The following is a 60,948-nucleotide window of genomic DNA, read 5'->3' as shown; positions in this document are numbered from 1 at the left end:
GTCGGTCTCTTAGCTCTAAGGCAATAATGCTGTTTTTGTATTTAAGTTGTGTTTGTATTTAGTTTTTGGATGGCAGAGACTCTAACACTATGGGAAATATATTATCAATGCAACATTCAAAAAACACTAAGAAAACCTCAAATGACAGAACACTCTTTTCAAGACGTTCTTGCACCATGATATATCACACAACTGTTACAGGCCAAATTAGAATCCAGGCAGATTTTAAATCCGCCTAGGCAGAATTAGAATTTTGATTTCGCCTAGGCTGGATTGAAATTTGAAGGGTTTTGAATATGGTATGCTCTGTTAATGTAATTATTTGTTTTCTCTAAAATTATGTACCTTGAAATTTGGTTTTAGATACAAGGTAAATAATTACTTTAGAAGTAAAGTCAACTTTTGTCCTCAACACTTGGCAAAATAAGCAGGGAAAAAATTATGTTGTCAAAGTAGTTTCTGTTTTTGTTTTTGTTTTTTCATATACTGTATACCAAAATCCTGTTAGAGGGTTAGGGTTAGGGTTATTCTTGCTAATATACAGACTATTGATATATCAAGACTGAAATCCGTACAACCATGGTAGGATTTTGATTTCGCCTAGGCGAAATTAAAATTCTAATTCTGCCTAGGCGGATTCTAAATCTGCCTGGATTCTAATTTGGCCTGTGACATACATATATATCTGGGCAGCAGATTTTTAAATACTCCTAGCAACACGCAAAACAGGACCAAAACAGAACCAAAATATTGTGGATGGGGGACTCAGACACTTGTTTTCCTTCCTGAGTTCCAATGAGGATGGTCTGCATTGTTGCATTCTGTGAAATGAAGACATTGCTAATTGTTCAGTCACCTATATGCAGGTTTGTTGATGATGCTGTTCATGTGTGAGCTACTGTAGCAGAGAAAGAGTGGACAGAGCTGAAAAGGTAACTGAAATTTTCCAACTCACTTAATCTACCCTGGAGTCCAGTAAATTTCTTAAAGCAGGTCTTTCTCAAAAACTGGGGAACTGTGCAAAAAGTAGATGAGCAAGAGGCCACCAAGACACCTATGACTCCTCAGAAGGAGTCATCAGCCAGTATTCACCACCAGGTTTCAGAGTGGGGATGATTTAGGTGTTGTGAGGGAACAATTCTTTTCACATCCAGTTGCAAATTCTCAGTTGGATGGAGATCTGGGTTTTGCAAGTCCACAGCATTCACCTTCTTGTCTTAAAAATAAAAACACTGTAGTTTTGGCTGATTGCTTTGGCTCATTGTTTTGATGGAAAACTAATCTTCTCCAATTCTCACTTCTCTTCAGACTGCATCAGGTTCTTCTCCAAGATTTCTCTGTACGTTGCTGCATTCATTTTACCCTCTACCTTTAACAAGGGCGTCAGTTTGTTTTTAAAAGTGGGGGGGACGGAGACCACAGCACTTTGAGAAAATGTCGAAGAACGGCGGCAAAATGCCACAAGCTGGGCTCGAATTCACCACACCAAAGGCAGAGGCTCAAACTGTGGAGCTATCGCTACATGCGGTTAGAGGGGTGTGTGGGCCGCTATAATACTAATTCTCCCGGGCCGAAATTTTGCCCCTGCACGCCTCTGGTCGGAGCTTCCACTTGGCACAGGCGCAAATTTAGCATCTGGGCGGTTTTTTTTGTTGTTTTTTTAACCTCACGAAGGTGTGCTGCGTGTCTGTGCAACTCTCGGCCGAGTGCGGATGGTGCGTTCAGGAGCGTCGGAATTTTCTATACTACTGAAAATAACTGGGTTTACAACGGCTTACATGTGAAAAATTTGAATGTGTTGAAGACAAAATGACCCCTGACAAAAAGTGGGGGGGACACGTCCCCACCGTCCCCCCCTAAACTGACGCCTATGACCTTTACCAGCCTTCCAGGACCTGCTGCTGAACAGCATCCCCACATGATGATACTGTCACCACCATGCTTCACATCATGATGCCACCACCACCATGCTTCACATCATGATGCCACCACCACCATGCTTCACATCATGATGCCACCACCACGCTTCACCCCATGATGAGACCACTAGTATGTGTTGCTCTCTTCAGTTTTGTCTTTATCTTGAGGTGTAAAAACGTGGATCTGATCTTGGTTTGTTCAGTTTAATGTGGTTGTATCAGTACATTTACCATCAGTTTTCTGTTTGTTCTCTAATTAGACTTGCAACACCAATTTGGCTCAAGAAACAAGAGCACAGTGGACAGAATGAGATGAGATGGACGCAAAGACAAACACAAAGGTTAAAAAAATATTTTGAATACCACAGTAAGACAAAGAGCCCATTTGTTCCCAGGATACGTAGTAATATTTCCGTCCGTCTGGTGCCACTTCACCGGCCTTTTGTAAACCTAAGTCCTCCATTCACCACCTAAACACCGTCATATACAGCACAACATATTGACTTTAATTTCACATATGAACAAAGCAAAGTTTCAGGATATGAACACAAATGAATCCAAGAAGACAGAATTTCTTTGATTTGCAAGAAGTTCATCGACAGACAGACAGAAAGAAAGCAAGAAAGCAAGAAAGTTTTTACAGGCAATTAACAAGAGCTCCTACATAAAAGTGGCGTTAAACCCCTCAAACCTCCTACATTTTTTCACAAATGTGGTTTTACATGTTTGAGAAAACGTGTCCTGATGTATAAAAATCATTCCTGTTACATTAACAAAAGATTATACATAAATTTAGTTTGTTTTTATATTCATGCAAAAAAAATGACTAGAAACTTTCCTGCCAAGCTCATAACAGAATACATTTTTAAAAACCAACATAATTTCAGCTGTTGTGACTAATCGGACACATTCTTCTGTTAAAAGACATGATTTTATTGAGGGATCCTTTCAATAATAATGGGATTTTCTGTAAAAATAAAAAAGGCATCCAAAAACTACAGTTTTCATCACTTAACCACCAGGGAAAAGTTAAAAAACAACAGTGCAATATTTATTTTTCATATGCAATACTTAAACTTCATTTTATCATGTGGAATATTCTAATTTCATGTGCAGTATTTCATTGTCATGTGAGACATTACTTTACCCTCTCAGTATCATTAACCAATATTACTTCGTCTGCAGCCTTACTTTAGCAACCTGTTTCATTGTCAGTAACACATCTTACTTTCTGCATATTAAAGGTTAAATAATCTGGTTTTCTGAGCAAAATCTAGCAAAAGAGTTTCCTTCAGGAGTAGTAAAGTTTTGTCTCATCTTCTTAGACCAAAAACATGAGGAACTGCTCCCCTAGTGGGCAGATGTGTGTAATTACATGTCTTTTTTTTGATTAAATGCTGTTACATTAGAAAATATATGACATATTTGTTGCTGTTTTGATGCAGTGTGATAGAGATGGTTACAGGAGTTGCATCTGATTTGAGTGTGATAAAACAAACGGCACAGTCCATGTATTTCTAGTGTATCAACGTTGCTGGTTACCATGCATCACCTTCAAGCCACATTTCCTTGTCAGTCACTAGTCACAGTCACTAGTGAGTACTCTACAAATACAACAGAAGATACCAAAAAACAAAGAATAAGCCGGTGTTTCCTGGAGGCTCCTTGACAGGCCGAGCAGTCTACTTGATGCCGGCCACCATGTGGATCCACCAGTTGGCCTGCACCGTCCAGCCCAGCTGCTCACACTCAGAGATCTGCTGCAGGAAATGCTCCCTGGCCTCGGTCTCAGTCTGCTCCTCCTGCAGCGCCTCCCGCAGGTAGCGCATATCCTCTGCGGCGCTCAGCTCCGGGATGCCGGTGAGCAGCATCAGCGAGAACAGGGTGACCAGCAGCCGGGAGTGGGAGCGCAGGGACAGGTAGGCCTGGGTGCAGGTGTCCTGAAAAATGTATGAAAATGAGGATGAAAAATAATACTGAGACAAATCCTACTAATATCTTTGCTTGCACATAGCGGATTGAGCATCAACAGTGTGTAGAACCCTGTTGGAATGCAAGGAATTATTTTTTGCCCGAAAGAATCTAATTTCTGAAGGCCTAAACATGCTCAAAAACTCATGAGAATTTGCACAAACACCAGAAAAGATTAAAAAAAAAAGTTACATTTTATGGAACATGTTTGTAAAAATGGCTCCATAGCGCCCCCTGCAACATTACAACAGGCAGCATATTTCACCTGCATCTACTAAATTTGGTAGCCACATCTAGATGAACAAAAAACCCTCTTGGAGCCATTTTCTAAACCCAACAGGAATTCAGTCATTTTGCTTTAACTGTGAGATTTTTTTGTTATTTGTCATTTTCAGGGGTTAATTCCTCATCGGGGATAAGTCCACGAGACCTTATTTTTGTCCAGTAAATACAACAGACCTTATAATGATGAAAAGTTGTCAGAATTTTCCACAAAAGTGAAAGGGCATTGCTATGGTGGCACCCTGAACTTTGATGTTTCGCCATGAAACAGGAAGTGCTGTGTAACTCTCCTGTACATGCTCCAATCTGCCTCAAACTTTACATGATTGATCAGAGACCTATCCTGATCACATCCAGGTGCTATATTCACAGTCACAGCACCACCTGTTGCAACAGGAAATTATATATTTTACACTTCGATGGACTATTGTTAGCAGGTTGCTCATATTCATCTCAAATGTGGTGACATAAACCTTAAGATGCTGAAAATGATTCATGGAGAAAACTTTTTTTGTCAAACGTTGTGTCTGTGGCAGAGTGGCAAATTTTGATGTTTCACCATGATTACAGAAGTGTTCATACCTCAGCTGTACATGATGCAATCTGGCCCAAACTTTATATGCTATTCAAAAATGTAGTCATAGTTATAGCACTAATTATGGGTAACAGGAAGTTGTAGCCATTATATTTGCACGTGCCATTACTCGAAACTTTGTGATACAATCCTTGATATTGGTAAACTAAGGCTACGTTTATACGAGGACCATCTTAACAGAAAACGCAAAAGTGGTGTCTTGTCATTTCATGTTTAGACGACCGGTTTTGAAGGAAATCTGCGTATATACGCTGACTCTGTAGTGTGTGGAATTCAATTGGATATGCATGCCAGGCAGCTGGGTGGCGCTGTGATAAAACTCCGCCATGTCGACACGCATGCGTACTATCTCCCTTTTCGGCTCTCCGCCGCGGTAAATGTTCATGAATGGAATCTGTACAGATTCTGCACGTTTGTTGGTACGACTCCTGTAGTGTACATAGAGCTGCCAGAGTTGCTTGAAGTTACGAAGGATGGAAATAATCACACATCTTTGTTTACTTCCTTGTACCGGCCGGCAAACCAAAGCACGTATGTGACGTAATCGCGTACGCGACGTGGTCAGATCTCGGCAAAGTTTTGCGTTTTGCTGTTTAGACGGAAACGTAACGGCAGAGCGTTTTCAACTTTTCCACTCTGGAGGCCAGTTTCAAATTTTTGTGTTTTTAAGCCCCCAATATGCCGTCCTCGTATAAACGATAGGGCGTTTTGTTGAAATATTTTGACGTTTTTACCTGCAAGCGTCCTCGTGTAAACGGCCCTTAAGTCTCAACTCCTTGCAATTTCTGCCACACCTCAACATCCCAACATTCATGGTTACGTAAGGACCCAATCAACGCTGCTTGCAGCTTTAATAATTCAATTGTTCTTCTTAATAAGTCTTCACATGTAGATACATTCTGAACTTCTTTTACCCTCCATATTTCAAGCTTCTACATACAAACATGAACAAAAGTTTACTTGTAAAAAACAGGTATATCATGACACTCTTGAGTTTAAAATGACTCCTATTAGTCAGAATTTTCTTTGATGAAATAACTGGAAGACTTTGTGTCAAATAGAAACAAAATAAAAAAAACAAAAAAACAACAATCATATCTTTTGGTTCTTTCACAGATTTTTTTTAGATCTTCTAGAATAATGACAAAATCTGCTCGCTGAAAAATTTACATACAGCAACCTTAATTATCACTTTTGGTGATGTAGAAAGTTGCATTAATCAATTTTTTTTTGTTTCATGGCCTTTTAACTTCCTGCGAGTGATTACGACTGACTATAGCTGCTGACTCCATTGAACCAGTTTAAATAGGACTGTTGGCTCAAGAGAAACCAGCCAAAGATTCTGTCTCAGACACAGAGAGAGTCTTCTTCCTGATGGGGGCAGGGCAGAAGCAGCTCAGCTCTATCGAAAGCTATGAACACTGAAACAGTCGGTTTAAAACAGGAGTAGAACCAGGAGTTATACAGTCATGGAGAAATGAACCATCTTTGTGGTATTTTGATTTGAAAGAGACATTTTCTGGCGACCTTTCACTCATATCTGAACACATTTTCCTGATATTACTATAAAAAATATAATACAAATAGTACCACACAAATATAAACAGTCACACCAACACTCATTCTTACCCTGAATCGCTGGAAGTAGAGGCTGTTGCGACCTTTGACCCTCCCCATGACAAACAGGAAGTCAGGTGTGAGGACGAACGGCACGCGCTCCCTCCGCACGCCAAGGAAGTGCTTCCTGTTTCCCAGGATGTGACCAAAGTCAATGTGGAACAAGTTTCCTGCAAGTTCAAGGAAACACAAAACCACCAAAGTTTTACTCCGATTATCACGCAGAAATCAGAAATTAATACATGAAGGACTGTTTATAGAAACGTGGATAGTTTTTCTCAGAGTATCAGCATCAAGTATCAGCGTCAAATATTAGCATCAAGTATCAGCATCAAGTACTAACGTCAAGTAGTATTAGCATCAAGTATTAGCATCAACTATCAGTAGCAAGTACTGACATCAAGCATCAAATATTAGCATCAAGTATCAGTATCAACTGTCAAATATTAGCATCAAGTATTAGCATGAAGCATCAAGTATTCACATCAAGAATCAAGGACTAGCATCGAGTATACAGTATTAGTATCTAGTCTTAGCATCAACTATCAAGTATTAGCATCATGCGTTAGCATTAAATGCATGGTACAAGTCTTAGAATCAACTATCAATTATTAGTATTACTATTGCCATCAGTCATGTATTAGCATCAAGCATTGGCATCAAACTATGCTCACTCACCAACAGTGAAACCCTTCATTTCATATTGTGAGCCTGTGATTCATCAATTTAAATAATTAGTGACTATTTCTCAAGCAAAATACCTAAACTTTAGTGGTTGTCGAATTTTGGATGAATATTTGATGTGTTTTTCATCTTGTTTCTTAATGTCTTCTTCATGTGGGGTAAGTATAATAAAATATAATGTTTTGAATGCTGTATTTTGAACTGAATCCTAATTAAATATAAGCTAAGAGTTGTCATGAACATTGTTCTGTTCATCTGATCATAAAACACAGTAACAAGTTGTAATAAAAACGACAAGAGGTCTTTAAAGACAAACATGTCCACATCAAAAATATTGCCACAAAAACTTTAGTTATTATTATTATTGTTCACTTTATTCATTTATTTATTTTATTTATTTATTTTGTTCCTTCCATGAAAGTGGACAACATAAATTGTGAATAAATGCACTCTACATTTTCAGATCAACACCTCCACGGTTGGAAAGGAGCAGCAAGAAGAAAACAATTCTTATATTTGCCTGCCCCCTACTTGAACAAATTGAATTTAAAAATAAAAAAGATGGTCTGACATCACATACAGATCCTTTTCAATAACCTACTCCAACAACACTTTGATTATAACAACAAAACAAAACAAAACAAAAAAAACCCATACAAATTCAAAACAAGCTCAAAACAATTCATCATCATCATCATTAACATGCAATTTAAATTTCAAGTACATATTGACAAATTTTCCTTTGTTTGTACATTTTTTAAAAATCTATAAATATCTGTACAACCTTTTAAATCTTGTAATTGAGAATTCCATATTTTTACACCAACAACCAAAATACACATATGTTTCATAGTAGTCTGAGCAACTTGGTGCTTAAAATCAAATCTTCTTCTATGATTTTCATCCTCTGTAGTAAACACAAACAACTTTTGCAGGTTTTCTGGTAAAACTCTATTTTTGGCTTTGAACATAATTACTAACGTCTGGAGTTCTATTATCTCTGTAAGTTTCAATAACCCTGATTTAATAAATAAAATGGTATGTTCTCCAAATTTAACTTTGTGAATGATTCGGATTGCTCTTTGCTGCAATAAGAACAAAGGCATTATATTGCTCATATATGTATTACCCCACACTTCTGCACAATAACTCAAATAAGGCAATATAAGTGAGCAGTATAACATTCTCATTGTTTTGCAGTCTAAAACATACTTGACTTTGTTCAATATAAAAATATTCTTTGACAACTTCTTTTTAACATATGATACATGTGATTTCCATGTCAAATTTTCATCCAATGTGATTCCCAAAAACTTAAACTCTGATACCTTCTCAATATTCACTCCATTAATGGATAATGAGACTTCATCTTTACTTCGTTTAGCAAAAACCATAAACTTCGTTTTTATCAGATTTAACGATAACTTATTTACATCAAACCAAATTTTAAGTTTTACCATTTCACTTTCAATATTTTTAGATAGTGTTTTTAAATTATCTCCTGAACAAAAGAAATTTGTGTCATCTGCAAACCAAACTAACCGTAACAGTTCAGAAACATCACAAATATCATTGATATATAAAATAAAAAGTTTTGGCCCCAAAACCGAACCTTGTGGGACCCCACATTCAATCTTCAAACATTCAGATGTATTACCAGCAAAATGCACATATTGTTGTCTGTTATGTAAATAACTAGTTAACCAATTCAGAACAACTCCCCTCACACCGTATGTATTCAATTTAGCAAATAAAATTGAGTGATCTATTGTGTCAAATGCCTTCTTTAGGTCAATGAATACTCCTATTGTATATTTCCTTCTGTCAATTGCTGTTGTGATTTCTTCTATTATTTCCATCATTGCCAAGGCAGTAGACCGATTTGTCTGAAAACCATATTGACTCTCACTTAACATATTATTTTTTTCAATAAAATTATCTAGTTTTTGAGCAAACAACTTTTCTAACACTTTTGAAAATTGAGAAAGTAAAGATACCGGCCTGTAATTGTTAAATCTGTATTTATCTCCTGCCTTGAAAAGTGGAATGACCTTTGCTGTTTTCATCTTATCTGGAAAAACACCCGTTTTAAATGAAAGATTATAAACATAACATAGTGGTTTAATAATACAGTCAATAGTCATTTTTACTATTTTCATGTCTATTCCATCATTATCAGTTGACATCTTATTTTTTGTATTAGCTACCACCGAAATAATTTGATTTTCACTAATCTCACCAAGAAACATTGATTGCATCACCTTATTTTCCATTTTCCAGCCACTTTCTATTTGACCCTGATTTTTTATATCATTTGCCAAATTAGGCCCAACATTTACAAAAAAAGAATTACATTCATTTGCCACTTCATTCAAGTTTTTAATCACCTTATTGTCCTTAATAAAATGATTGGGTAGGTCTAATGTTCCAGATTTATAACCCATTACACTATTTAGAATGTTCCATGTACCCTTAATATTATTTTTATTTTCTTGTAGAATTACATTATAATGTTCCTTTTTTGCCTTCCTCAATATATTGGTTAAATTATTTTTGTACACCTTATTTTTTTTTTTCAGCAGTCTCTGTTCTAGATTTCATGAAGTCTCTATAAAGTTTGTTTTTCTTTTTACATGCATTTTGTAAGCTCATTGATATCCAGGGTTTTTTGTTATTATAAGTTTTACGCTTACATAGAACTAATGGACAGTGTTTGTCATAAAGAGCTAAATAACAATGTAAAAATGAATTATATGCAGTATTTACTTCATCTGTGTAAACCCCATTCCACTCCTGTTTTAAGAGATCATTTCTAAAAGAATTTATTCGGTCATCAGTCCTCACCCTTTTATATCTTCGGCAATTCTCTGTATTCTTTCGTTGTGGTTCATAATTAAATGTTGCAAATACAGGTAAATGATCACTTATATCATTTATCACAAGGCCACTATTAATGCTGTTATCCAGAACATTTGTAAAAATATTATCAATTAATGTTGCACTAAATGATGTAACTCTACTAGGCTTTGTGATCAGTAGGTCTCTACTGTATAATGTGTCCTGAAAGTCTGAAGTTTGTTTATGTGTAGATACCTTTAAAAGGTCGATGTTAAAATCACCACAGAGTATAAGTGATTTATTTTCATTTAAATCTTTCATTAAATCATCTAAACTATCCTTAAATGTTTCTACATTTGATCCTGGTTTCCTGTAAACACATGCAACAACCGTGTTTCTCCTTTCTAATTCAATTTCCACTGCAATACACTCCATTAAATCATCAATTACAGTTGTTAAGCATTCCACTGTTTTACATTTTAAATTATTATCAATATAAAGAGCCACACCCCCTCCACTCCTATTAGTTCTATTGGTGACGTATAAATCATAACCATTAATGTGCAAATCAATATCCTTCTCTTCATTAATCCATGTCTCAGATAGAGCTATTAAATTAAAGTTATTTTTAAATGTATCCAAAACTTTCAATGACAGTCCTGATTGTAATTACAAATATGAATTTATTCTCATGTTTTAAATCCTTTAAATGTCAGTTTGTTTACATTATGTCATTGTTTTGTACTGGGAAAAATATTTCCTATAAAATAAGTGTTAAAGGGAATTTTAGTATTATTCTGAAATGTGTCAGTGATTAGCACCGACACTGATTCAGATGCATTACTGTTGTTACTTTTGCCATGTAACATTTAAGAAATAAAGTTAAACTCAGGACCTTAAAGACAAAAATGTCTTTGTCAAAAAACACCATAAAAATTTGATATAATAGCATTATTTTCTCCTTTCAGTGGCTCATTTTGTTTCACCCACATCAGTCCTGATCATAATTATCAAATAGTCATTAATTTTCATGATTTAAACCTTTGAAAAGCCAATTTGTTTACATAATGTCATAGTTTGTTCTATTTTAAAAAAAAAAAAAAAAAAAAGAAACAACAGAAAACACATTTTTTCTATAAAATAAGAGCTAGTGGGAAATTATTTTACCTTGGTCAGAGATCATAATGTTGTCGTTGTGTCGATCTCCGATTCCCAGAACATACGTGGCCACACAGTAACCAGCACAGGACTTCACAAATTTCTCCACAGTGTTGTAGTGCTGCAGGCAAAAGACATCAAAGAACTCCAATAACTCTGATTTGGTACTTCAGAAATACCTCTGAAATACTCTGTTACAAGCAAAAACCTTTCTTTCCAAATTTTATCTGAGTAGCATCAAGTATTAAGTATTGGCATCAAATACTAGCATCAGGTATCAAATATTAGCATCAAGTATTGGCATCAACTATTAGCATCAAGAATCATGTATTAGCATCAAGTATGAGCATCAAGTATCAAGTATCATCATCAAGTTTCAAGAATTACAATCAAGTGTTAATGTCAAGTGCAAACCATTAGCATCAAGTATCAGCATTAAGTATCAAGCATTCTCATCAAATATTAGCATCAAGTATTGGCATCAACTATTAACATCAAGTATCAAGTGTTAGCATCAAGTAGTAGCACCAAGCATCAAGGATTCTCATCAAATATTAGCATCAAGTATCAAGTATCAGCATCAAATATTAGCAGCAAGTATTAGGAATTAGTATCAAGCATCAAGTATTAGTATCAACTATTAGCATCAAGTCGCAAGTGTTAGCATCAAGTAGTAGCATCAAGTATCAAAAACGATCAAGTACTAGGGTCAAAATTTACCCAGTTTTTAAAAGTTAAGTATTTATTATACAACATGAGCTGATGATTAGCCAACAGAAATAATTAATCAGCAACTTTTTTCTTTTTCAACCAAAATTGGAATGGAATTTCTTGTTAGTAAAAAAATAATGCTGCAAAGTAAGTTGCTAGCATAAATGTAGTGGAGGTAACAGTTTGTCAAAATGTGGTATTCAATAAAATATTCATCAAAATATACCGAGTGTTAACAGTAAACGTATTTAATATGCATTATAAGCCCATAATTAGTCAATACAAAGAATAAATCAACTATTTTTGAAGCAAAATTCATTATTTTTATCAGAATTTTTTGCTATTCCTTCATTTTGGGTAAATAAAACACATAATCACTATTTTATGGCATTTTACAGACAAAGCAACTAAAATAAAAGAGATCATTTGCATTTATTTGTACCCCACATGTGTCTGAGTAGAAGCATAGAGAGCATTAAATAAAGGAATAAATATCATATAGTCTGCACAGATTGATATGAATCAGCATGTAAGGCTTTTCATTTGGGTCCAGAATTGATTAAACTCTCGCTCTGACTCATGTTTTTATGTTTTAATGTCACTCACAATTTCCTGGAGTGGACACTTGGACTTGAGCCACTCGAACAGGGCGTCGTTCCTGAAGGCTGCAGTCGTTCCTCCGAGGCTCTTCTGGACGGCAGCGATGGTCGCAGCGTTCCTCACGATCTCAATCATGCCTGGAATAGAACAAAAGTTCTCCTTTCACTTTGTAAAAAGAACATTAGATACAGCAATCACATCCAAAGATGGCATCACTCCTTCATGGGGCTTCATTCATTCAATTCCCACTGAGTTCCTCTTTGCTCTTTCTGTTATTTTTCTAAATAATTTGCAAATCAATTACTGGACAAAAGAGCTACTGAAGTAGCCTAGTCGCGCTAGACAACCCACGGCAACGAATTTAATTCTCTGCCAGGGTGGGTCTAGTTACCCTCCATAAGGCTTGAGGCTGGATTCTCCTAAAACTGGCCGGACCAATCACCATGAAGTGTAGAGTCAGAAGGCGGGCGTAACGAAGTGACGACAGAGGCGTGACGATTCTGACAGAAACAACCGGCGCACAATAAACAGTTATGTTTCGACTCGGCTTTGGCCACAGCCCTTAAAGATTTGAAGCTAAAATTCAACTTGAAAGATAAACAAAGAACGACACTGAAGTGTTTCATTGAGAAGAAAGACGTATTTGGACTTATGCCGACGGGATATGGCAAATCCTTAATATACCAGTTGGCTCCGCGGCTCCGCTGGTTGGGAAGCTAATGGGACTTAGCCACAATCCGCCGGTGCTCTCGGAAGTACGTCAGCCTATTTGTTGCGTTGATTGGTTGTATACCTACCCAATTGCTGCAGAGGGATTTGATAGACAACCTTTTAGCCCGCCTCCCTCCCTGTCGAGCTTCCCTAGACCCTTGTGCCGTCAGAAACATGGGTGTAGCATGGCTAGGCTACTACTGAAGGGTTCTGAGTCGGAAAGTTTGAATTAAAAAAAAAAAAATACATGATGTAATTTTTCTCTTGTCCCACCCTCTGAAGGACAAATTGAATCTCAAATAAAACAGTTAAAATCAAATTTAAATCTTCTTTTTAGGTACTATTTTTTTCATTGATGTCTCTTGTAATTGTTGGAAAAAATGTAAACATAATATTTTAAATAATTACAATGCATGGAACGTGTGTCCCACAACAACCCCGTTAGCATAACCTTTTTAGATGGTAGAAGAAGAAAACAGTGAATCACATGAAATGCTGGAATTAACATCATCGAACAGTTTTCCTAAAGAATGGTAAAGCAAAGCTATGTCCTCTCTTCTATTTTTCATATTTTCATCACATTGTCAGCCTTGATTGAATGTCTCACTCTACCTCATCTTATCAGAATAAGACTAATTCTTTTTACTGTTTTCCATCAGTCAGCTTGTCCTCTTGGTCAGCAGTAACAGCTAGCTAAGTATCTCGCTTCTACTGCTGAGAAAAAGCTAACATTAGCATGGATTAGCAACCCTGTTACTGTGATTAGAGTAGGGTTAGCAAACAACACATAAAACATGGAATAAAAATTGTTCCATTGATGTGTAAGCTGAGCCAATCAAACCTTTAAAAGTTTTTTTTTTTACCTATTATTGATGAATATGGAGCAGAAAATTGTACAAGAGAAAGTTTATTTTTCAAAAATTTTGAAGACCAAATGTCCTCTAATTCTAGAATGACCTTATGGACAAATGGTGTTCTTTCTTTCCACTTTCAGATAATGACCCCAACGGTGCTCACCAGAACATTGAGAAGCTTAGAAATCCGTTTGTAACCAGTGCCATCGGTAAGTTTTGAATAAATAAAGTTGCGAAGGTCTTGAGAGAACTCTCTCCTTTCACCCATCATGAGAAGTTTCTTCTGTGACACCTTGATAATGAAACACCTTTCTGTAAGCCATCAGTTGGAACTAAACCTGCTGGGATTAATTTGCTCTGACAAAGGGCAGGATTTACACTGATGTCTTGGATTCCCAGCCTAGCCACGCTAGACCCATGTTCTGAATTCTGAAGGCACAAGGCTCTAGGGCCGCTCGACAGGGAGGGAGGCGGGCTAAAAGGTTGTCTTTCAAATCACTCTGCAGCAATTGGGTAGGTATACAACCAATCAGCGCAACGAATAGGCTGACGTACTTCCGAGAGCACCGGCGGATTGTGGCTAAGTCCCATTAGCTTCCCAACCAGCGGAGCCAACTGGTATATTAAGGATTTGCCATATCCCGTCGGCATAAGTCCAAATACGTCTTTCTTCTCAATGAAACACTTCAGTGCCGTCCTTTGTTTATCTTTCAAGTTGAATTTTAGCTTCAAATCTTTAAGGGCTGTGGCCAAAGCCGAGTCGAAAGATAACCGTTTATTGTGCGCCGGTTGCTTCTGTCAGAATCGTCGCGCCTCTGTAGTCACTTAGTTACGCCCGCCTTCTGACTCAACACTTCATGGTGATTGGTCCGGCCAGTTTTAGGAGAATCCAGCCTCAAGCCTTATGGAGGGTAACTAGACCCACCCTGGCAGAGAATCAAATTCATTGTCGTGGGTTGTCTAGCGCGGCTAGGCTAGGATTCCCATGCTTTTTTCCATCTTCCTTTCTTCATGTGTTCAATACTTTTTCACCGTGCTACCTCACCTAATTACAATTTTTATAAACATTTATGGTTTGATTTCTTTTCATTTGTGGGTTGCAAAGGTTGATACCAATATCTGGTGAAAATTTCATGTCAGTAGCACCTTTAGAAATTTATTTACTGACAAAAACGGTGATACAAAAGGTACATAATGTTGATACCGATGTTGTGTCCTGTGGAGATGCAGCCGTACGGAATAAGGTTCAGATCCAGAGATTTCTCCTGCCAGATGGAGTCCATCACCACCAGAGTCTGAACAGGAAGAAGGACCAGATCAGGTGTCACTTCATTCAGAAGGAAAATACGTTCATCAGCATGAAACACCAGCATTCTGACAACAACATTTAAGGTAAAATGAAAAGACAAACCTGAATGACCAGCATGTCCTGTCGCAGGTCGTCCCCCTCTTTGAAGATGATTCCCACCGGTGTTGTTGGAGTCGGCGACGGCATCGGAGAGAACTCCAGCCATAGAGGTTTCTTCTTAGATGCCATAATTTTGCATTTATCCAGCTGGAAGAGAGAGAAAATAGCTGATTTGTTTGTGTGAGAGACTTTCCCAAACGCCCTGAAATCAGCAGTAGGGTTCTACATGTTTGAAGTTATGTATAATTTTGGAGAAACATTGGTCGTTGGTCGACTCCTAAAGGTTCTCCACTGTTCCATGTTTCTCCATTTTTGGATAATGTGTCTCACTGTGGTTCTGTGGAGTCCCAGAGCCTCAGCAATGGCTTTGTAATGCTCCAGACTGATAAACGTTGATGACTTTGTTTCTCATCTGTTCTTGAATTGCTGCCTTTTGAGACCCTTTAGCTATTTCAGACAGGTTCTGTTTAGTGATGTTTAGGTTTAACAAGCCTGACAGTAATCATATGTGAGTGTGGATGGTGAACCTGAACCCAACTGATGGATGAATTTGGTCATTTGGTAGATTTGTAGCTTCGGGGGCAATTACTTTTCCACATGGGGCAAGATGTGTGTGGACAGCATTTTTCCCTTAATAAATGGAATCATCATCTAAAAACTGTATTTTGTGTTTTCTTGTGTTATCTTTGTCCAATGTTAAAATTAGTTTGATGATCTGAAACCTTTTTGTGTGATAAATATGCAGAATAAGAAGATAACTGTGGGGGGGCCATTACTTTTTCACAGCATCGTACTGTATGTTCAGTTATATGTGGTCAAAACGGGGAGCCAGGGTGAACCACACACAAAAGACTCCACATGGAAAGTTCATTTAAATTTTAAAAAGTAGTAGAACTAACATTTGTTTCATTCACATTCAGTTTGCTAACAGAAACCTAACAAGAGGACGCCTCACCAGGATCCTTCCGGCTTTGATACGAGGATTGAAGGGCAGCAGGAATTCATCTGGCAGGTTGCTGTTTCTGAGCAGCTCCTGAAGCCTGAGAGGAGCTGAAAATAGGACAACGACACAGTTAAGTGATGCTGCCTGTGGTGCATCATATCTGGACATAATTATATAGATTGCCTGTGGAGAAAGTACATTTATTCATTTCACTTTGCTAATTGATAAAAAGTGGGACTTTGTATGCTGAAAGACATCTGACATATGATATAAGCAGTCCTGATTGAACATCTTGAGATGCACTTTCCGTACCATTATTCTTCTTCAAATTACGTGTACAGAGAAGTAGACATACAGAGAGAGACAAAGGGACTTCATAGATGTGGATCTAAACCACAATAACAGAGTCCAAGGGGGGAATCCATAGAAGAGGGGGAAGCAGAAGGGTCCATAAGCTGACGCAGTCCAGAAAGGAGTGGGTTTGTGGGGGTCTGTGGGTCTGTCCAACAATGATCCAGCAAAGAGTGAGGGAAGCAGAGGGCTTATTTGACAGAGGAGGGGAGCAGGTGAGTGGAGTTAGGTGAATAAGCTGCAGCTAATGCCCATGCAGTAATCAGTTGGCAGCCAGAGGGCGAGCGACCGGAAGAGAGAGACAGGGGAGAAGGACGACAGACAGAGGGAGCCAGAGGTACACAAACCAAACACACACAGGCTGAATCCCAAACCGCCCCCTACACACTATCCCTACATACTACCCCTCCATTTGCGCGTTCCCGTGGAGGGTCCTCCATATTAAGGGCCGTCCCAAACCGCGTAGTGCGGAGGGAGAGTGGACTGTTCAGCCCTTAAATAGCGAGTCTGCATCGATGCTCACTCTGGACAACTTTTTCAGGAAGTGCAACGTCGAAATGGAGGAGGAAACAACATATTGATGTGAGTTCCACATGTGTCCTTTATTTCTCCCACGCCTTTTTCACACTGACAGAACATCACAAAAAGAGTGGTGTAAAAAGATAAATCAAAAGAAACAAATCTTCTTCTCTGCTGACGTTTGATTTAATTGTGCACCCCCTGACACCTTAAAATTTGAACACAACTGACAGAATTCATTTATTCATTCATTCATTTGTTGGATTTGAAATGCCAGATAATAGGATTGGAAAACATGTGAGTGAAAAAAAGTGGGATGCTTTCCTCTTCTGGAAGCAGCAGCGATCCTTGTTATTTGCAACCTGTGCCACAGTGCTACAGCCATGCACAGTAGGCGTCTTTGTGTTACCATGGCGATGACGTCTTCCGTTTTCCGGTGAGGCGACAGGGCGTCCCATTCCTGATGATCGTATTTATACCCTCCCCTTTCAATTAAAGTGCCCTCCACAGCTGCGAGTGTGACTTCTTTTGGAGTGACACTCGGTAGTGGAGGAGGAGTGTGTAGGGGGCGGTTTGGGATTCAACCACACACACACGGAGAGGCAACAATGGGGAAAGGAAGGAAAAGGGGAGAAAAAAAGGGTGGGAGATGGAGTGGGATCGTAACAATTTATGCTGTGAAAAAACTGGCAAATCAGAGATGGTCAAGCAAAAAATGCTAAAAATGGTTTCAGAAAAATGACCCAAAGGAGAATTTTTCTTAATTTGAGCAAAAACACAGCAAGGTTAGGCTAAGCAGTGGAGATTTTAAGCTTTCCTTGGCAGAGTTATGTGATGATCCTGTCTGTCTGTCTGTCTGTCTGTCTGTCTGTCTGTCTGTCTGTCTGTCTGTCTGTCAGCAACATTACTGAAAAACAGACAAACAGATCTGGATGAAATTTTCAGGGAAGGTCAGAAATGACAAGGATCAAGTGATTAGATTTTGGCAGTGATGCAGCCTATAGTCTGGATCCATGGATATGTTAAACATTTCTGTATCATTGCGAGATAGCAGCATGGCGTCACTGTAACCATGACAATAAGTGAACACTACATCAGCTGCCTGCTGATGATCACATGGTTGTGATCCTACTGCTGTGGATTTATTCATCAAAAGTGATACAAGGAACAACTGATTAATTGTGGGGGTGTTTCTGAGTCCCATCAATTGCGCCGTCTGCTACATATTTAGGTCATGTGATTCAGTATCCATACATAACGTACACATGCATAAAACACGCCTTTGCTCAGCGCAAAGTCATTTTGTTTGTGGGTACATCTATATTAAATGGACACATTTTATGGTGAAAATTTTTTCAAGATTTTCGCTGACAGAAGTGATACAACAACTGCGCTCTCGGAGTGCTTTTCTTAAATAGCTCCTGAGACATTGTTGTCCAAACAGCCTCAAATTTTAATGTGTGAAAAAATCTAGTGAAAATGGTTCAATGTGTGATTTTTAAATAAATGTTTGCATTCACAGTTTTTTTATGTGTGTCCCACCTGTGGACGGCAGGTCGGTCTTGTCTGGATAGAAGCTCTTGATGAGCAGAGCCACCTCCTGCAGGGCCTCCACGGTCCGGACCTGCTGGATGAAACTGTCCAGCATCGCCTGACCGCAGCCCAGCAGGTAGGCCTCCAGGATCACTGCCATCCGCTGGCGGAAGTACGGACATCCGGCCACCTCGCTGCGGACGTACCAGAAGAAGAAGTGGCCAATCCTCTTGCTCTGCAGTGAGATGAAAATGTGGGTGAATTTTGAGAGTTTTCGTGCAGATTCAGCATCAGCAGGCTACAAGTCTGGACCTGCAAAAACCTATAAAAGAGCCTTTTATGAGCAGATCAACATTCTTTATTAATGATATTTATTAAAATAAACAGCATTTATTACAAAATTTTATGTGTCTCCACAGTGTTACAGTTTAATATGAGTGTTAACGCTGAACAATGCATGCTGCTCGACTCACCCGCAGAGCTCTTTGGATGAGGTACCGAGCGAGGAAACTGTCGTGGTAGGGTTCCACTTTAAGGGTCTGTAAGAATAAACAAAGTGAAAAAAACTCCATAATCATAGTTGCAGGCAGCGCTGAACGGGTCCTCGCATCCTACAGTAGCTGGTCAGCAAGTCCAAGCATGTCCACCAGGTGGCGCTGTGACTGAGAGTGTGTTTCTGCCTATGGCTTTTTTCATGATGACCTGTCAAAACTGTCCACCAGGTGGCACTATACTTGAATGTATATCGGCCTATGTATGTCATCAGGGCAGGAATCTGATCAAACATATAAAGCTTAAGACAGACTGGAGCATGTACAAGCTAGTTAGACAGCACTTCCTGTTACATGGCAAAACATCGAAATTCTTGGGGCAGCCATTGAACTTTTAATCACTCGTGCCTGGTGTATGGCTCAAGCCCCTATTGCTGCCAATCTGTATCTGAGTACTAAAAGTTTTATGATTGCTGAAATTGTTTTATGATTGTTGAAATGTCGGAAGAGAAAAAAACATGGACTAACCCTAACCCTAACTCGTTTTTTGACCAAATTCAAATAACTGGTTTGTATTATTCTATCACAGCAAGGTTGTACCAGTGAAGACCAGAACTACATAACAATGACAATGCAAAATTTCAGGACTTTAACTGCATTATTTGTCAAGTTATGCCACGTCAAACACTGATCCACAGCATACTGCCGCCGCATCATGCTTCATAAAAATCAACATGACTCCACCTCTTTGAAGAATTCAAAAACTAATTTTACCTATTATCCTATATTTTATACATGGTTAACTCAATCAGTATTCACTTTTTCAGAAATCCATTGAATTAAAGATGGTCAGGTGATGGGGCATTTGGTGAATTGAGGCTGGATGACCCATTTATTGGCCTGCTAAATGTTGAAATCTATCATAATTGAGCAAATTTTGCTGTTGTTCACCCACCTGCACCAGCTGCAGCAGATACTTCAGCACATCATCGTTTGACAGGCTCTCCAGTCTCTGCACCGCCAGTCTTCTGACCGTCTCGTCTGCAAAATCCATGCTCAGCAGCTCCAGAGCCAAAGTTACATCCAGTTCCTTGGGATCCCAGTTCCCCAGCAGCCAATGGACATCCTCGACCACTTTGCGGTTTATCCAGTCAATGTTTCGCAGGTACTGGGGCAGGTTGGAGGCATAGTGGATGCTCTCCTTCCGGAACCTTCTCAGACAATCTTTGTCCATGGCTGGAGATGGGGATTTGGGAGTTAAAGTGTCGGTCAGTGTCAGAGAGGAAGAATCCGTACTGGTTAAAGTGGACACCTGCGAGGAGGCAGCAGATTTGGTTGAGGGGTGGCCAGAGGAGGGACTACCTAATTCTTTAGAAGGGCTGAAGGTGTTTGGAAGAACCACAGGGAAGCTGTAGCGGTCCAGAAAGAAGCTGATAGCCATCGAGTCAGTGATGTCTGGGTTGGTAGCAGAGGACAGTTTGTCTGCTTGGTAGGTGATAGCTTCATCGTCCACGTCGGGGTAGGACCACATGTGCAGAGTGTAGGAGCCCTGGCTGAGGAGAGACCTGCAGAGATGAATTAGAATGAAGTGATACACAATTTAAATTGATGTGTTGATCCAACAGTATTGCAGGAAATTACTAAAAGAGCAACTCTTATGTTGGCTTGCAAATTGATAAGGGGAGAGCATGTAGAGACTGGATTGTATGCATGCAGCATTCAGCAGAGCACCATCTACTCTAATTTTATGTAAGGCTCTGTCAACATTCATAACCTGGATGTGATGCTAAATAAAGGAGAGAACCCAATCTATCTAACTAAAGTGATTATGCATAGATCACAATGACAGTTTTTGCATTGTTAAGTTTGAGAACACATGCAAAGTTGTAAAGTTTTATGCAAAAAATTTGGACAAATGACAGATGATATTCTTTGAGGTGACACTGAACCTGTTTTTAAATGGTGTCACAGAAAACTGGCTCCCTTCTGCTTCTAAACCATCATTACAATGGGAAAATGTCCCTCTCAAAACAACTTTACTTTGAAATAAGTGAAAAAATCTGCCAATAGAACAAGTGAAAAATGGCTTGGTAAGATTTCTTGAAATAAGATGTGATATTTAGAATCCTGAGATTTTTAAAATAGCTGAGAAAACTTATTTTCAGCTCTATTTTACCAGGATTGTCATGCTTAGGTGTCTTGAAGTAAGCCAGATATGCAAAAGAAGCAGTTTTTCACTAAAACATAGATTTTTTCTTTCATGTAACCTCCTAATTTGAGATGTATTAACCCTCCTGTTGTCTTCATTTACGGGCACCAAAATATTGTTTCCTTGTCTGAAAAAATCCCAAAAATCAGCAAAAAAATTCCTCAAATCTCTGAAAATTTGCAAAATCTTCAGGAAGAAAATTGCAGGAATTCCTTTAAAGTTCCCCTTAAAAGTTTTATTTAAAAAAAAAATCCCCCAAATTTGAAAAGAAGATTTTTTAAATATTTTCAAAAAATGAGAAAAATCTTCCAAAAAAATCCTAAAAATATTGAAAATGCTTACATAAATATCAGTAAACTCTCCAATATTTTCTTAAGAACATTCACATAAAAATCAACCAAAATGCAGTTTCGCTGGATTTTGGTTGATTTTTTTTTGTGAATGTTCTGAAGAAACATTTTAACATTTCTTTCCCCCCCCCCCCCAAATAGATTCCATAGATTCCCCAAAAATGTTGAAAATGTGGACATCAGAAGTCTCACTGTGAAAATATATATTCCCCCACCCCCCACCCACATTTACAAACTTTAAAACCGGTCAATATGACCTGCAGGACGACACGAGGGTTAAACTTATTTTGAGTTTTCTTGTAAAATTCAACTCAAAACAACATAATTTCAAGATTGTTTGACTTAACAAGATATTTAAGATGCACTGTCTTAAAACAAGTTCCTCCATCTTGCTGAAATGTCACTTGTTAAGTGAATTTATCTTAAATCAAGTGGGATGAGACATTTTGACTAAAAATAAGGCACATAACTTGGCAAGATTTTGCAGTATATTACCAATAAGAAACTATCCATAAGAATTGCCACTTGATGATACACACGTGGACAAAATTGTTGGTACCCCTCAGTTAAAGAAGGAAAAACCCACAATTCTCACTGAAATCACTTGAAACTCACAAAAGTAACAATAAATAAAAATTTATTGAAAATTAAATAATCAAAATCAGCCATCACTTTTGAATTGTTGATTAACATAATTATTTAAAAAAACAAACTAATGAAATAGGGCTGGACAAAAATGATGGTACCCATAACTTAATATTTTGTTGCACAACCTTTTGAGGCAATCACTGCAATTAAACGATTTCTGTATTTGTCAATGAGCGTTCTGCAGCTGTCAACAGGTATTTTGGCCCACTCCTCATGAGCAAACAGCTCCAGTTGTCTCAGGTTTGATGGGTGTCTTCTCCAAATGGCATGTTTCAGCTCCTTCCACATATGTTCAATGGGATTCAGATCTGGGCTCATAGAAGACCACTTTAGAATAGTCCAACGCTTTTCTCTCGGCCATTCTTGGGTGTTTTTGGCTGTGTGTTTTGGATCGTTGTCCTGTTGGAAGACCCATGACCTGCGACTGAGACCAAGTTTTCTGACACTAGGCAGCACATTTCTCTCCAGAATGCCTTGATAGTCTTCAGATTTCATCGTACCTTGCACACTTTCAAGACACCCTGTGCCAGATGCAGCAAAGCAGCCCCAAAACATTACTGAGCCTCCTCCATGTTTCACCGTAGGGACAGTGTTCTTTTCTTCGTATGCTTGGTTTTTGAGTCTATGAACATAGAGTTGATGTGCCTTACCAAAAAGCTCCAGTTTGGTCTCATCTGTCCAAAGGACATTCTCCCAGAAGCTTTGTGGCTTGTCAACATGCATTTTTGCAAATTCCAGTCTCGCTTTTTTATGAGTTTTTTTCAGCAGTGGTGTCCTCCTTGGTCGTCTCCCATGAAGTCCACTTTGGCTCAAACAACGACGAATGGTGCGATCTGACACTGATGTACCTTGGCCTTGGAGTTCACCTTTAATTTCTTTGGAGGTTGCTCTGGGCTCTTTGGATACAATTCGAACGATCCGTCCCTTCAATTTGTCATCAATTTTCCTCTTGCGGCCACGTCCAGGGAGGTTGGCTACTGTCCCGTGGGTCTTGAACTTCTGAATAATATGAGCCACTGTTGTCACAGGAACTTCAAGCTGTTTAGAGATGGTCTTATAGCCTTTACCTTTAAGATGTTTGTCTATAATTTTTTTTCGGATGTCCTGGGACAATTCTCTCCTTCGCTTTCTGTTGTCCATGTTCAGTGTGGTACACACCTTTTCACCAAACAGCAGGGTGACTACTTGTCTCCCTTTAAATAGGCAGACTGACTGATTATGAGTTTGGAAACACCTGTGATGTCAATTAAATGACACACCTGAGTTAATCATGTCACTCTGGTCAAATAGTTTTCAATCTTTTATAGAGGTACCATCATTTTTGTCCAGGCCTGTTTCATTAGTTTGTTTTTTTAAATAATTATGTTAATCAACAATTCAAAAGTAATGGCTGTTTTTGATGATTTAATTTTCAATAAATTTTTATTTATTGTTACTTTTGTGAGTTTCAAGTGATTTCAGTGAGAATTGTGGGTTTTTCCTTCTTTAACTGAGGGGTACCAACAATTTTGTCCACGTGTGTATTTCAATTCAACTCAATTCAATTTTATTTATATCGCACCAATTACAGGTCAAATTGTCTCAAGATGCTTTACAGAACAGAGATTTTCCAGAGATGGTAAATCTTGGGGTAACATTTAACAAGAATGGGTTCCTCAAGCCAACTGATTGAGGATCTAAAATGAAGCTAATTGACACCTACAAAGAAGAATTTGTAACTGATATTTAAACAACTCACCTGTGATCTATGAGGAGAAGATTGACAAAGTAGAGCACCTTCCCTTTCCCTTTCTGCAGGTCTGGTGCCTTGTTGGGGGTTGAGGTCTTCGGGTCTCTAATGACTGAAGCCTTTGGATCTCTGATACTTGAAGTTCTCGGGTCTTTGGTTACTGGGGAACTGTCGCCACCACTTGCATTGATAGTGAGACCCAGCTTGGCTCCACGAGGCAGATCCCTGAGGAGAACGTCAAAGTCCAGCCACTCATTCCACAGAACTTCATCTGCAAAGGGTTTGGTAAGCGACGACACTGAAGACAGAACCTTGTTTCCGTAAAGTATGGATGCTTCAACATAAACAGACTGAGGGCATTTGCTTGGAAGTTTTGGGATATCAAAGCCGAGCAGTTTGACTCTGAGGTTTCTGTTGCAGTCCCACAAGGATATCATGAAAATGTCGTCCAAATCCTTCCCCTCCAGCCGGAGATCATTGTGGGAACTGAACTGACCGCTGAAACCATCAACCAGTGGCCAGTCCACAAACTTGACGGTCTCTTCGGGGAGCTGTGACACAGGAACCACTGATAGGTGGAGGTCCTGGTTGGTTGTCAAGCACTGTCGGACCCAGAGGAAATCACTGAGGCTGTAGCCTCCAGATAGAAACTCCTCTCTGCCTGTAACTTTCAACACCACACTTTCAGAGGCATTGTACTCAAGCCGCTGGTCTGACATGACCCTTCGGAAAAATTTAAGAAGGACATCTGGCGTTGTGCTCAAATCCACCTGTACGCTGAAGCTGATCTTGCTCATGTAATGGAGGTTGACGGAAAGATTTCTTTTCAGCCAGTCCTGTAAGGCGGCCGGTAAGGGGACAGAAGTTATCCAGGGTTCTGTGGCGTACAACTTGTCATTCCGATTCCTCAGCTCTTGTCTTCTGGGAGATGCCAGTTTCCTGCGGGTAAATGTGAGTTCGCCGAGCCTGTCAGATGCTTCGTTCTCCAAATCATGTCCAATCAGATGAGTCAGACACTGCTGCTGTTTCTTCTTCACCTCAGAATCAACAGCCACCAGAGCTTTTACCACTATGTGTGCCAACAGACACTGGGAGTCATCACATGACCAAGGAATGTCTAACGTCCTGATAACCTGACAGTCATCGTAGGCTTCGTACCAGTCACCCCCCCGGGCATATAGCAAAGTGTACTTCTCTGGATCCAGTATGGCAAATGGGTCCGGATGGCAACTTTGCAACTGTGCCTGAAGGGAGAGAGTCAATATTTGAAAGATGTTAATGGCTGAAGCTTGATAGTCTGTGTAGATTCACAGTCATCCAGGTCATGGTAATCATAGGAGCAGAATGTTTCTGCTTTGTTATCAGTGAACATTGTGAGAATGTTTCACAGAGGAACATTCTATAATTTGCTCCCTCAATGACTTCCCCAGAACATATGTCACCAAACAGGAACATCTTATAAAGAATATTCTGTCATCTGAGGTCTCAGTAGGTTCTCAAAACAACTTCCCCTAAATGTCCTCAGAACTTGTAGAAAAAATGTTCCACCTTTGTGAATATTTCACATTCCAAGAATGTCTTACAAAGAACATTCTGCCATAAGAGGTCTCGAAATCATATTGAAACTTTTCCTGAATGCTGATTTGAGAACGTTCCTCCTTTCTTATCATTGGGGAAGTATTTTATAGAACTACAGTGCCTTGTGAAAGTATTCGGCCCCCTTGAACTTTTCAACCTTTTGCCACATTTCAGGCTTCAAACATAAAGAAATAAAATTTTAATTTTTTGTCAAGAATAAACAACAATTGGGACACAATCGTGAAGTGGAATGAAATTTTTTGGATATTTTATACTTTTTTAACAAATAAAAAACTGAAAAGTGGGGCGTGCAATATTATTCGGCCCCTTTACTTTCAGTGCAGCAAACTCACTCCAGAAGTTCAGTGAGGATCTCTAAATGATCCAATGTTGTCCTAAATGACTGATGATGATAAATAGAATCCACCTGTGTGGAATCAAGTCTCCGTATAAATGCACCTGCTCTGTGATAGTCTCAGGGTTCTGTTTGAAGTGCAGAGAGCATCATGAAGACCAAGGAACACACCAGGCAGGTCCCAGATACTATTGTGGAGAAGTTTAAAGCCGGATTTGGATACAAAAAGATTTCCCAAGCTTTAAACATCTCAAGGAGCACTGTGCAAGCAATCATATTGAAATGGAAGGAGTATCAGACCACTGCAAATCTACCAAGACCCGGCCGTCCCTCTAAACTTTCACCTCCAACAAGGAGAAGACTGATCAGAGATGCAGCCAAGAGGCCCATGATCACTCTGGATGAACTGCAGAGATCTACAGCTGAGGTGGGAGAGTCTGTCCATAGGACAACAATCAGTGGTACACTGCACAAATCTGGCCTTTATGGAAGAGTGGCAAGAAGAAAGCCATTTCTCAAAGATATCCATAAAAAGTCTGGTTTGAAGTTTGTCACAAGCCACCTGGGAGACACACCAAACATGTGGAAGAAGGTGCTCTGGTCAGATGAAAACAAAATCCAACTTTTTGGCCACAATGCAAAACGATATGTTTGGCGTAAAAGCAACACAGCTCATCACCCTGAACACACCATCCCCACTGTCAAACATGGTGGTGGCAGCCTCATGGTTTGGGCCTGCTTTTCTTCAGCAGGGACAGGGAAGATGGTTCAAATTGATGGGAAGATGAATGGAGCCAAATACAGGAGCATTCTGGAAGAAAACCTGTTGGAGTCTGCAAAAGACCTGAGACTGGGACGGAGATTTATCTTCCAACAGGACAACGATCCAAAACATAAAGCCAAATCTACAATGGAATGGTTCACAAATAAACGTATCCAGGTGTTAGAATGGCCAAGTCAAAGTCCAGACCTGAATCCAATCCAGAATCTGTGGGCAGAGCTGAAGACTGCTGTTCACAAACGCTCTCCATCCAACCTCACTGTGCTCGAGCTGTTTTGCAAGGAAGAATGAGCAAGAATTTCAGTCTCTCGATGTGCAAAACTGATAGAGACGTACCCCAAGCGACTTGCAGCAAAAGGTGGCGCTACAAAGTATTAATGCAAGGGGGCCGAATAATATTACACGCCCCACTTATCAGGTTTTTATTTGTTAAAAAAGTTTAAAATATCCAATAAATTTCATTCCACTTCACGATTGTGTCCCAATTGTTGTTGATTCTTGACAAAAAATTAAAATTTTATATCTTTATGTTTGAAGTCTGAAATGTGGCGAAAGGTTGAAAAGTTCAAGGGGGCCGAATACTTTCACAAGGCACTGTATATCTGTTCCACATTTAAGATACTGCATAAAACATTCTGTTATCCGAGACCTTGATATCATTTGAAGAACTTTACTGAATTATGGTGGAGAACACTCTCCCTTCGTTATCATGGAATATTCTGGGAATGTTTTATAGAGGAATCTTGTAGGAGGAATATTCCCACCTTTGTCAATGCCTCAATAACATGTAAGAAGCAGAATTAAGGTCTTTAAGTCATTAAAATAAAAATACAATAATTACATTTTAATTTTTCAATAAAAATTAAAAAAATAATTTGCATTCACTTCTCTAATGTAAAATAATGGTAAAATCCAGTAACTGTGAATAACCATTAAATTCAAAAAAATTAAAAGAATGTCTAAATGTTTTGAAGTAAAAAGGCTCAAAATACAATCACACATTTAATCAGAATTCCACAAATATTTCATTTTTTTAAATAAATGAATTTAAATTTGAGGCTAATACCCTAGAGGTGTTCCTAAAATTAGACACAGTTAGTAATAATAGTCAGGAAAGGACATATTGTGTGCAAGTATACGAATTTATGTACATAATTAAATGAGACCAGCCATGCTCTCTGGTGTGTATCATTATATATTACAAAAATACTGTTTTAACACATGTGACTATTCTTCATTAAATCATAAAAAGCCATAATTATGAATATCTGTAAAACATTATTTGAACATTAGATGGACAACAAGTCCTCCAATTCATACGACCACACAGGTCGTATGTAACGTGCACCAGAATACGACCCATGAGAGCGTATTTACGTTAGCGCCCCGACGGGGAAAAGGAACGCATTAAGGGATTTAATTTGAGAAACGGCTTTTCCCTCGCGAAACGGCTTTTTCCTCACTTTCCCAGCACGGGTTTAGGGTTATGGTTATGGTTATGGTTAGGGATAGGGATAGGGATAGGGATAGTGTTAGATAAAAGTTTGTTCATGGTGATGTTTCATCTGCAACACCGGAGTGTCAATATTTACTCAACCGCCAGAGGTCGCATAGTCAAAACGTAACACTCGGTCGTAATACGGGCGTGTACAGATGACCTATATGGCCGTTTTTTGTTTGAGGACAGGCTCAGATGGATCATTCCAGGATTGGAGGACATTTTACGTCCCACTCATCAGGGGCGGAGCTAGACTAGATTTTCAGGGGTGCTTGAGCACCCCTTAATTTTTTTAAGCACCCCTAGAATTATTGGGCGATATGTATTTATGTTTATAATAAATGCTGAAATAATCACTAACAGTGTTATTTATTTTACCGTTTCAAACCAAATGTAAAATCTGGCAAAGTTCTCCCTCATTTGACCCCCACCCCTTTTGGATAATGGTTTGATCCATTAAGACAGCGCAAGTTCCCCTCTACTCTGCCGCTGCGCTGAATGCTGTTCCCACCCCTGTGTGCGTGTGATGGATCGGGCAGAGAGATTGACAGGCTACCCAACAGAGCCAGCAACTGCAGGTGACTGCAACATTTACTTGGTATGTATACCCTGAAGTGAACTCACAAGTTTCTCCATGAAATCTGCATTTATAAGCCTGAGTTGTCTAAACAAACAATCCAGCTAGCTAGCTTGCCTTCTAGCTAGCGAATTTTACTCGCTTAGCCTCGCAAATCACAAAATGAAGCAAGCAATGCTTATGGCATGCCAAACATGAAGGTGAAAAAAGGCTATTGTAATTTCACACTGGTGCCATATCATTGTTTTATCAATGTGTTGTTTGTAGGCCGACCGTCACAATGGATATTAGGGCATTTTTTTCCAAGAAAACTCCAGCAAAAGCTTCAGGTAAGGTTTGGGGAGCAAAGCACAGAATATGAGCAACGTTACTGCCTGTGTTCAAATGTTTATTTTGTGGCGTTAACTCAACTGCTAGCAGACATATTTTGAAAATCAAACTTCAAACGGTCAGCATTTGGAGAAGGACTATTTTGACTGTTTCTTGAACCAACGAATAGTATCTAAGAGAATGACTGAGCTCTGTTATGAATGCAGAAGAGCTGGGTGAGCCGTCGCTTAACATTGGTCAGATGTGCGCCCCCCCCCCCCCCCCCCCCCCCCCCGTGCCCAACCAGGTGCTAAGCACCCCTAGAGCTGAAAGTCTAAAACCACCCCTGCCACTCATCAAATTTCAAATAATCCATGTACAAAAAACTAAAACAAGCAGTTGTTGTGTAAATGTTCTTGTCCTTAGAGCAAATCTAAAAAAAAAAAAAACAATTGGGAGAAAAGAATGTTTAATTTAAAAAAAAAATCAATCTGGAGTTCCCCTAAAACTACATTTTTCTCTTGTCCCACCCCCTGATGACCAAACTGAACCTCAAATAAAACAGTTAAAATGAAATTTGAATCTCGTTTTTTTGGCATGATTTTTTTCATTGATGTCTCTTGAAAATGTGGGAACATAATATTTTAAATAAAAATTATTGGTCAGCAGTAATGGCTAGCTAAATATCTAGCTTCTACTGCTGAGAAAAAGCTAGCATTAGCATGGATTAGCAACCCTGTTACTGTGATTAGAGTAGGGTTAGCAAATAACACATAAAAATGGTACCATTGATGTGTAAGCCAATCAAGCCTATGATAGTTTATTACCTATTATTGATGAATATGGAGCATAATATTGTAAAAGAGAAGGTTTATTTTTCAAAAATTTTGAAGCCAAAATGTCATCCAGTTCTGAAATGACCCAGACGAAAATTTGTTAGAATTCTACAGTTAGAACTTGTATGTAACATTAGCTAATGTTGTAGCAATGTTCCCTGCTAGCGGAGCAGATAAACTGAAGAAATGCATAAAACCTTTCAGTAGGGGTTAGCTTACCTGCATACAGATGCGCAGTCGCAGCTGGTAGACGCTGCACTGTGCAGGGAGGACGACAGAAACCGTCTCACAATCAAAACCGGCACCGTAATCTTCATCAGTAGACGTCTGCGAGGAACTGGGTCCAGGTTGAAACTCACAGATGAACTTCAGGTTGTTCTCTGAGCGTGCATAGACCAGCTCATTCAGGGACACTGCAGTATCCATTTTAACCTAAAGAACGCAAAATCAGATCTAGTAAAGAGATAAATTCACTTGCATCACCTCGACAGTATAGTAGTTAAAGTGTAGAGTGACAGCGAAGCAAATCATGAAGACTATTCTAATGTTAGGGCAATCTGTACCTGTCTGACTGCTGCACCTTCCCTTTTTTAGACTTCCTCATTCTTTAATAGCACAGCTGTCAAACACCAGCACACACATAAATACTAACAGAGCATTTACTGTCACTGAGTTTACTTCCTTGTTCCCTTTTGTTGCACTCAAATCAAACTCAAATCACAGGGACTTTTTTGACATTTTTTTATTTAGGTAACACTGAGCAAAAAATACCAGCTAGTAACAATGAGGAAAATGAAGTGAACTTCTGCATTCCAGATCAGTACTCTGCACCTTACAGGAATTCATCAAACCCGTTTGTTTTGTTTTGCTGTTGTGTGAAGGCTCTGTGGAGTGGAATGTGGATGTGCTTCATTTTCAACTGTGATGCAATTATTGATATTTGAAAGTGTCTTGGAGGAAAATATCCAAAATGTATAGACTGGAGTTCAATCACAAACATCCCATCGCTTCATCCTTCTAAAAGCTCTTTGGTTGCTTTGGCTGTATATTTAGGGTCGCTTTTCTATTAAATGATAAAATGTTGTCCAATACGTTTTGATGCATTTGGCTGAATCTGAGAATAGTCAAGGGTCAACCAAGAATCATCAAAAAGCAAGTCTGAATGAATGAGAAGCTGCTGGATCACAACTGTCAGTGTCCACAGGGTTTTACATCAACATGAGTTGAGAGGATCCATGAAGAAGGAAATTCTTCCTCTAGAAGCAGAACCTTAAAGCTCCATTCAAGTCTGCTGCTGATCACATGGACAAAGAAAAGACCTTCTGGAGGAAAGTTCTGTGGTCAGATGGAAGAAAAACTGATCAGAAATCTGTTTGGAAGAGAGAATATCGTATACTATTCAGTATATGGTAAAAAAAAATAAATTTGAAACTCTTATTAGGATTTTATTACATAAACAAGTCTTGCTTTTCTTTTTCTGTGTATTCTGCCCTTGCAGTGCTTGTTCTAGTCCGCAGCTAGACAGCTAGCTAACATTTCAAAGTCTTCCAATAACCACACCAGGCTTGCTTTTCTGTGCTTGACTTTGATCAGCAGTTTTATCTTTTGTAAAAAGACAAATAATTTCCAAGGTAGAAGTGTGATAAAACATTAGCAGCAAAGGTTAGCTGTGTCCGTTGCGGGTGTCTCTACGAGAGACGTAGCTAGCATGAGACACGTAGCAACTTCAAAGATAGGTCAGAGCAGTGAGAGCCCTCACATTGCTGTCAAGTCTGACACCAAACCAAAACAAAGAGCGCTCACTCTGACGCTGTTTTTTAAAAACCCAACTGAAATCAGTTTTCAACTTAATCACTTAACTTTAAAGACAGCACAGTGTGAAACAGAAATTGGAGAAAACAACCCTTTTGCCTGTTGTTGAATTCTGGATGTTTTTAAAGGAAAACAACATTTTATAAATTTTATAAATAGATGAGCAATTTCAAGGCCCCGGATCCTGGCTGGTAGCCGAACATTTTACAAATAGAGATGTGTTGTATATTAAGGCTTCTGCTAGTTGTCTTAGCATGCTGCATAGTGTGTACCATGGGGGGCTGACATTCGTTATCACATGTGGTCCCCTTACTCACCATTCTGAGCTCTATTCTAAAGTTAAATGGATATCTTTAAATTCCCGGCGTCTCAGTCATTAGTATGTGTGTATTTACAGAACCACTCTGAGTATTGTTCCTTCCTATTTGTCTTGTCTTTTAACAAGGAAACATGGGAGTCACAATCTACAATCTATGGTTACTTCGCAATTTGTTGTCCCCAAAGATCTGAACTGGGCAAGAAAGCATTTAGGTTTTCTGCACCTGATGCATAAATTTCAATCTGAACTTTAACTTCAAGTCCTTGTTACACCAAGCGAGCTTAAAGTTCTGGTGAAATCCTTACAGTCTATCTGGTCTGTGTGCAAGTGTTAAGTGTGAGTAAGTTTTAATGTTGTTAATTTTACCTGTTGTCAACTGTTTTTGATGTGGCTTTGCTGCTGCCCTCTTGGCCAGGTCTCCCTTGTAAAGGAGAGCTCTGATCTCAATGGGAATAACCTGGTTAAATAAATGTTAAACATATAAATAAAAAACAAGCTGAGGCCTTTAACCCCAAGAACACCAAACCTACCATCAGGCATGGTGGTGGCGGTATCATGCTCTGGGGCTTTCTAGAAGTGCTTCTGGACTGGTTTCAGACTGTATGTTGCACTGGTTCTGGACTTTCTTGGGACTGGTTCATGTTTGGTTTCAGTCTTGATTCTTCTGGTTTTGGATGTGATTTAAAGATGATTTATGATTTATTTTCTGGATGAGGACTGGTTTCAGACTGAGTAATTTAGGTTTAGTGTTGGTCCAGATATTGTCTTGCTTTTTGACTTTTTTGGTACGAGTTTTGGACTGTTTCTAAAACTGGTTTTGGTTTTGGACTGATTATAGACTGCATTCTGACTGGTTCTGAACATTTTTGGACTGGTTTAGGTTTGATTTTGTTCCTGGTTTTAGAACTTTTTCGGACTGGTTTAGGAACACCAGACACCATCAAGCATGGTGGTGGCAGTATCATGCTCTGTAGAACTGAAGCTTTACACAAAGTAAATTGAATAATGAAGACAGAGGATTAAAATGATCAGCAGAAGGTTGATCTTGGACACAATTGGACGTCCAAGATCAACCCAAGATCAACCCAACACTGAAAAGACAGACAATAGAATAGAAATCCTTTATTAATCACCGAGGAGAAACAAACAGGTCAGTGCTAGTTACTTTTCTCTCCCAGTGTTGACATCATTACTGTGTGGCTGCTGATCTGTATGAACAGCAACCACAGTCCTGCTTCTTTTTTATCACACTTTGTAATATTGGATCATTTTCCCCAGTTAATAAATTACCAAGTAGAACATTTGTGTGTAATTTATTTGATTAAGTTCAGTCTCTTAACTTTCAGGACTTGTGTGACTATCTGCTGATATTCAGGTTCACATTTATACTGAAATATAGAAAATTCTAAATGCCTCACAAACTTTAAAGCATCCACGTTTTCTCTGTGTTTGTGAAAATGCAGAACAAAGTAGCTCACATGGCAGTTTGGAGGCAAGCATAAGAACATGACAGCAAATAGTGCAGAACAACTGAGCCAGAGATACAGAACATCTGCAGCAACACTTTCAATTGCAGATTCCTCTGAAGTCACGTAAAGCAGCGTCTCACCGACTGATCACAGCAAACATGACAAAAACATTTCTATGAGCTAATGCTGGCTGCACATGTGCAACTTTACATTCATCTTTTGCATAAAATATAAATACACAAAGAAAGAAATCTTCAGCACAAAAAGCAACATCGTTGCAGGAAAATACAAAAGCAGCTCCTGCTGTTCTTAAATAACAGATATAACATGTCCCATGGATTTTTTTGCAGCTTGGATTAAAATACTGCAGCAAGAGACGAATTCAACTGTCTTTTTTGTGTGTGTTCCCTGATTGCAGCTGCTCCACTCAGCCTTATATAAAAAAAATAGAGGTAATGACAAGTCAACCATCGGGTTTGTACAGTGAGCTGGTATTTTCTGTTGGTCGTGCTGTAAAACGCGCAGAGCTCCGTCTATGCCGCCTGAGCTCGTTTCTGATGCGCACCGTCTCCAACTCACTCCACTAAACCCGCCACCTCCTCTGTGACCCGGTGGAACAGGCTGCGCAGCGCCTGACGTACAGTGCCTTGTGAAAGTATTCGGCCCCCTTGAACTTTTCAACCTTTCGCCACATTTCAGGCTTCAAACATAAAGATATAAAATTCTAATTTTTTGTCAAGAATCAACAACAAGTGGGACACAATCGTGAAGTGGAACGAAATTTATTGGATATTTTAAACTTTTTTAACAAATAAAAACCTGAAAAGTGGGGCGTGCAATATTATTCGGCCCCCTTGCATTAATACTTTGTAGCGCCACCTTTTGCTGCAATTACAGCTGCAAGTCGCTTGGGGTATGTCTCTATCAGTTTTGCACATCGAGAGACTGAAATTCTTGCCCATTCTTCCTTGCAAAACAGCTCGAGCTCAGTGAAGTTGGATGGAGAGCGTTTGTCTTCAGCTCTGCCCACAGATTCTGGATTGGATTCAGGTCTGGACTTTGACTTGGCCATTCTAACACCTGGATACGTTTATTTGTGAACCATTCCATTGTAGATTTGGCTTTATGTTTTGGATCATTGTCCTGTTGGAAGATAAATCTCCGTCCCAGTCTCAGGTCTTTTGCAGACTCCAACAGGTTTTCTTCCAGAATGCTCCTGTATTTGGCTCCATTCATCTTCCCATCAATTTGAACCATCTTCCCTGTCCCTGCTGAAGAAAAGCAGGCCCAAACCATGAGGCTGCCACCACCATGTTTGACAGTGGGGATGGTGTGTTCAGGGTGATGAGCTGTGTTGCTTTTATGCCAAACATATCGTTTTGCATTGTGGCCAAAAAGTTGGATTTTGGTTTCATCTGACCAGAGCACCTTCTTCCACATGTTTGGTGTGTCTCCCAGGTGGCTTGTGGCAAACTTCAAACCAGACTTTTTATGGATATCTTTGAGAAATGGCTTTCTTCTTGCCACTCTTCCATAAAGGCCAGATTTGTGCAGTGTACCACTGATTGTTGTCCTATGGACAGACTCTCCCACCTCAGCTGTAGATCTCTGCAGTTCATCCAGAGTGATCATGGGCCTCTTGGCTGCATCTCTGATCAGTCTTCTCCTTGCTGGAGGTGAAAGTTTAGAGGGACGGCCGGGTCTTGGTAGATTTGCAGTGGTCTGATACTCCCATTTCAATATGATTGCTTGCACAGTGCTCCTTGAGATGTTTAAAGCTTGGGAAATCTTTTTGTATCCAAATCCGGCTTTAAACTTCTCCACAACAGTATCTGGGACCTGCCTGGTGTGTTCCTTGGTCTTCATGATGCTCTCTGCACTTTAAACAGAACCCTGAGACTATCACAGAGCAGGTGCATTTATACGGAGACTTGATGAGAGTAGCGTAGAATCTCTCCCGATGCCATTTAGGGTGCGCACATACGGATGAGAAGAGGACGAAAAACATGTCAGCTAATCATATTTAACAAGAAAACATGTCTGCAGTTCGGGACTTCGTCACATTTAACCCGAAAACCTGTAGAAAACAACAGCAAAAACAGTCAAGTGGCCACAGAGTGAAACGTAAGTCGTGCGCGTTCACGCGAAGGGGGAGTCAGATTTTTCCGGGGAGTGTGAAAATGTCACAACACCTGTACCGCCTGACTGTAGCGCAGGATGGAGAGGAAGAAGCAGCCCGCCGCTTCCAGCAGCGGCCTGGTAAGGTTGTGACTCTCCGGCATCACAGCTGATGTTCGTGTCTCAGCCTCAGCAGCTTATTCTGGCACCAGCATCCTCCTCATCCTCTCTGGTCAGCTGCACACCTGGACTGAGACACTGTTGACACAAACCCATGCCCACACTTCTGTGCACAAACTGGTGACTCCAACAAGAGCGCTCCACAATGTGGAATATATCCGTAATTTATGGTGCATGTTGTGAGACAAAGAGCAGACCTGATTTATCTGGACCCAACAGTGTTAACATGTACAGTAAATACACACAACTTTATGTCTGTTGTTAAACTTTTCTTTTAACTGTGATCAAAGAGATGTTTGCAGCAGAAGCAGATTTTACTAACGCTGCAATGATTATTCCATCAGTTGTCTGTTCTGATAACTGATTAGTTAATTATATGGCGACAATTACAGTTCGAATTGTCTGAAGACGCTTTACAGAACCGTTGTGCCTGAACCAACAGAGCAGCCCTAAGTCGACAGTGGCAAGAAAAAACTCCTTTTTAACGGGAAAAAACCTTGAGCAGAACCCAACTTTTTATATAGGAGGACCCATCTGCTTGCTGGGTGGAGGGTTGAGAGAGACAGAAGAGGTAGAGAGGTAGGGGAACAAGGAAACATGCAACAAACACTGGAATACATGCATGAGGAGACAGATTATACATACAAAGTACAAGCCAGCATTTAAATTGATTCATAGTTTACTGTTATGGTGTATGGCTCTGGTATAAAATATACTACGCATATAGCTGGTAGTAAGATGCAAACAGAGTCTAGATTAGCATATCAAGTATAGTGAGGGTGATGCAGAGTAGACTGGTAGAGATGTGCAGCTGGAAGCAGTGGACTGGAGGAAGGTCAGCAGCAGCATCCCACAGTGGACATGATGGAGACAAGGACAGTTGGTGGGACAGCAACCACAGATCTGAAGCATCCAGCTCTGGGACCAGGGACACGCGGAGAAAGGACACAGGGAGAAACAAAGTTAGTGTAATGTAGTAATATATAGTAAATATATGAGAGAAGGGCTCAGTGCATGGAGAGAGGTCCCCCAGCAGCCTCGGCCTGCAGCAGCAGAACTAGGGGCAGAAGTAAGAGAAGTGAAGAAGAAGTCAGCTGTGCCCCGTACATGCGGACTAAAGTCAGGACTTTATCTGAAGTGAATCAGCTGAAAACTCTGTGGACTCAGAATACAACAACCAACACAACAGTTTTTGTGTTTTCCAGTTGGGTGTGAGAGACTCAAAGTGAGGCTTTGAAACGAGTTCTAAGTTCAGCTTTCAGGTCAATTATTAAGATGATTATTGAGTCGGACTTTACTTGTAGGGAAATAAAATATATATGACTGGGAGGGTGGAGAAGGATAAAGAGCTGACCTCTGATCTGTGCAGGTTCAGACTGGTTTGTGCTTTGAGCTGTTTGGTTCCTGCAGAGCTGAAGAAGGACGACGGTGGAGCTCAGGAGAGGAGCAGAAAGCTGTTGGACTGCAACAAGTTGAGTAAGTGGACCTTTGATTTGTGTTTGTCAGCAACAAGCTGCCGTTTGTCTGCTGCTGTGGACGTCCACAATCAGCTGGTGGGTCGCTGGTCTGGGATCAGTTGATTGAGAAACAGAATGAAATGTTCAGATCCAGTCAGCTGTGTATTTGACTGAGACTGAAGACTGACGGCTGAACTTTGTGTGTTTGTGTCTTCAGGTGGCTGCAGGTTTTCACCAACATGGAAAGGTATGACAGTCAGCTGAGCCTTACAGTTGTGTGTGAACTCTGGATGGAGTCCAATAAAGAGATTTAATGATTAAGCTGCGTCCTGACAGCAGCTCCAGCAGGATGCCAGTTTATGACTTGGTGTTGGTGCTGCTTGAACTTCCAGCTGTGTTGGTTTTTGTCAAGCTGCTGGTTTGTGCTGCACTTACTGAGCTGCTGGTTTTCATGTCTGTCTACCAGGATCCATCAGGACCCAGGACCAGGACCAGAACTCAGTCTTGTCTCCATGAAGAGTGCTCGCTCAAAGGGCGCGGCCATGTTCTTTGAACGACAACGGCGTTCTGTTGGGGAGGAGTAAGATACTGACACTGGAGTTCATCCTCACAAAGACACACAACATGAACATAAAGAGACTATTCATTTTGTCTGCACTAACTGAGCTGCTGGTTTTCCTCTCTGTGTACCAGGATCCATCAGCACCCAGAACCAGGACCAAAACTAGAACCAGGGCCAGGACCAGAACCAGAACCAGGACCAGAACTCAGTCTTATCTCCATGAAGAGTGCTCGCTCAAGGGGTGCCGCCATGTTCTTTGAAAGACAACAACGTTCTGCTGGGGAGGAGTAAGACATTGTAGTTCATCCTCACAAAGACACACAATATGAACACAAAAAGACACAACATGAACACAAAAAGACACAACGTGAACACAAAAAAACACAACATAAACATAAAAAGACACACCATGAACACAACATGAACACAAAGAGACAACATGAACATGAGACACAACATGAACACAAAAACACACAATATGAACATAAAGACACTATGCTCATTTTATCAGCATTTACTGAGCTGCTGGTTTTCCTCTGTCTACCAGGATCCATCAGAACCCAGTACCAGGACCAGAACCAGTACTAGAACCAGGGCCAGAACCCAGCTGTGTGTCTATGAAGAGTGATGGATCAGAGGCTCGTTTGATTGAATTTAAAAGACGACAATCCTGTGCTGTACAGAAGTAAGATACTGTAGTTCATCCTCACAAAAAGACACAACATGAACACAAAAAGACACAACTTGAACACAAAAAAACCACAACATGAACACAAAAAGACACACCATGAACACAACATGAACACAAAGAGACAATATGAACATGAGACACAACATGAACACAAAAACATACAACATGAACATACAGACACTGTGCTCATTTTATCAGCATTTATTGAGCTGCTGGTTTTCCTCTGTCTACCAGGATCCATCAGAACCCAGTACCAGGACCAGAACCAGTACTAGAACCAGAACCAGGGCCAGAACCCAGCTGTGTGTCTATGAAGAGTGATGGATCAGAGGCTCGTTTGATTGAATTTAAAAGACGACAATCCTGTGCTGTACAGAAGTAAGATACTGTAGTTCATCCTCACAAAGACACACAACATGAACACAAAGACACACAACTTGAACACAGACTGCTCATTTTTTCTGTACTTATTGACAGACGTGGGTAGTAACGAGTATCATTTACGCCGTTACATTTACTTGAGTAACTTTTCGAAAAAAATTTACTGGATAGGATATTGGGATATGGAGTAAGGGATATGGAGAGAAAAAAAACCCAAGAAGAATCCCGAGAAACTTTGCGAGATCTCACAAAGTTTCTCGGGATCTCTCAAAAGGTTTTGCGAGATCTCGCAAAAGTCACATCGATGTTGTTGAACATTAGCTCTTCAGATTAGCCACCTGTCTTTATCGTAGTCACGGGCAATGGCGACTACATTTGAGAAGACAGGCAATTTTCAGAGATGTTTTGATTCTGAACAGTGAATGTGTTAGCATTAGCTTAGCTACTTTGCTTCGACTACGTTTGCATCCATTACATAGCGGTTAAGCAAATGCAATAAGCTGATGATAATAGCTATTTTTATCTTTATAGATGGTCTTAAGGTTAATTGCGAGGTTGAAATTAGCTGTTGTCTTGGTACATCCGTGATCACGGCACTGGATGCTACACAGTTATACCGGATTTCACCTGAAGGCTGCTGTTCTGTCCAAACTGTCAAAAACATTGATATTTTTCTTGTGGTATACCCTCCACTGTTGTTAGCTTTTTTTTCAATAAATTGAGATGAGGAAATAACTATTGCATTCTTCTACTTCACTGAGACAGACTGGGACCTATTTGAACACCAGGAGCTTGGAACTTTCACAGAAACAGTACTGGACCACATCAAGTTCTGTATTGGGAGTGTGACTGTGGAAAAAACCATCCGGGTCTTCCCAAATCGGAAACCCTGGTTAACCAGCCAGGTCCACACACTCCTCAGAGTCCGTGACGCTGCCTTCAGATCAGGTGACAGAGCCCTTTATAGGACTGCTCAAGCGGAGACGAATTAAAAAAGCAAAGGCGGACTATGAGAAGAGCATAGAGTCCTACCTGTCCAGCAACAACACACGGGCGGTGTGGCAGGGCATTCACAACATCACAAACTCCAAGGGCGGCACTACAACAGAAGACCTGAGTGCATCACTGGCTGAGGAGCTAAATAGCTTCTTTGCTCGCTTTGAAACGTCACAACAGCAACACTCAGCAGCCCCTGCCCTGCCCCCACCCCCACCCAGTTCCTGCACTACTATACTCACTGTCAGCGAGCATGAAGTCAGACGGGTGCTCCTGGTAGTGAACCTTAAGAAGACTGCTGGCCCAGATGGTGTTCCTGGTAAAGTGCTTAAGGCATGCACCCTCCAGCTCACCCACATCCTCACCAGAATCTTCAACCTCTCCCTGGCCCAGGCAGTCATCCCATCCTGTCTGAAAACCGCTACAATCATTCCAGTACCTAAGAAGTCTCCCACCACGAGCCCAAACGATTATTGTCCTGTGGCCCTCACTCCGATAATCATGAAGTGCTTCGAGATACTGGTCCTCCAGCACATCAAGGACTATCTCCCCCCAAACTTCGACACCTACCAGTTTGCATATTGTGCAAACAGATCCACTGAGGATGCCATCGCTGTAGCTCTCCACTCCGCGCTGTCACATCTGGAGCAGCAGCAGAGCTATGTCCGTATGCTCTTCATGGATTTTAGCTCTGCCTTTAATACAATCATTCCGGACATTCTCATCACCAAACTGGTCACTCTCGGCCTCCCCCCTCTCACATGTGCCTGGATAAAGGACTTCCTTACCAACCGTCCCCAGACTGTGAGACTCGGCCCCCACCTGTCCTCAGCGCGGACACTGAGCACCGGCTCCCCCCAAGGCTGTGTGCTGTCTCTATACCCATGACTGTCATCCGGCCCACAACAGCAACCTCATCGTGAAGTTTGCTGACGACACAACAGTTGTCGGACTCATCTCAGGAGGAGACGAGACAGCCTACAAGAGGGGAGGTCCTGAAGTTGGCAGCTTGGTGTTCAGAAAACAACCTGGCTCTGAACACCAAGAAAACAAAGGAGATCATTGTCAACTTTAGGAAGCTCAGCACCGACCTAGCCCATCTCTACATCAACGGTGAGTGTGTGGAGAGGGTCCACACCTTCCAGTTCCTTGGTGTCCTCATCTCCTCCGAGATCTCCTGGACGGACAACACCAAGGCGATCATTAAGAAGGCGCAGCAGCGGCTACACCTCCTGAGGGTTCTCAAGAAACACGACTTGGACCCCACCCTGCTGACGACCTTCTGTTGCTCGTCCATTGAGAGCCTGCTGACTTACTGCATCACAATGTGGTACGGCAGCTGCACCATGGCAGACAGGAAGGGACTTCAGAGGGTTAAGACAGCACAGAAAATCATCGGCTGCCCCCTCCCCTCCCTGATGGACATTTACACCTCCCGCTGCCTTAAAAGAGCAGAAAACGTCATCAAGGACAACTCTCAACCTGGTTCCGACCTGTTTGTCCTGTTGCCCTCAGGAAGGCGCTACAGGTGCATCAGAACCAAAACAAACAGACTCAAAAACAGTTTCTTTCCAAAAGCCATCACCATTTTGAACTCAAACATGCACTGACATCTCAAACATCCCCCCCAGACTACCTCATAACCATCTACTGTGCAATACGGACTGTGCAATATCACACTGACCATGCACTTTTTTATTCTTTATACTGTTTTACTTAACTTATTCAGCTTATCTTATTTATTATTTTATTTTATCTTTTTTGTGATTTTTATTACATGTATCGTCTTGCACTAATGGAGATGCTCTTAAATCTCATTGTACTATTGTATAGTGACAATATAGGCATTCTATTCTATTCTATTCTACACAACATGAACTCAAAGAGACTGCTCATTTTTTCTGTACTTACTGAGTTGCTGGTTTTCTTGTCTGTCAACCAGGATCCATCAGAGACCAGAACCAGAACCCAGCTGTGTGTCTATGAAGAGTGATGGATCAGAGGCTCGTTTGATCGAGTTTAAAAGACGACAATCCTCTGCTGTGCAGAAGTAAGATACTGTAGTTCATCCTCACAAAGGCACACAACATGAACACAAAGATACAAAACATGAACACAAAGATACTGCTAATTTTTCTGTACTTACTGAGTTGCTGGTTTTCTTCTCGTTCTGCCAGGATCCATCAGAAACCAGGACCAGGACCAGAACCAGAACCAGAACCAGAACCCAGCTGTGTGTCTATGAAGAGTGATGGATCAGAGGCTCGTTTGATTGAATTTAAAAGACGACAATCCTCTGCTGTACAGAAGTAAGATACTGTAGTTCATCCTCACAAAGGCATACAACATGAACACAAAGACACACAACATGAACACAAAGATACACAACATGAACACAAAGATACACAACATGAACATTGACCGTTTTGTATTGTTGGCTCTGGTGAACATTTGTCTTATATCCCATAGATTTTTTGGTATCCTTTAATATTTTCATCAGAATATTGAGAGTTGGAGGTACCTATAAAAGTCCTGTCAAGTAAAGCCAGGGCTCCAGACTGCAACCAAAGTGCAACCAAACTTTTTTGAGAGTGTGAGAGTTGAAATTTCAACTGGTTGCATTCATGTAAGTGAATGATGATCATGAAGCTGTATTGGTGTTGATGTTATACTTTTATAACTTTGGTGGCTGTCAGTCTGTCCCTGCTTGGTTCATAAAACAAGCTGTTTAGCTGATGTGTGTTAAGAAGTTAAACTCATCTGTAGCTGTGGATTTAAAAAGAAAATGAGAAAAGAGGACGTGAACAAAGAGAGGTCCAGCACAGAAACACCTGATGATTTACCTGATGAGTTTAGGTGGAGGCAGGAAGATACTGTACCGTGAAGGAAAAAAAGCAGTTAATTCAATTAAATGCCTGAAAGAGAAGTAGGGCCGCAAAATGAAATGAACATTAAATGCAATAATGACTTCAGCTCTCCATCATTACATGAACATGATCTACTGTGGTATTTATGCTTCAAAATGTGGTCCTCTCATGAAATGCGAAGCACAACTACATGTGCTGCTCATACAAAACAGCACATGTAGAAGAAAATCAATGGACATCTGTAAAAAAACAATGTCATTCCTGATGTCTGGAAATCTGATTTGTACTTCCCTAAAGGTGGTGATTCTACAGAGTTAAACAACTACAGGCCCATTTCCAAACTCGGCATCTTAGCCAAGGTTTTTGAAAGGCTGGTGAATGATCAGATCAGGAAGATCTTGACTTTAAACAGTTTTTTATCTTCTCATCAGTCTGGTTTTAGGAAGCAACACAGTACAGTCACTGCTTCAATGAATGTTTTAAATGATGCTGTGGAAGCATTGGACGCCAAGAAATATTGTGCTGCACTCTTCATTAAATTGTCTAAGGCTTTTGATACCGCTGACTTAGAGAGTGACACGGGAGTGCATTTTCACTCCTGTCCCGTCCCACTCCCACAGAAAAAAATCTTGTCCTGTCCCAATCCCAGGCCAGAGTAAAAAAAAATATCCTGTCCCATCCCACTCCTGGTAAAATGGCTCCCACTCCCATCCCACTCCCGTTCAGAATGACTCCCACTTCTGTACCGCTCCAAGTTTTGCAAGAGCGGTACATGTTTTGCAAGCGGCATACGGCGTGTTAACGCTGTCACACTCGACTCTCGAGAAGCTGAGCAATATTTCCGACTTCCCTGCCATTTCTGTCAGCTTAATAGATAGGTCCTTACTTCTTACTTTGCGTTGCAAATCAGTTTTTAGCACATCAGATTCTACACCAGTGTTAACTCCCTCCATTGCTGTTCTTCTTCTTTGAATTATGGCGGAGAGCAGCGGCCGGAAGCACTGTTGGCTTCTGGGCCATGTAGTTCTTTTCACTTCCATTACAGTGTAGGCTTATTGGCAAAAAAACTACAAAATGGCGGCGCATGTCATAAATTATATTTTGTCTTATTGATTGGTTCCCGCTCCCGTCTGCTCCTGTTAACCTTTTATCCTGTACCGTCCCAATCACGTGATCAATAGTAAAGCTGACTCCCATCCCGCGGGAATCCCACGGGAATCCCGTGACCCGCGGGAATCCCGAAAAAATGTCAGTCTCTACCGCTGACCATGATTTCTTATGTTGGAGGCAGTCAGATATAGGCCTATCAGACCAAGCTGTTGGCTGGTTCTCAAATTACCTCACCAATAGTAAGCAATGTATGCAAATATGCAGCTCAGGACCACAGATCCTTTCTGGATGTTACAAAAGATGTGCTACAAAATTCTATCTTTGGAGCCATTCTTTTTACCATTCATGTCAACAGTATGGGTCAAAACATACATATATTCATCTTTATGCTGATGACACTATCATTTACTGTTGTGCGAACACTGTCACCCTTGTATTTGAATATCTTCAGTCAGCATTTGACATCATTCAGTCACATCTGTTAAACCTTAGACTAATGCTAAATGCTGACAAAACAAAAATTATGTTGTTTTCTGGTAAAAAAAAAAAAAAAAAAATCGGGTGCCACAAGTTCTCAATGGTATTACAACTGCACAAGGCACCCCCTGAATGAGTAGTGGCCTCTTACAAATGCCTCGGCATCACAATTGATGAAAGCCTCTGTTTTAAAACAATCTTTAAAAGAAACGGAAATTAAAATTGGGCCTCTTTTTCAAGAACAAATCCTGTTTTTCTTTTAATTAAAGAAAATGGCTTGTTGTTGCCACCTTCTTGCCTGTCCATGATAATGGAGATATTGTTTATATGAATGTCTCCACCGACTCTCTCAAACTGTTGGATGCTGTTTATCAAGGAGCGCTTAGATTTATAATTGACTCTAAACCTCTTACACACCACTGCACTTTGTAGTCCTTGGTAAACTGGTCATCACTGTTCAAGCAGAGACTTCTCCACTGGTATCATTTAATTTACAAATCCATCCTTGATCTGCAGCTTTTTGTTCCTCTGCTGCCTCTACTTGGAACTCACTCCAGCAGAGTCTGAAGCTTGATATCCCCTGGTGGACTTCAAATGTCTGTTAAATACTATGGAAATATCATTTCTTAGGACTTTTTCTTAGTGTTTTTACTCTTTAACTTTATTGCTTGGCACTTTTGCACACCCATGTTAATGTCTATGTTTTGTCATGACCCTGTCTCTCTGTAACTCTGTGTTGTATTGTTGTATTTTCTAGCACAGGTCACTTCGTTTTGTTTGTCAGTGATTCAGTGTTGTTTTGTTATTTAAGGATAGGTCTTTCTTGAGAAAGAGACCCATGTCTCAATGAGATTACCTGTATAAAAAAAAGGTTACAGTCATGGATGAAAGTATCGACACTGTTCCGATTAACCAAACCTATCCTGAGACTGCTTGGACTGTGACTTAGCTGGCAGCGGTTTTAATTGGGGAGCTGGGACGCAAAGGACTTGTTGCAGGGGATTCAGCTTGGCTAGTGACTGATGATAATGGCTGCGACCGCAGATGAAGTCAAAAAAGGGGGGAAGGCTGTTTGGGAATGGCATGGATAAACTGGGTGACTGTCCAGAGGTGAAGACGGACGGGATGGTGAGCTGACAGATCCAAAAAGCCTGAACGGATGGTAGCACAAACAGGTGGCAGTCCAGACTTGGAAAGAGCAAAAAAAAAGGGTTACTGGAGTTCCACAAAGAACAGAGGCTTGAGTGAATGAGTGGTGACTAACTATTGGCATTCACAATCCAGCGTCGACTGATGAATAGAGTCGAGTTAAATTGTGGATAGGTTGTAGTTGTCGAAAAAACGGATTCTTTTGTTACTGCTACTGAGGAAAAACACGACGCAAGGAAGACTCAGAGTCAAAATATTCAGTTAAGAATATTTAGTAAAAAATGCAAAGGATGGACAGATATGCGTGCACGCAGATTCTATTCTTGCTCAACGCTGACAGGCAGAATTGCCAAGCTAAAACAATGGTTTTTCTGCATGCAGCTGTGATCACAAGAAAGAATGAATCTCTAAGCTAATACATGAGTTTTTAAACTAAGAATTTGCAGTCTTCTGATTGGCCCCACGCCGAGACAGCCTCTCCGGATGTCTTGGGTCTTGTCCAATCACCTCCGTCTTCCTCCTGCAAGAGGTGTCTCTGAATGTGTGTGTATGTGGCTGCTCCCTGTGACCTTTACACAGATTTTTAAGAGCTCAGTTCTGCTGCGATCTGCAGATTTCTGTTCCATTTGGTGTTGAATTAAACAATTTACTGATTCAGTTTTATTCAACTTAACTTTAAACAACAATTTGATAATTTAATCACACCTTTATGGCAGATTTGAATGATCCCATTCCCTTTATTGATTTACTTTAATCTTATTTAATTAATACCAGATTCCTATGTTCTTTCCCATTTTATTATTAATTTAATACATTGCTAATTTAGATTCTTCTATGGTATTTTCTCACTAAGCTAAATATATTAATCCTAATTCTCAACATTGTTTCATGGTTCAATACTTTAACTTTTATTCTTGTTTAAGCATTGTAGTGGGGGGCCAGTTGCCCCACTACGTAAGATCTCTGTGTAACCTGATCACTCTATGCATTAACACTTGTAATTTAATTCTAGGTTCTAGGTCTCAAAATATCGAAGTCTCACCATTGAAACATCAGAGAATCCAGGAGCCAAATCTGCAGATTCCAAGATGTAAAGTGTTTATTCGATACAGCACAGACACAAACAAACACTTGAGAAAGGTTTCGGGAGCCCTCTGACCCCACTGTCTGACAACTGAACCCCTTAAACCCTCTGAGCAGAGGTCAGTTCACGCCTTTAACCCATCTCTCTTTTTGCCACTGCCAGCTGCCAGTATTGCACAATTAAGGAAAGAGGCGATGTTTAAGCGAATCTTTACTCCCTAATAATTTTAATTAAAAACTCGTGGCTTGCCGGCACCTCCCCTGTGGGAGACAGCCTCCCCCAAGTTTTCTCATGCGAACACCTGCACCCTTATCTCCAAACAATACTTTTGTTGATATTGGCAGTTATCCCAGAGGAAACAAACTACAGGCTATCTGTAAACCATTTCAGTCAGAGGGCAAAAGGCCTGCTGTCAGATACACACACAGACACAGATTCATTACAGCAGTGGATTAATTTTTCCACATCAGCATCTAGCTGCTGTTTGAACTTTTCACCCTTTCTCTGCCTTTCTGTGCGGATGTGACAACCTGCACATCTCTGCAACTGCAGATCCCCCTTTTTCTTCCAGCTTTCACAAGTTTTAACGGATGTTCTTTTACTTTTAATTAAGAAGTTGTCACCTGACCACGCTACTGCCATCCTAGATGCTATTCTTGTTCCAGTTTGTCAGTTTTGAAGCGAGGGGGGAAAGTTCTCCCCCCAACTCTTGAAAGATCAGATGTAACCGCAAACCTTTAGTCAAGCGGAGCATGAAGCATTTATCTTAAACTTACTTTCCTTAGGTTAGATGTTGAAACCTGCAACCCTGCTTAGATCAGCACTTTTCTTCCTGTTCAGAGCTAGAATTCAAACGTACAAAAATAATAATAATTCAGATCTACCCTCAGTTGATCACATGATCTACACAGACGTCCCTCAGTGCCCTGACGTGTCCAGACGTTCCCTGTATCTCAGCACTAGCACCGCTAGCCTAGAAAGTGGAGACCCAAGGGAGGACTTCAACAATTGATGGTCCTGATGGTGAGGAGGTTTTCTAGCGGGATTCATTTGTGTTCGGTCATGGTATATTCTAGATAACTGACAAAGTGAAGTGAGCATCCTGTGTGTGTGTCTGACTCTAACACACCTCTCATCAGATATAGCCGCTAGTTAACCACACAGCATGCTGAGAGGATAAAGTATGCTAGGCAGTGGCAGCTGGTGAATTTTTCTCTTGGGGGGCGCACTTAATTTACCAAACCAGCTAGCAGAGTCGGCAACACCGGAATACAAGAATTGATGTAAATTATGTTCACAGCCATTTGATGTGCTATTACTGTGCACCACTAGGAGGGTACGCCTAAGCACTACTGCTGAGTCAAACAGACAATTAAATGCACGTAAACGTTACCAGCTAGTGAATTTGAATTTATCTCCCCAGTGTTTGATATGATTTGCTCCAGATAAGGTGTAATTGGTACACAGACCCTTAAAATCTCCTTTTCTATAATTAAACAAATTAAGAATGTATAAATATGCAAATCTATTTTTTACTTCAAAAGTAAAAAAACAGTTCATTTTTCCAGCTTCAAAGAGTGCCAAGTGCTTCTTCTGTCCAGCAAAATCTCTGGAACAACATATTTATATTTACATACTTAAATAAACAAAAAGAAATCCATACCTGTGAAACCAACAAACATTGGACATTTTGTCTAAAAAAAACCCCTAACTATAAGGCTTAAAGCAGACAGTGCTTCTGTGAGCTAACTTTTACATGAACAACCTTACATGACAATGAGAAAACAGCAAATCTGCATATTTAAGATCAAAGCAATAAAAATTTGTCACTTTACCTGAAAACAACCCACTGAAACCATTAGGCATTATACTCTGTATAACTGTGCATGTGACAAATAAAAGCTTCTTATCTTATCTTAGGCTTTGAGCCCAAAGTGCTTCTGTCAACTAACATTAAATATTTACAATGAAAATAAAGAAAAACAGTCATTCCTCAGATTTCAGAACATATGAAAATCAACAAGCTTTCAGTCTAAAGTGCCACTTGTGTCAACTAACATTTCTATTTACATTATTAAATGACAAAAAAGTAAATCCTCACATTTTAGAGATTAAAGCCAGCACCTCTACATCTGTGTTATTTTTTGTATGCAAGTTTTGCTCTTCTGTCTTTGAGACATGCAAATTTCTCAATGACTCTGTGGTTAAAATCTGGGGTCTCCCTGACAAGTTTCTTTTCCACAGAGAGCATGGCCAGTGCATTAAGACGATCCTGCCACATCGTGTTCCTGAGGAAGGTCTCGATTCTTTTTAGTGTTGAGAAGCACCTCCAGGGCCCGTGTGGGGCTGAGCGTGCGTGTGTGTGACGCATGTGGGCCTGCGTGCCTGCGTGCCTGTACAGGGCTGATGAATGGTTGGACGCTCATCCAATTCGGCCGCATATGGATAAATAAACAAAATTATTATTATTATTTTTTTGCCTTTTTATTGTGATAGTCACAGTGAAGAGTGACAGGAAATGGGGGGGAAAGTAGGGGGAAGACATGCAGCAAAGGGCCACAGGCAGGAATCGAACATGGGCCGCTGCGTTGGAGACCAGCCCCTGTACATGGGTCGCCTACTTAACCCCATGAGCTGTACAGGTGTCGGGCATGTAATAAACAAAATTATTTAATAAATACCAGCGCACCAGCCCACCGGCCCACATGTGGACCGGCCCTTCGGTCAAACGACCGAATGAAATAATGTTCAATCCACCCCTGAGCACCTCTCAGATTCAGCTGTCGTCATTGGAGTCGTGATGAGGATCTTCAGGAGAGACACAGGGCCTTTTCCAAACCGCCCCCTACACACTATCCCTACACACTACCCCTCCGTTTGCACGTTCCCGCGGAGGGTCCTCCATATTAAGGGCCGTCCCAAACCGCGTAGTGAGGAGGGAGAGTGGACTGTTCAGCCCTTAAATAGCGAGTGTGCATCGATGCTCACTCTCGACAACTTTTTCAGGAAGTGCAACGTCGAAATGGAGGAGGAAACAACATATTGATGTGCGTTCCACACGCATCCATTATTTCTCCCACGCCTTTTTCACACTGACAGAACATCACAAAAAGAGTGGTGAAAAAAGATAAAACAAAAGAAACAAATCTTCTTCTCTGCTGACGTTTGATTTAATTGTGCACCCCCTGACACCTTAGAATTTGAACACAACTGACAGAATTCATTTATTCATTCATTTGTTGGATTTGAAATGCCGGATTGGAAAACATGTGGGATCTTCAAATTATTTGAAGCAGAATGTAGCCCCTACATCATTGCCTGCTGAAGGGCAACAGAGTGTCGGGTGAGTCTGAAATCTCTCTTCAGGCAGGCTTCTGGATTGCTGTACAGCCGCAGGAGAGGCACAGCTGGATTAAGCTGTACATACAGCATGGTGCCTTCCTGGGAAGAGAGAAGACTATTGTTTTGTCTGCATATAGAAATATCAGTTTGATCAGTAACTCCATCTTCTCACATTTTGTCATCATCACGTAAATGACACAGTAAATCATTTTGTTACGTGAGCTGTTGATCCTCAGGGCCAGTGACCCCCTAATTAACTTATTCAGCTGTCAGGGAATCACTGGACCAGCTCTCCATCCTTCGGGTCCGGTCCTACTGCCCCGTGAGATCTAGCTCAGAGGGATGCTGCAGAACTGTTAAGCTGGTTGACAAGGAAAATTCGCCTAGCTTTCTCACTGCCTTCATCCAGACGCCTATCCCTGCTTCCTCTGATAATTAATTTAACCCAGTAGCCACTTCGGTATAGTTAAACTTAATCACCAGTCACGCCTGTTAACGGCAGCTTTTCCTCTCATGGATCTTGCACTTGGTAAGTTGCTAGGTTTAATTCAGAGATTATGGGCATATAGACAACCTCTAGGATATGCTTATACCGGGCCAACTTGGCCCCGATAATTAGGTAACCTTTCAGAACCTCTACTATTGTTATGCACGCAGTAATCTGATTTTTTACATCCAGAGCTAGATGTATAAGTATCATTCAGGGATAAAAATAGCACTTGCAATTTGTTGTCTTTAATTGCAGAATAATGCTTTATTAAAATATATCTCAGCAGGGCAAAAGCATAGCCAATAAATCATCAGACAAATAATCAAACACTGGATAATATTCAAATCACTTATCCTAACTCCTAACTGGTATCATGCTTTCCTAAAAGAAGAGTAATAATCACCCAAAATATGTAATTTGGAGGGAGAGCAGTCACGGTGTGGCCACACCCGGCTGCTCACCTGAGACCCAACAAGTGTTTGAGACCCGCCGGGGCCCAGGGGGAAGTGGACGGGGGTCCGGACCAGATTTAGATCTGCATGTATCCATTTTTGTTGTTTGGGCCAGTAAAAACTTTGTTAATCCATTCAGGTGTTATTCCTCACATGGAAAATAGAGTTCAGTAATGTTCCTTCAGACAGCATTATTTCTAGATCACAGTTCTGTAATCCTCAATGCAGAAAGAGCAAATTCCTTTAATCCATAATTCCATCAGACAGCCCATCTTGCGTCCCCCCCCCCCCCCCCCCCCCATCTCTCCTGTCTGCAGCTCAGCACAGGCTCCTGATCAGGAAATGGAAAAACAGGTGTCAGCCTCTAACTGTCGCTGGCATCCCATTGTGCACTCTTTTGGACAATGTTTACAGACTTATTAAAAAAAAACAATCTATTCTGAGTTTAATCTTTACGGTGAACACTTGACCTTAGTTCACCTAACTCATGACTTCTCACCTCATTACAAAGTTAAAACCCTCTTATTTTAACAGTTATCAAAACTCTTTCTGAAACCTATAAAACCCGTAAAAAGGACATATTTAAAGAAACAACCAACTTATAAAAATGTAGAAGGAATAAAAGAAGATAAAAAGACATTTTCCCAAAAAATAATCAACCCTTCATTCTTTCTAAATGAGGCACTCTTCTGATTTCTACACTGTTTCAACATTAAAGAATGTAAGAATGGACACTTGGTTAGTTCACACACATTCATTAGGTTATGGCATAATTTGATCCGAAATCACAGGTTATAATATCACAATGTTCCCTTATTTAGCTGTTGCTCTGTCAGAGTCTCCCCTTTGTGGCTGATTCTGGGATCTCATATCTCCATGCTTCACAACAGAGCACAGGTTGTCATGATCAGCAATCATGGAAGACAGTTTATGCATCACGATAATTAGCTGACATGATGAGAATTTGGTGATGCAGCCTATGTGCATATTTCATGTGATATTTCAGGTTTTGTGTAACTGACGGGAGTCGTATTTTACAGTTAAATGTATTCCCTCACTGAGTTTTGTAGCATCACATTATGTCACTTTTACGAAATACACAGATGACACTGCAATGCAACATTTACCTCTTGCTGATGCAGCAGTGCTAACAAACGAAGACGCTTTCGTCTTCTGGAAGCAGCAGCGATCCTTTTTAGTTGCAACCTGTGCACACTCAAGGCCTCGTACCAGCTCGATCAGACCAATTGCTAACAACTGTTCCATGACTGAGGCTGCTGGGAGGTCCAACCTTTACAGTCAGGTTAGAGTCCAAAGCTTTGGAGCAGCCTTCTGCATTTAGTCTCACAATATTTTCAAGAAAAACTTCAATGTTCATGTTTTCAGTGGCTTTTGGCTGCTCTGAATGGCCCAAAGATTTCATATTTATTTTAAAATTTGATTTTACAAGGTGCTGTCCTCTTCTGGCTGTTGTAGTATTTTATACCATTTTATTTTGTTTTCCTCATTGATTTTACTAGTTTTCTATTGTCTATACATTTATATTTTCTATTATATTTTATAGTGTCTTTCTGCACATCATTGTTTTCTGCCTGTCTGTCAGCATGTACATCACTTTGGTCAACTCAGGTTGTTTTTAAATGCACTAAATAAATACATTTTATTTGATGTAATTTGTCTGTGTGGAGACATATTGAGATCTAACTGTTGATGTTGATCCACAGAGTGGAGCAGCAGAACTCAGAGGTTCCCAGAGCTCAATCTGTCCAGCAGCATGACCTGGACTCCATATTCATGGTGTGTAAATGGACAACAAGTTCTTCTCCATCTGTTGTGTTCTGGTGTCTCTATGCTGCTCTTTGTAGACCAGTGGACTCTCAGTGTGTCCAACATGGATCTGATGTTTGGCTCCATGATTTCACTCTGATGGACTCATTGACACATTTCTCTGTTCCAGCTGCTGGAGGACAACATGGTGACTTTTGTGAAGAAGGAGCTGAAGAAGATGCAGAAGGTTCTGAATCCAGATTACCCAGAATTCTCAGAGAGTCAGAGGGAGGATGAGGAGGAGCTAGAGGGTGATGATGAAGAGCAGAGGAGCAGCAGAGAGATGTTTCAGCAGATCACAGTGTTGTTCCTGAGGAGGATGAAGCAGGAGAAGCTGGCTGGCTGTCTGCAGAGCAGTAAGAGGATTTGTGTAAACACTGAAGCTGCTGATCAACAGAACATTTACTAAAGTCTCAGAATATCTTCACAGAATCAGTCTTTAGGAGGATGAACTACTGTAATATTTACTGCCATTTATTCATTGATCTCATGTTGTTAGTTTTTTCATTCAGAACTTGCCGCTGCAGTGTGTAGACGTAAACTTAAATGTGGTCTGAAGAAGAAGTTCCAGAGAGTGTTTGAGGGCATCGCTAAAGCAGGACAGTCGACCCTCCTGAATGAGATCTACACAGAGCTGTACATCACAGAGGGAGGGACTGCAGAGGTCAATGACGAACATGAGGTCAGACAGATTGAAGCAGCATCCAGGAAAGCAAACAGAGCAGAAACAAGCATCCGACCAGAAGACACCTTTAGAGGCTCACCTGGAAGAGATGGACCAATCAGAACAGTGATGACAAAGGGAGTGGCTGGCATCGGGAAAACAGTGTTAACACAGAAGTTCACTCTGGACTGGGCTGAAGACAAAAGCAACCAGGACATCCAGTTCATGTTTCCATTGACTTTTAGAGAGCTGAATGTGCTGAAAGAGAGAAAGTTGAGCTTGGTGGAACTTGTTCATCACTTCTTCAGTGAAACCAAAGCAGCAGGAATCTGCAGGTTTGAAGACTTCCAGGTTGTGTTGATCTTTGACGGTCTGGATGAGTGTCGCCTTCCTCTGGACTTCCACAACAATGAGGTCCTTGCTGATGTTACAGAGTCCACCTCAGTGGATGTGCTGCTGACAAACCTGATCAGGGGGAATCTGCTTCCCTCTGCTCGCCTCTGGATAACCACACGACCTGCAGCAGCCAATCAGATCCCTCCTGACTGTGTGGACATGGTGACGGAGGTCAGAGGGTTCAACGACCCACAGAAGGAGGAGTACTTCAGGAAGAGATCCAAGAATGAGGAGCAGGCCCGCAGCATCATCTCCCACATGAAGACAACACGAAGCCTCCACATCATGTGCCACATCCCAGTGTTCTGCTGGATCACTGCTACAGTTCTGGAGGAGCTGCTGAGAACCAGAGAGGGAGGAGATCTGCCCAGAACCCTGACTGAGATGTACATCCACCACCTGGTGGTTCAGGTCAAAGTCAAGATGGTCAAGTATGATGGAGGAGCTGAGACGGATCCACATTGGAGTCCAGACAGCAGGAGGATGATTGAGTCTCTGGGAAAACTGGCTTTTGAGCAGCTGCAGAAAGGAAACCTGATCTTCTATGAGTCTGACCTGACAGAGTGTGGCATCGATGTGAGAGCAGCCTCAGTGTACTCAGGAGTGTTCACACAGATCTTTAAAGAGGAGAGAGGGCTGTACCAGGAGAAGGTGTTCTGCTTCGTTCACCTGAGCGTTCAGGAGTTTCTGGCTGCAGTCTACTTGTTCCACTGTTACACCAACAGGAAGGAGAAGGTTCTGGAGGGCTTCTTGGGAAAAGACTGGAAAGACGAGGAGAGAGACACTCTGGATGTGTTCCTGAACAGAGTCGTGCAGAAATCCCTCAGAAGTAAAAATGGTCACCTGGACCTGTTTGTTCGCTTCCTTCATGGCCTCTGTCTGGAGTCCAACCAGAGACTCTTAGGAGGCCTGCTGGGTTGGACAGAGAACCATCCAGAAATGATCCAGAGAGTCATCTACAACCTGAAGAAGATGAACAGTTACGGAACATCTCCAGACAGAAGCATCAACATCTTCCACTGCCTGATAGAGATGAAGGATCTCTCAGTACATCAGGAGATCCAAGAGTTCCTTCAGTCAGGTTACAGACCATGGAAGGAACTCTCTGAGATCCACTGCTCAGCTCTGGCGTACATGCTTCAGATGTCCGAGGAGGTTCTCGATGAGCTGGACCTGAGCAAGTACAGAACATCAGAGGAGGGAAAACGGAGGCTGATTCCAGCTGTAAGGAACTGCAGAAAGTTTCGGTGAGTCCAGATGTGATGAATATGATAATTCAGAGTAGGTCAGTCATTCAGTTCTTCAGATGTTCTTACTAGAACATCTCATCAGGGTGCGAGCACCGAATGGTGCGAAGACCCTATTGGAATGCAAAGAATTATTATTCTTTTTTAGGCTGCCAAAATGAAGGCCTAAATGTGTTTTAAAATGCACACGTCAGGTTTGGCACAAAATTTGATATTTTATTGAAATTGCATAGGTGTGAGCCAGAATGGCTCCTCGCGCCACCGGAAAATTTGTAACATCTACTACAGCCAGTACAAGTCACCTAGAGTTATGAAATTTAATGTACTTTTGTACCTCGTCAAGATGCACAAAAATGTAATTGATACCTATGCCTAAAACCCAACAGGAAGTCGGCCATTTTGAAATATGTGTCAATTTTCGAATTACTTTTTTTCAATTTTTGCACATTTTCAAAATCTATAAATACAAACAGGGAAACTGAGACAGAGCTGAAATTTGGCCAGGATGTCCACCAGTCATGTGTGATAAAAAAGTTTTCAAAATTATCTTCAAAAGTATGAGTGCGTGGCCATAGCGGCTGGCAGTAGTTCGACATCTTGACATGACACAGGAAATGCAGTGTAACAGGCTCAATCTGCCTCAAACTTTTACGTGTGTGATGAGAATCCGGCCCTAATGACATTCACATGCTGATATACAGTCACAGTCATCTCGCCACCTGGTGGATGGAGAGGAAATGCTTTATAACTAGCCTGTACATCCTCCAATCTGTCTGAAATTTTACATGTGAGATCAGAGTCTGGCACTGATAACATTCACTGACAAGACGTACAAAGATTTCCCTCACAACCCATCGCTAAAGGGTTATCAAAAGTTATCATCATGCTCCACAAAAGTATGAGGGCGTGGAAATGGTGGAAGTTCAACAATTTGCCATGACACAGGAAATGCAGTGTTACTGGTCTGTACATGCTCTAATCTGCCTGAAACTTTAGATGTGTGATCAGAGTCCCACCCCTAAGATTTTCACAGGCCAATATACAGTCCCAGTGACATAGCCACCCGAAGGATGGACAGGAAGTGCTGCATAACTAACCTGTAAGATAAGATAAGATAGACTTTATTGATCTCACAAAGGAGAAATTTACTGTTACAGGGCTCTTAGGAACAAAAAACAGAGGAGTGCAAAAAGTCACGAAAGTGCAAGTACAAGATAATAAATATTGCACATAATAACAACTACACAGTAGTGTTATACAGTCTGATGGTAGTGGGGATGAAGGACCTGCGGTAGCGCTCCTTCTTGCACTGAGGGTGTCTGAGTCTCGTGCTAAAGGAGCTGCTCAGCTCCACTACAGTCCGGTGCAGTGGGTGGGAGCTCTCATCCATCTCATGATGGATGAGAGCTTGGTCAACATCCTCCTCTCACCCACATCCATCACAGAGTCCAGTGGGCAGCCCAGGACAGAGCGTAGAGGAAAGCAGAGGCTACCACAGTGTCGTAGAAAGTCCTTAGTAGAGGTCTGCACACTCCGAAGGACCTCAGCCTCCTCAGAAGGTGGAGGCGACTCTGGCCCTTCTTGTACAGAGCATCAGTGTTGAGGGACCAGTCCAGTTTATTGTTGAGGTGAACACCCAGGTACTTGAAACTGTCCACTGTTTCAATGTCCTGCCCCTGGATGTTCACTGGTGGATGTGGGAGTGTCCTTCTCCTGAAGTCGACCCCCATCTCCTTCGTCTTACTGGTGTTGAGGCACAGGTGGTTGCGCTCACACCAGTCCACAAAGTCCATGATGACCGACCGATACTCCAGCTCGTTCCCCTCGGACACACGGCCCACAATGACGGAGTCATTGGAGAACTTCTGGAGATGACAGCTGTCCGTGTTGTAGGTGAAGTCCGAGGTGTAGATGGTGGAGAGGAAGGGCGAGAGGACGGTGCCCTGGGGCGCCCCGTGCTGCAGACTACCACCTCTGACTCACAGCCACGCAGCCGCACGTACTGTGGACGGTCAGTGAGGTAGTCAGTGATCCAGGCAGCGAGATGTCCATCAACTCCTGCGTCCACCAGCTTCCCCCGCGGCAGCACCGGCCTGATGGTGTTGAAGGTGCTGGAGAAGTCAAAGAACATGACTCTCACAGCGCTGCCGGCGCTCTCCAGGTGAGTGAGCGCTCGCTGCAGCAGGTAGATGACAGCGTCTTCTACCCCCATGTTGGGCCTGTAGGCAAACTGCAGCGGGTCCAGGTCGGAGCTCACCACTGAGCAGAGGTAGTGGAGGAGGAGCCTCTCCATGGTCTTCATGAGGTGGGAAGTGAGGGCGACAGGTCTGTAGTGGGCCAGTTCCTTGGCGTGAGCTGTTTTAGGGACTGGGACACGCGGGAGGTTTTCCACAGGACGGGGACCCGCTCCAGGCTGAGGTTCAGGTTGTAGAGGTGGCAGAGGACCTCACAGAGCTGGTCCGCGCAGGTCCTCAGCAGCCTGGGACTGATGCCATGTGGTCCTGCAGATTTCCTCTGCTTCAGTCGCCTCAGCTCTCTCCTCACCTGGTCCGGTGTGAAGGAGAGGGAGGAGTGAGGTGGGCTGCAGGGGGTGGGAATAGACCCCTTTCACATGACGTATGCATACTTAATTAGGCAGCTGCGCGCGCAGATCCGGTTCAAAACAAAGCCTGTTTACCTGGCCAAGGCGTGATATTGCAAGCACATATTACGCTAAATATGCCTTCTTGTTGTGCTGTCGGCTGTCGGAATGGTAGTAAAGCAGATGATATGGCAGCTGTGACAGCGACCAGGTGGAACTTGCTTTGTTACCGCGGCTAAACGTTTGGTTTACTTAATACTGATTTCCGTGTTCTCCGGAGCAGTCGTTACATTGACATCACAGTTCCTGCTGATATACCGGAGAAGCCCTGAGCCCGTTAGCAGGACAGTGCAGTATGTCAAAGTAGTGCCTGATAACGCATTGAAGGATTACTTTAACCCGTTGCGCTTCAGTTGCGCTTCAGTGTCCCGCCTGTGGTACACTTTGAGATCTGCATAAGCAATTTGCTAAATGTCTGAAACTGCAAACGCGATTATAGAAACACTATACGCCGATGGAAAGCTTAGATTCTCATGAATCCACCGGTATAAACCACTTTCAGATGTGATTACCACAGCGGGTAATATGAACACATTTGTCCGACAAACAACGAATATCCATCCATCCGTTCTCTATTCACGGCTTCAACGTACACAGCGCGACTCACATTTCCGGGTTCATTATTACACATGGATGAAAATATTCCACAAAAAACGGCCATAATCCAACCTTGGACATCCAGACGAAACAAGCCAGTAACATATTTTGTCCAAAACATGTCTTGAAGTCAGTATATACTCCAAGACATATTTTGTCCAAAACATGTCTTGAAGTCAGTATATACTCCACGAATAGGTCGTTTTCAAGGAAATGCACCTCGCGATGCGCGTCCAATATTCCCTGTTTTTCTCGTCATATTTTTATTTACAAATAGAATATTAGCGATTTTTTGTACTGAAAATGGCTGGAATTGACTGCAGCTTAAAGGGTTTTAATACCCAACATGCCGAATCAGGCCAGCAGCAACAGGACAGCACATCATTTGCTGCATCCAAACAGTAAGAGGCCGTGTCCGGCAGGCAGCAGGAGGCGGCTGTCGGCGACGGCAGTCCCAAACAACAGCCGCCACCGCCTTCTCAAAGCGAGCCCATTGATGCGGCCAAAGCCAAGACGTGCAATTTCCTAAACGCTATCTTTCTGTTCTTGTTCTGGGAACTCCGAGAGACCCCAGTCGTCAGACACTGGCTCACCCATTAAATTAAAGTGGAATGTGGAGGAGCTCCTGCACCGGGTCTGCGCGCGCATACCTTGTGTTAGTAAACACTGCAAGGGGTCTATAGTCCGTGAGGGTGAATTGGGGGCCAGTGAAGGTGTCGCAGGAAGGGGAGAGTCCACTGGGCTGGGGATGTGTGAAGAGGGGGGAGCAGGAAGGGGGGCAGAGGGGGTGGGGGGAGAGTCAATCTGTTAAAGTAACAGTTCAGCTCGTCCACCCTGCGCTGGTCTCCATCAGCTGTCCCTCTGGCACTCTGTCCATTGTCCAGAAATGTTCTTAAGTCCTCTCCACATGTCCCGCGCATTGTTCTGAACCAACTTCTCCTCCAGCTTCTTCCCATAGTCCTTCTTTGCCTGTCTGATCCGCCACTGGAGCTCATGCTGCACTCTCTTCTGCTCCTCTCTGTCCCCTGAGATGAAAGCCCGTTTCTTCTGGTTCAGGAGGGCTTTGAGCTCAGGGGTGACCCAGGGGTGGTTGTTGGAGAAGCACCGTACCGTCCGTGTTGGCACAGTGCTGTCCACGCAGAAGTTGATGTAGTCTGTGATGCAGTGCGTGAGGCCATCGATGTCGTCTCCATGAGGACTGCAGAGCACGCTCCAGTCAGTGATCTGGAAACAGTCTCTGAGTCTCTCACTGGCCTCATCTGTCCATGCCTTCACAGTCCTCTTCTGCACAGGTCCTCTTCTCACCTTGGGTGTGTAGTGGGGGAGCAGATGAGCCAGGTTGTGGTCCGAGCGGCCCAGTGTACATGCTCCAATCAACGTCAAACTTTATGTCTGTCATCAGACTCCAGCCCTCATCACATACATATGCTGAAATACAGTCACAATTTTAGCACCACCTGGTGGGTGGACAGGAAGTGCTCTATAACTAGCTTGTTCATGCTCCAATCTGCCTCAGACTTTACATGTGTGATTAAAGTCTGAACCTGATGAATTCCATTGACCAATATACAGTCCCAGTGATAGCATCACCTGGTGGATGGACAGGAAGTGCTGCATATCGAGCTCGTACATGCTCCAATCTGCCTGAAATTTCACAAATTTGATCAGAGTCTAGCCCTCATCACATCCATCGGCTGACATACACTCTAGGTTGCAGCGCTACCTGGTGGATTCACTGACCAGCAAGGATGCAATGGACCCATTGCTTGCAGCTTTAATTATTCTTAATGTTCCACTTGTTTATTTCAAACATCACACGCCAGCTGTGTTTAGTCTCACATGTTCTTGAGCTGTTTCAAATGCTGTGAATTTTTCTGCTTCATTCTAATAATTGTTCTATCTGACTTTTTTTCTGAGTTTCTTTCTTTGGCTGATGGAGGAAACATGCAGATCTGCTGAACAGTGATTCAAAATATTATTTTTTTGACAGTTTTTTTTTCATGACAGTTTGGAAGACTTGTGTAAATCATCCAAATCCAAACAGCTTTTCTTTCTTAGGAGGGAGGAGGTGTTCATAGTCAAGACCCTGTCGAGACTCAGTGGGACATGTGTCATGAAGATGTTTTCTTCTGGCGCTGAGGGAAAAAAATGACTCAGTTGTCTGTCATCACATCAGAATATTTCCTGCTGTTCATATTAATGATGTTCAGGTGTGATGCTGTCCAGTGATCAGCTTGATTTGTGTAGCGTTTGACAGCAGACTGTAAATGTTGAGTGATGGAGGTGAAGCTGACAGCAGCAGGTCCACAGCAGAGACATCATCATCTTTCTACTTAAAATGTTCACTGAGCTCAACTCAGTCACAATATCCTGAATCCAGTAAAAACAAGACAGAAAATGTTCTTCTGATCCAGATGTTCTCCTGAGAACTTTGTGGAGTCAGATGTGAGATCAGATCACACTGACAGACTGTGGACAGTATGGAAGCCTGAATGGAACTCCATCTTCTGTCCTCCATCTGCATATTGAACATTTAGATTCTATTGGTTTATATCAAATGATTCG

At 41.4% G+C, this 60,948-nt stretch overlaps 2 protein-coding genes across 2 annotated transcripts; one reads left to right on the top strand and one right to left on the bottom strand.

Annotated features, from left to right (window-relative positions):
• Positions 1 to 3,601: 3,601 nt before the first annotated feature.
• Positions 3,602 to 30,481, bottom strand: si:rp71-17i16.5 (phosphatidylinositol 4,5-bisphosphate 3-kinase catalytic subunit gamma isoform). Its single transcript, XM_051949718.1, has 12 exons — positions 30,275 to 30,481; positions 24,131 to 25,365; positions 20,141 to 20,750; positions 19,168 to 19,233; positions 18,704 to 18,929; positions 16,304 to 16,398; positions 15,352 to 15,495; positions 15,145 to 15,235; positions 12,382 to 12,512; positions 11,074 to 11,185; positions 6,397 to 6,554; positions 3,602 to 3,859 (listed from the first exon to the last, which is right to left on the bottom strand). The coding sequence occupies exons 1-12, from the start codon at positions 30,479 to 30,481 to the stop codon at positions 3,602 to 3,604; spliced, it is 3,333 nt and encodes a 1,110-aa protein (XP_051805678.1).
• Positions 30,482 to 53,343: 22,862 nt separating this feature from the next.
• LOC110971183 (NLR family CARD domain-containing protein 3-like) lies at positions 53,344 to 55,149 on the top strand (the record flags this gene model as incomplete). Its single annotated transcript, XM_022221515.2, has 1 exon — positions 53,344 to 55,149. A coding segment is annotated over one exon (1,806 nt), but the record flags the coding sequence as incomplete, so codon positions are not given.
• Positions 55,150 to 60,948: the final 5,799 nt, after the last annotated feature.

Source organism: Acanthochromis polyacanthus, chromosome 6, assembly GCF_021347895.1.
Source record: "Acanthochromis polyacanthus isolate Apoly-LR-REF ecotype Palm Island chromosome 6, KAUST_Apoly_ChrSc, whole genome shotgun sequence".
Classification (NCBI taxonomy): domain Eukaryota; kingdom Metazoa; phylum Chordata; class Actinopteri; family Pomacentridae; genus Acanthochromis; species Acanthochromis polyacanthus.
The sequence above is the reverse complement of the archived record's forward strand: the minus strand, read 5'-3'. Positions and strand labels throughout refer to the sequence as shown.

Excerpts from the sequence above, each read along its gene's own strand:
- si:rp71-17i16.5 (XM_051949718.1), bottom strand. The coding sequence starts at position 30,481 with ATGGATACTGCAGTGTCCCTGAATGAGCTGGTCTATGCACGCTCAGAG. Across the intron at positions 11,186-12,381 it reads AGTGTCCACTCCAGGAAATT|CACTACAACACTGTGGAGAA; the intron begins GTGAGTGACATT and ends TTTTGCCTGCAG. Across the intron at positions 3,860-6,396 it reads TCTACTTCCAGCGATTCAGG|GACACCTGCACCCAGGCCTA; the intron begins GTAAGAATGAGT and ends TACATTTTTCAG.